General features: G+C 38.2%; 2 protein-coding genes across 4 annotated transcripts; one reads left to right on the top strand and one right to left on the bottom strand.

Annotated features, from left to right (window-relative positions):
* Positions 1-34,975: 34,975 nt before the first annotated feature.
* Positions 34,976-59,384, bottom strand: pgr (progesterone receptor). Its single transcript, XM_063005266.1, has 8 exons — positions 58,557-59,384; positions 54,022-54,131; positions 52,764-52,880; positions 44,352-44,633; positions 41,836-41,980; positions 40,428-40,558; positions 37,003-37,160; positions 34,976-36,119 (listed from the first exon to the last, which is right to left on the bottom strand). Exons 1-8 carry the CDS (start codon positions 59,198-59,200, stop codon positions 35,964-35,966), a joined length of 1,743 nt encoding a protein of 580 aa, XP_062861336.1. The 5' UTR covers positions 59,201-59,384; the 3' UTR covers positions 34,976-35,963.
* On the top strand, positions 56,960-71,888 carry gemin7 (gem (nuclear organelle) associated protein 7). Of its 3 annotated transcripts, none has more exons than XM_063005269.1 (2): positions 56,960-57,070; positions 71,154-71,888. In XM_063005269.1, the coding sequence occupies exon 2, from the start codon at positions 71,184-71,186 to the stop codon at positions 71,568-71,570; it is 387 nt and encodes a 128-aa protein (XP_062861339.1). In that variant the 5' UTR covers positions 56,960-57,070; positions 71,154-71,183; the 3' UTR covers positions 71,571-71,888. The 3 variants fall into 3 exon arrangements, with proteins under 3 accessions (XP_062861339.1, XP_062861337.1, XP_062861338.1); XM_063005267.1 differs by lacking the exon at positions 56,960-57,070 and adding an exon at positions 66,493-66,608; XM_063005268.1 differs by lacking the exon at positions 56,960-57,070 and adding an exon at positions 68,376-68,602.
* The last annotated feature ends 201 nt before the right edge of the window (positions 71,889-72,089 follow it).

Below are 72,089 nucleotides of genomic sequence, written 5' to 3'. Positions count from 1 at the left end.
TGAAAATTAGACTCATAGGAGATAATCTCCAGTGTTCTACAGTCCAGTTCTTTTGCTGTGCACAGTAAGTGAAGGTTGCTATGCTCCTCACTCCTGTGCCTCGCTGGATATGGCTCCCACCAGTGATGTCATCTTCCTTGTCCCCATAATATACCACTAGCTGGTAGGAAAATTACAGGGTGGCAAGGAGAGTTAGAGCTGACTGTGAGATGTCCTATACTGTATAGTCTTTCTTACATTTACTTTGACTTTTATTACATTGCAGGCTGTATGAACCCAATATATTTCGTGTTTTATGAGGTCGACTTAATTTCCTTTGTTAATATACATCCATTCCTGCATTTAAGGCCTGCAACACATTCCAAAAAAAGTTGCCACTTACTGTGTAAGTTTCCATTCCTACTCACAACGCTTAAAAACTGTTTTTAAGTGTTTCAAGTGTTATTTGGTTGCATTCTTTTTGTAAACACATCTTGGTGTGTAACAGTACAGGGTTGTCGTCACATTTCTTGTTTTTAAATTCTCCACACATTCTCTATTGAGGACAGGTCAGAATGGCAAGCAGGCCAGTCCAGTACCCATACACTTCTACAGCCATGCCTTTTTAATGTGTGCAGCATGTGGTTTTGCATTGTCTTGTTAAAAAATGCATGGACATCCCTGGAAAAGATGACGTCTTGAAGACGCTCTAAAAATACTCTGGCGTTTGGGAGTTTGAGTTTGAATGGTCCTTCTTGTCTTTGGTCCGAAGCACACGGCATCTATTTTGTCCCAAAAAAGATCTGAAATACTGATTTGTAATACATGTTTTCACTGTGTGATGGTCCATTTCAGATGGCTTCAACCTCAGAGAACTTAAAACTTCACTGTGCAAAAGGAAAGCCTTATGTACAGAAGCAGCATCAAGTGGCGTTTTTTGCCTTTTTATTTATGCATTTTCTCCCTTTTTCTTACAATTTTGCCAATTACTCTTCCGCCGCTGGGGGACCCTGATCGTATTCAAGGAGGGTATATTTGCATTACACATGCTTTCTCTTATTCGCCCACATTTTGGTGCATTTGCACCTGAGGCCGATTTCCGCAATCCTTCACTTCTGTACAGGCACCTTGAGCTACTAACTACGGTCCTTACACAGCGTCGAAGACACCCCCCCTTTTTTAGTCCTGTCTTTTTTGACCCAGCAGACTAGCGGCCAGTTTTGTCTCCCGCAGTCACTGCTAATTGCCTGCTAGGGTGTGCCCAGCTAACTGGTAGCAAAGCTGAAATTCGAACTTCAAGAGTTTCTCCATATTGTAGTGCTTGACAAAAGTTTGCCAAAGTAATCCCTTGCCCATGAGGTTATATCAGCTATTGCTGAATGATGGTTCATAAAGCAGTGCTTTCTGAGGAATCAAAGATCACAGGTGTTCAGCTTAGGCTTGCACCCTCCGTTTACACACTGATCCAACTTTTTTGAGAGAAGAATGGATTTGTCAACAAATAAAATGTCGTTGACCAGACAAAACATGAAATATGTTGTCTTCAATGATCTTTTAATGATTTGTGGGTTTACCAAACAGGTGGAAATAATACTTGACAGGCCTTAAGCAATATCAGGACATAGATGCTCTCCTGTGTTCAGTCAGACTTTCTACGTTTTAAAGCCACCACTAAAGCAAATGGTATACTATTGAACTGATAGTGCTACAGGAAACGCACTAATGTAATAATAAGTTATAAAGGGAACCATGTGGATGCCTGTAGGCAAACGTTGAATGAATGGACCTTGACTGTTTGGCAGAGAATTTATTGTGAGCTTCCCCAGTGGAATTTTAAAATGTTTTCCACCTTGCAAATCTGGCATTGCAACCGCTTGAGACATCAGGAATAAAGATAGCAAAACAGGTTTGTTTGCTGACAGAAGCCTCCCATGAGATGCATGTGTTAGTATCTCTAAACGCTGCCTGTCATGTGGCCATTAGAAATTAACATGTTGCATTCACTATTTAAAACTATGAACTAAAAATACACCTTCGAGTTATTTGAGTTAAATTAATCCTGGAATTTACTACTATTATATCTTCTCTGTGTTTCTGTCTTATGTGCAGTCTTTCTAGAATAAGCAGTGTTCCTAGAAAATATGTGACCTTGAAGTGGTCAGCATAAACACTTGAAAATGAATGAATGACTTAACAAATGTCACTGTGCATAATATCCTGTTTTAACCTCAATTATCAGAAGCAATATTGGGTGACATGTGGACACAGCTACTAGATTGGGAGCTGCTCAAAACATAATTCCTAAGGACAACGTCTTACCCCATTGAATATATTGTTATTCCTGTAAGACCTGCCATGGTCACTCAGATCAACACCAAGTGTAGTTCTTTAAACTTTTCATAGTTCTTTACGGTAATTAAATGTTATTCGAGACTCAGTGTAGGGCTCAGTCCATCCCTAATCTCTACTTGCTATTTTTATTTCCTGGGACTCAGCTGGTAATCAATATTAGCTTTTGTTATCCACAGATGGACTGATGCAAATAGAAATTATGTGCATATTGTAATGCATCAGTTTTGTTTTAAATATCTTACTGTCAATGCTGGGAGGAAAACAGTGCTCCAACCAAACATAAAAAAGACAACTGTGCTTTGTCTTAAAGTTTCTAGACTAGGTGCTTGGGTCGCGCAGCGGTAAAACATGCTAGCACACCAGAGCTGACATTTCAAATTCGTTGTTCTTAGCTATGCTATTCGGCAGGCTGGGCATCTACATGAACAATGATTGGCTATTGTTTATACAGTGTGGGAGCCGGACGGAGATTCCTCATAACTGATGCAATTACAACCTCTGCTGGCTGATTGATGGTGCCTGGATAGAGACGAGAGATAATGCATTGATCAGGGTGTGGCTCTCCGTACTCAAAGCTGATCCGCATTTGAACTCGCCTTGTGCAAGTGAAAAGATGCAGTCGGCTACTGCACACGTCGGAAGGGGTGTGTTAGTCTCGACTCTTCTCAACCAGAGTGGAGATCAACATCAGTAGAGAGGAAGCATAATGCAATTGGGTAATTGGATACGCTAATGTCTGTAGTTTATAGACTAGCACAAGGGATTAACAGTCACTTTGCATGAAAGTATAAAATAGGGTGACCATATTTTGGTTTTTAAAAAAGAGGACGCCTGGTTCGGGGAAGGAGGGGGGGGTTATTTCATGTCGTTGGTGACACCATGGCAATGTGTATGGGGTAGAGGTTTAAATAGTTGACACATGAGTCAATAACCATCCAGCTGTGTTACTGAACTTTAATAAATGTACAGCTGCTCTTTAACTAGGGCCTTTATGGTCAGATAATCTTATTCCTTCACATTCAGCGTTAAGCCCTAAACAATAATAACAAATTAAAAAACAGTTGTCACCTATAATTAAAAATCTTTATTTTTTAGTTTTTTTGATGTATTGTACAATCGTAACAGCCGACTTATTAGGAGTGTTTTTAACTTTAATTTGATTTACTTTAATTACTTGCTCCCATCAGTAGAAACCCAGCAGTAAGATGTCTTCTAGTGCTTGTTGAGCAATTTCCACAGAATGCAGTGCCATCATGGTGTTGACAAGAGCCTCTGTGCTAGTACGTGCACGTGAAAATCAGACTTATTTTAACAAAACAGATGCACTCCTAAAAAGACCTAAAAACAAACCAATGCAAACCAATGCAAAAACACACAGAATAGCGAGTGCAGACTAGGAAAGCCGAATCCCGGACGTTCTTGGTGATTTAAAAATCCCGGCCGGACGCATTTTTTAGGTCTCAAAAAGAGGACATGTCCGGGAAAAAGAGGACGTATGGTCACCCTAGATAAAATGACTATAGTCTTTAACTGTACACCTACAATGAGTACTAACAGGGTAGGTTTTCTAATAAAGAGGCCACTAAGTTTAAACAGTATTTATGCTATAGGGTTGAAAAACTTTAATAAGCAATAGATGGTTTGTTATTAGTAAATGTATACTCACAAAGTTAATGTGTATGGTAAATGTAAGCTATTAAACAACCAACCATTGATGTACCACAAATTTAGCCAGTAAAGTGCTAGATTAGTGCACGTATTAAATGGTTTAAAAAGTAAATGTCGGATATTTGATTTGTTTTAGTAAAGACCTGTCTTTATTATTTAAACACAGTTAAATAACATTGTGCTTGTACATATGAAGTGGATACATTAACTGAAACCACATTAAAAGACATTTAAAAAAAAATCGAAAATTAGCTGAAGGTTTCCGTTTAATGTATTATGACCCAGAGTGTTTCTCTCTGGTGCAGAATAAGAGCTCCACCTAGAGGCTGGTATGATATATCACAGCTAATCATGGGTTTAAAAAGCAACAATCTGTTTGAACTTTTAAATTGCTTGTTTAAGTAAAGAGTGATTATTAAAAATCTTGCTTTTAACTGACTATTATTATTTTCTTTATCTGTGATAGGATAGGAAAAATGTCCATCAAAGAGAGTGAGAAGAATTACTTAGCCTTTTGAGAAACATCTCAGCCAGTCTTTCAAGAAAAAGGAGTCATCACTTCAAAAGGTGAGTCAAAAATATATTAATTCAACAGGAAAACAACCTTAGGACTTATTTATATTGCAAAACCAGGCTATAATGAGTAAATGGTTGGTGGTTCTTGGAATACTTAGAAAATTTTTTATGGCTGAATACAACATAGAAGGTTTAAAGTATGTTAAAACACTAAATCCAAATTGGGGAAGAATAAAATACGTTTTACAAAACATAGAGCAGACAGCACTGGAACAGGTGTATTAAGATGTACACACATTTAAATGTACAAATCAAAAGATAAAAAAAAATCAAGGTCAATTGACTGTTCAGTTCATGCTAAATGTAAACATAGTTTTTTAAAAACATGGAAAAAGAAGCATTTACTAGCACAGTATGAATGTTACAGGCCTAAAATTAAAGAATAGATGTATATTAACAAATGAAAATATATTAAAATACTGTCTGCAATAAAACAAAAGTTGAAGTAAATGTAATAAACATTACCTTTGTTCATATTTGCATTTTCTTAGTCTTAATGACTAATCCACTCATTACCTGGAAAAGTAATGCAACCAATAACAGTAACTCAAACAAGACTAATAACCTCTTCAGTTATTAATGTGCATTGCTAGGGCGCTCAGGTGGCGCAGCGGTAAAACACGCTAGCACGCCAGAGCGAACATTTTCAGAGCTGACATCCGGCAGGCTGGGCACCTACACGAACAACGATTGACTGTAGTTCTAGGGGGTGACAGACAGGACCTTATAACTGATGCAGTTATGACCTCTGCTGGCTGATTAATGGCGCCTGCACAGAGACGAGGGATAATGTGATCAGGGTGTGTCTCTCCGTACATAAAGCTGAACTCGCCTCGTGCAGGTGAAAAGATGCAGTCGGCTACAGCACACGTGTTGGAGGGGGTGTGTGTCGGTCTTGGCTCTCCTCAACCAGGGTGGAAATCAACATCAGTAGATAGAAAGCTTAATGCAATTGGGTAATTGAATATGAAATTGAATACGAAAATGCAAAATAAATAAAGAAATAAATAATGTACATTGCTGATTTTGCAGGCTGATTTGCATTTCCAAAACTGTTAGGCTTTGTTGTATATTGAAAATATATAAAATATTGAATGGAATAAATCAATTTCATCCACAGTAATACATATTACATGTTTAATAATGGAATAACATATCACATTATTGAAGGCTTAAAGTTCATCTCAAGCACTTTTCTACATTTCAAAGCAAATTCTCGTAATACCTTTTAACTCGAGCTATTTACTCTACTCCATCATCTAAGATCCATATGATTAGTAACTTTACATAGAAAATACAGCTTTGTATATAAACTGTTTTTATTATTATTAAACACTGTTTTTGTAGCAATAAAATGCATGATAAATAAAATTCTTAAAAATTGAACGTTGGCGCCTAGGTGGTGCAGTGGGATATTCCACTAGCACACCAGTGGCAAGATTCTAAACTCCTCGGTTTGGCTGGGTGCCATCTAGCCGGCATAATTGGCAGCAGACATGGTTCTGCTAGGGCGGGATAACCGGACTATGTGGGTGGGGTCTTCAAATGCTGTGTAAGGACCCTGATTGGCAGATAGAGAGGCGCCTGTGCAGAGTGCATAGGTGAAAAAGGGTTCCGCTAGACAAATTGACCGCTAAATTGGGAGAAAATGGGAGAACATGCATAAATAAAATAGAAAAAAAGAATTGAACGTCTATAATAGTTTAAGTATAAAATTTGAGTATTAAAATATTAGTGGATAGCTTGTACAGCCTGCTAATATTCTCATTTTATCCTGCTACTGTTACCAATATAAACACAAGCTCTACACCTGCACACATTACACTGCAGCTCCTCTCTCTGTCTCTTATTTTCATTTCCTTTTCATCAATCACTTTATCCTGGTCAGGGTCACCACACCTCTCGGTTTCATCAAAAAACACAGGGCACAAGGCAGGAATGTCCAGGACAGGGCGCAAATCAATTGCAGACATACTTAGTCATGCCTCTGTCCTCAGTTTCCAAACCATTAAAAAGTCTCATTAATAGGAAAGATGATTGAATACAGGGGTAAACACCTCTCTGTCCCAACTTTTTTGTATTGTCCTGGAGGCGTTGAATTCTAAATGTGTTTATACACCGATCAGCCATAACATTAAAACCACCTCCTTGTTTCTACACTCACTGTCCATTTTATCAGCTCCACTTACTATATAGAAGCACTTTGTAGTTCTACAATTACTGACTGTAGTCCATCTATTTATCTACATACTTTTTTAGACTGCTGTCACCCTGTTCTTCAATGGTCAGGACCCCCACAGGGCCACCACAGAGTAGGTGTTATTTGGGTGTTGGATCATTCTCAGCACTTCAGTGACAATGACATGGTGGTGGTGTGTTAGTGTGTGTTGTTCTGGTATGAGTAGATCAGACACAGCAGCTACTGTAGTTTTTAAATATCATGTCCACTCACTGTCCACTCTATTAGACACTCCTACCTAGTTGGTCCACCTTGTAGATGTAAAGTCAGAGACGATCGCTCATCTATTGCTGCTGTTTGAGTTGGTCATCTTCTAGACCTTCATCAGTGGTCACAGGACGCTGCCCACTGGGCGCTGTTGGCTGAATGTTTTTCTTTTGTGGACTATTCTCAGTCCAGCAGTGACAGTGAGCATTGCTGTGTCTTATCCACTCATACCAGCACAACACACACTAACACACCACCACCATGTCAGTGTCTCTGCAGTGCTGAGAATGACCCACCACCCAAATAATACATACTCTGTAGTGGTCCTGGGAGAGTCCTGACTATTGAAGAACAGCATGAAAGGGGGCTAACAAAGCATGCAGAGAAACAGATGGACTACAGTCAGTAATTGTAGAACTACAAAGTGCTTCTATATGGTAAGTGGAGCTGATAAAATGGACAGTGAGTGTAGAAACAAGGAGGTGGTTTTAATGTTATGGCTGATCGGTGTATTTACAAAATACATCAGTATAAGTTCATCAGTGAAAACAGTGGAAATATTTTCTTTCTACTTTTAGCAGTTAAATAAAAATTCAAGAGAATTAAGAAATCACAAATTCTTTTTTATATTGCATTTTACAAAATACAAACACATCCAAAGAGATTTAAACTGATGCATCAGACAAGACAGGGCCTGCCCTACCAATTAGGGTTTTATTGCTAAAGCAAAGCTCCTCTAGAAGGGCTTTTTGTGCACGCATAAATGTTTGAAAGTTGCATCTCAAGTGCAAAATGTGAGCAGGAAGCATACCGTTCTCAAATATTAAGAGGCTAAGTGCATGCAATGAAAACTAAGTGGCTCTTAAGCCCCCTCATTTGTTTACATCTTTTGGCAACAACTCCAGCAAACATAGAGCGAGGGTATAAATCTCCTCACTGAGCGGGCACAGTCTGATACATGACGGCACCTACCTTGCTTCTAATAAAAACAGCCATGAATTAGGTGACTCATCTCTAGACGTTAAGTGTATTTACGTGCCTGCTTTCCAAATTGTAAGTGAATTATGAAAGTCAGTGAAAGTTACAGAACACAGTGTGACAGTTGGGTGTTCCAGCTGAAGGGCCATAACTTGATTATTAATGCTTTAAATGATCTGCTTAAAATAATCTAATCCTTTCAATTTCAACACTTTATAACAGAATACTTGCATAATTAAAAATATTTTAATTTAAAGTAAATTTAAAATGATTTAATTTTAAATGATCCCCAGATGGGGCGGTCCGGGTCCTTTCTGTGTGGAGTTTGCATGTTCTCCCCATGTCTGCATGGGTTTCCTCTGGGAGCTCCGGTTTCCTCCCACAGTCCAAAGACATCCAAGTGAGGTGAATTGGAGATACAAAATTGTCCATGACTGTTTTTGACATTAAACTTGTGAACTGATGAATCTTGGGAGTATATTGTAGAGATTTAAGCCTATTTTTATTTTAATAACAACCGAGAAATTATACTCAGACCCTAAGCACTGCAGTCAAATCCACACATCAAAATTTAGCTTAGGTTAGGCATTAATTATCTAAACTATCGTGCCTTAATTACACCACGATTAGTTGTCTGGCGATATTTTTACTCTAAATTGATATTTTACTCTAAAGTACTCTAAATTGTGAGGCAGCTTGGTCGCTCCGTGGGTAGCAATGTCGCCTCACAGCAAAAAGGTCCTGGATACTCACTGTGTGGAGTTTGTATGTTCTTCCTATGGATGTGTGGGTTTCCTCCACAAGCTCCGGTTTCCTCCCACAGTCCAAAGACATGCAAGTGAGGTGAATTAGAGATACAGAATTGTCCATGACTGTGTTTGACATTAAACTTGAAATGATGAATCATGTGTACTTATAATAACCTTCTCTGTCATGAATGTAACCAAAGTTTGTCAAATGTGACGTTAAAATCCTAATAAATAAATATGATTGAAGTATATTGTAGAGATTTCAGCCTATTTAATTTCAATAACAATTGAGAAATGATATTTAGCCCAAAAGCACTGCAGTCAAATCCACACATCAAAATTTAGCTAAGTTATCACTGTAATAATCACTGACAAACGTCTAAATCATGCCTTAATTACACCACTAGTTGTAGATTAGTTATCTGGCGATATTTTTACTCCAAATTGATATTTTACTCTAAAGTACTCTAATTTGTGAGCCGGCTTTGTTGCTTGGTGGGTAGCACTGTCACCTCACAACAAGGAGGTCCTGGGTACTTTCTGTGTGGAGTTTGCATGTTCTCCCGTGTCTGTGTGGGTTTCCTCCAGGAACTCCGGTTTCCTCCCACAGTCCAAAGACATGCAAGTGAAACCAACACAGACATGCAAGCAAGGACTTTGTATAGAGTTGTGACTTTTTAGTTTAGCATTTTATGTCCTGTTTCATATTGATTTTGATTTTCTTCTATTTATTAATTTATGGCAGAGCAGGCTGGAGGCACAAATGCTTCACGTGTTGTTTCCACTTAACTGACAGTGACTTGCACCTTGTTGAGTGTTAATTTCTCTCCAGATGTTTTTTTATTTATTTTTAAAGTGTTGCCAAGCTTGGTCTGGTTTTCTGCTGGCTTAGACGTCGGCATCGTAGCACGTTTTGGGTGTCACAACGTGCAATGCCATTCCTATACAGCACTGCCAGCGTTAGCAAGCATCTATAAACATCCACAAGAAAATTATTTAATACTAGGACAGGAACAAAAAGTAATACCACAGGCTTACTGATGTTTTGCTGTGTTTTACTGATGTCTTATAGTCAGTACTTGGTTTAGGCGTGATAAGCTGTGATACTAAGGTCTGTAAAGTTTGTGAACCACTGCTCTAAATCTACTCTTCATCAGTTTTGTGGCTCGAATACTGATCCTATTTTATTATTGATTTGAACTCACCCTCACTCACTTGTCCTCATTGTACCCCTGTCACTCTCTTCAGGGCTACTCCAATACCTCATTAGTTCCTGTCAAGTTTGTTGCATGATAGATCAATAGATCAAGTTAACATGTCTGTAGATTCCAAGAATAAAAATGGCCAGAGGGCATTATAAACTGATGCAGTTTTCAAAGTGGTGGACTGTTTATACCGTATGTGAGGAGCTATAAATGACATTTCAAAATGGTATTTGAAAAGAACTATGGAACATTGTATGTATATATATACATATATATACAGGGGTTGGACAAAATAACTGAAACACCTGGTTTTAGACCACAATAATTTATTAGTATGGTGTAGGGCCTCCTTTTGCGGCCAATACAGCGTCAATTCGTCTTGGAAATGACATATACAAGTCCTGCACAGTGGTCAGAGGGATTTTAAGCCATTCTTCTTGCAGGATAGTGGCCAGGTCACTACGTGATGCTGGTGGAGGAAAACGTTTCCTGATTCGCTTCTCCAAAACACCCCAAAGTGGCTCAATAATATTTAGATCTGGTGACTGTGCAGGCCATGGGAGATGTTCAACTTCACTTTCATGTTCATCAAACCAGTCTTTCACCAGTCTTGCTGTGTGTATTGGTGCATTGTCATCCTGATACACGGCACCGCCATTGGATGCACATGGTCCTCCAGAATGGTTCGGTAGTCCTTGGCAGTGACGCGCCCATCTAGCACAAGTATTGGGCCAAGGGAATGCCATGATATGGCAGCCCAAACCATCACTGATCCACCCCCATGCTTCACTCTGGGCATGCAACAGTCTGGGTGGTACGCTTCTTTGGGGCTTCTCCACACCGTAACTCTCCCGGATGTGGGGAAAACAGTAAAGGTGGACTCATCAGAGAACAATACATGTTTCACATTGTCCACAGCCCAAGATTTGCGCTCCTTGCACCATTGAAACCGACGTTTGGCATTGGCACGAGTGACCAAAGGTTTGGCTATAGCAGCCCGGCCGTGTATATTGACCCTGTGGAGCTCCCGACGGACAGTTCTGGTGGAAACAGGAGAGTCGAGGTGCACATTTAATTCTGCCGTGATTTGGGCAGCCGTGGTTTTATGTTTTTTGGATACAATCCGGGTTAGCACCCGAACATCCCTTTCAGACAGCTTCCTCTTGCGTCCACAGTTAATCCTGTTGGATGTGGTTTGTCCTTCTTGGTGGTATGCTGACATTACCCTGGATACCGTGGCTCTTGATACATCACAAAGACTTGCTGTCTTGGTCACAGATGCGCCAGCAAGACGTGCACCAACAATTTGTCCTCTTTTGAACTCTGGTATGTCACCCATAATGTTGTGTGCATTGCAATATTTTGAGCAAAACTGTGCTCTTACCCTGCTAATTGAACCTTCACACTCTTACTTACTGGTGCAATGTGCAATTAATGAAGATTGGCCACCAGACTGGTCCAATTTAGCCATGAAACCTCCCACACTAAAATGACAGGTGTTTCAGTTATTTTGTCCAACCCCTGTATATATATATATATATATATATATATATATATATATATATATATATATATAGGTGACCACTCTATGTATATATTACATGAAAAATCATGTGGTTCTGGCCAAAGAAGAGGGTGTCAAATGTACTATAAACTATTCATGCATGTTTGCTGCTCATTGTTTATGAGCCAGAATTAGCCGATATTCACTAACTGGCCTACCCTAGGTTGATTGTGAGCCAGGCCTGTGTGTTTTTTGCATCAGTGTGTGACCTCAGAAATTATTTATTTATATTTTATTAAGCTTTTTAAATAAATTTTTTTTCTCTTTTCCTCCCACTTCAGCACATCCAATTTCTGCCCATCAATCATCCTCTCACTAATGCTGGTCCCTGCTCCTGATTGGGGAGGACGAGGCTGCTCCACGCCCCCTGTCGCGCACAGCAATCAAACATCTTATCACCTACACTTGACAAGTGCAGTGCAGTACAGCGCTGTGTACGGAGAGCCACACCCTCTACCGCACTCCTTTCCCATCTCCGTGCAGGCGCCATCAACCAGCCAGCAGAGGTCGTAATCGCGCCAGTCTGAGAGAGAGTCCCCATCCGGCTTAATCCCGCCCCTATCTGAACAACAGGCCAATCGTTGTTCATGTGGCTGCTCAGCCTCAGCCGGCAGGCAGAGCCAAGATTCGATAGTGTATTCGAGATCTCAGCTCTGGTGAACAGCGTGTGTTTTTACCGCTGCGCCACCTGAGCTGCCAAATTAATTTTTTTATTTTTCATTTTATTAATAGCCATGGATTTTAAATAAGATGTGCATGGAGCTCATGGACAGGTGTCCACATATTTTTGGCTATATAGTGTACATGTCCACTACAAGTGTATGCAACCTTTCAACTGTATGTAATTGGTGGAATTTCTCTCCTTTGTGCCTTTGTTTTAGAAGATATGCGTGTGTGAAAATATGTGTGTGTGTGTGTGTGTGTGTTCATGGGTTTAGACACGCTGATAAAGACAGTGTGATTGTGGCAGATCAGAACCGAAAACCACCAGGCCAGTGAACAATGAAGGGTTATCTCTATGTTTAGGGAAAACGTAGGTTTTACATTGCTTTCTCATCCTCTATTTCTCTTGCTCTCTATCTCAGTGCCAGAGAACAGAAAGTGCCAGTGTTTGTTTTGACTATTGAGCAAAAGTATAATGGTGCCAATATGGCCAAATTTCGGACCGGTTTGATGCGTTTTCCCTTTTATCCGTTTTAATTCTCCTGACCGTGGTGTTTCAAGCTCTCATTTTAGCTTTTATGTGCCCTCAAACAGAAAGGAAATGCCAAAACAAGAGAAGAGCTAATCAATGTTTATACGTCTTTGGTGATATTAGCACTGTAATGGAGAAACATTGCCCTCTGGTGTTCATGGAAATTTACCCGCATGCTTGAGAGTAGTTTTAACGTGTGGATTTTATTTTTTAGATGCAACTAAAGACCTTGCAGTTGGACCCACCTTTGAACATGCAATATTTAATAATTCTGGACAGTTCCCAGATCATCACCTTTGACCAAAACATATTAATTAAAACGGTCATAGATTTATTTCATTATTTTATTTCATTTTTATCAATTTCTTTATATTGTAATGGGTCGCAGCATGTTTGGTTCCAATGGAAAACACTGAGCATGAGGCAGGAATACCTTGAACAGGGCGCCAATCCATCGCAACACTGAGATTTAAATCTGTTGTTGTGTGCAACAGTACAGGGTTATTGATGTTGCATTTTTCATTTCAAAATTATTTACACATTCTCTATTGGGGACAGGTCAGGACTGCAGGCAGGCTAATCCAGTAAGCGTATCCTGCTCATCCACAGCCGTGCCTTTGTAATGTGTACAACATGTGCTTTTGCGTTGTCTTTTTAAAAATATGGATGTCCTTAAAAGAAAAGTCTACCTGCAGGCACCATATGTTGATCCATAAGGTCAATGTACATTTTTGCCATAATGTTGCCATCACAGAAGTATAATTTACCTTTGCCAAGGACACTGATACAACCACATACCATGACAGACCCTGGCTTTTGGACTTGTTGCTGATAACAGTCTGGAAGGTCCTTTTTATCTTTGGTCATAAGCACAGAGTGTCCATTTCTTCCAAAAAAAAGATAACATAATGTTGCACCACTGTACTTTATGGTAGGTATGGTGTATTTTTATTAGTGTGCTGTGTTTAGTTTTCTTCATACACATATACAAAAGCTGTATACAAGCCATGTCGTCATCAACGGGGTCAATATTTTTGAAAACTGCAGAAGAAAGCTACACAAAATCAAGTGTAATGATGATAATAACTACAGAGGTGTATTTCCTAAACAAACTGAGTGTAATTTCAGCTCAGCAGTGGTAGAATATGTTGGGGGTTGTATAATTTTGCTGAGATATGTGATATTGTGTGTTCAAGTATGTATTTGGTGGAGGTGTGAATACTTTTGCTTAGATAGGTGATTGTGAGTGTACAAGCATGTTTTTGGTCAGTGTAAATGTTGGCTCAGATATGTGTGTATGCAAGCGTGTATATGGTAGGGGTGTGAATACTTTTGTTTAAACACTTTTATATTTTCGTTGGAAGGAGGAGTAGTAACTGGTCGTGTCTGAGAGAGCTTATAGTCCGGATTTAGCGGCATCTGATTTCCACCTTTTCGGACGCTTAAATAAGCTTTAGGGGAAGAAGATTTTCATGTGATGATGATGATGTGAAAGCAGCGGTGCATCAGTGGCTACACACTGAACCAAAACATTTTTTTGCTGATGGCATTATAAACTTGGTACGATGCTGGGGAAAATGCATCAAAAGGAGACTGTAGAAAAGTGATGTCATTTGTTTTTGAAATTCTTGATAAATAGGCTTTTAAAAGTGCAGAAACTTTTTGAAGAACCCTGTTATGTGTAATGTGAGTGGGTTTGTGATGAATGAAAGTGGTTGGGAGAAAGGAGGGATGAAAAAAGAGAAATAGAGAAGTGCTTATCAGTATGGCTGTGGATTAGAGCTTGTTGACCTGCACTGAAGAACTACACGCAGTTTGGTGGCTGTCAGGTCAGTAAAACTCTATGGCTTGAAAATAAATGGGAGTAAATGAGAGGAAGGAGGAATGAAAAAGTGTGGGTCAGTATATCTGTGGATTAGAGCTTGTTGACCAGCACTAAAATTGTACATCACATTTGTGGCTGTTGAGTAAATGAAAGGAAATGGGGAGGGATGAGGGCTGAGGAAAAATAAAGAGAAATAAATGAATGCGGGTCAGAACAGCTTTGAATTTGTGGAGGTGGGCCTGCCCTGAGAACATATCCAAAACTGTGTCTATTGGTCAAATGGAAGTACAGTAGATCAATGTGTCTTACAGAAAATCAATGGGAGTAAATAGGACAAAAATTCGGGATAAAAACTAGCGTGGTGGTTCAAAGACTGCATGTATCCGAAAGCTGTATACAAACCGTGGTGTCACCAATGAAACGGACATTAAGATTTGAAACGGTGTCAGTATCAGAAGTAGAACGCCGGACAAAAAATGGCTCATTTCTCAGCTTTTCTAAGTGTTTCTGCACTAAAAGAATATTTCAAACAAATGACATCACTTTTCCACACAGTCACCTTAAGATACATTTTTCCCATCGTCGTACCAACTTTTTAATGCCATCAGCAAAAAATGTTTTTGGTTGAGCGCGTAGCCACTGATGCACCACTGCTTTCACATCATCACCACATGAAAATCTTCTTCCCCTTAAAGCTTCTTTAAACATCCAAAAGGTGGAAATCAGATGGTGCTAAATCTGAACTTTACGCTCTCTCAGACACGACCAGTTACTACTCCTCCCACCCTCACCGTTTTCAATGAAATTATAAAAGTGCTGAAACTTTTTGAAGCTTATTCAGTAACACTGATCAGCCAAAACATTAAAAGCAAATTGGTCATATTATTGTCAGTTAAATGTGCAAGTGAATTGACAAATTACAAATTTTGTTTTATTTTTGTTTTATTGCATTTTCCAAAACATCCCAACCTTATTGAAATTTCTAAATAGAAATAATTTCACACAGCACTCCATATTTGACCAGCTAGGCCATATTTGGGGTTGTTGTCTTGTTGAAGCCTTCAGATTCCCTTTCTTGACTAATAAATTATTATTATGATTAAATTATCCTCCAATATATCTAGGTGCATTGCTTTATTAATTTTTTACCATAATTTACATTTACATTATCAGTATGTAGCAAATGCATTTATCCAACTAAGACTTAATTACAACTAAGACTGTATAAATTGCAAGCAAAGGGTTAAGGACCTTGCTCAAGAGCCCAACAGTGGCAAATGCAGGGCTTAAACCAGTGACTCTCTGATTACTAGTCCTGTACCTTTACCGCTGAGCTACCCCTGCCTCTATAATGACATGCCTTTTTGCAGGACCAAAATAACTAAAATAACCGGGGGTTTTTTTCTATTTATTTATGCATTTTCTCCTTTTTTTGTTCCAAATTAATCATAGTCAATTAGTCTTCTGCTGCTGGGGATCCCGATTGCGTTTGAGGAGGTTATATTTGCCCGCTCACGCCCTCTCTGATGCTTGCACAGTCCTTGTGGACCTCTTCTTTTACACCTGTGCTTCTGTGGATTCGCACATGAGGCTCATCTACTTCTGCACAGGCGCCTCGATCTGCTAACCAGGGTCCTTGAACAGCGTTTAAAGACTCCACCCACTTAGTCTGGTCATTTTCCCACCCAGCAGACACAGTAGCCAATTTTTGTCTGCTGCAGGGTCTGCCAATTGTGCCCGCTAGATGGCGCCCAGCCGACCGGTAGCAGAGCTGAGATTTGCTGGAGGAATGGGATAAACTAGCAGATTATCCCTTAATTTTTAAAAAAAATAAAATCAGGTGCAACTAGTATTGTCACATTGATATGTAAATCTTACTTTATTTTTATGTAAGCTTTAGATAAAAAACATCTTTACTATTCTGAAAAAGACATTATGAATTGAAGGGGATATATTCACTGGCAGTAGAATAAATGACAAAAACGTAAGTGGTTGAATTTTGGTTTCTTCTTACTACGTTTCTGGTCACAATAGTAGTGGTCACAATAGTAGTCCTGCTGCAATTATAACACATGATTATAAATTATACTGTAACAAAATGTCCAAAACCATCTGTTCCCCGTGCAGGACATGCTGTCCTGGTCCGTTTCCTTTCACAGTAGGGAGGCCAACATCCCTATCTTATCATTGTGCTCAAAGTGAAGTAAAAGACCCCGAGTTTCAATTCAGCTCAAATTCTCAACAACCCAGATATTTAATATAATGGGAAATGAACTATAAATGCATTACATTTGTAAATGTAATTAATAACCTTGCAGCATCTAATTATCACACCAGTTATGTCACAGTTGAATGAAAGAGAAAGAAGAAGAAACATTGTTTTAAATTTAGAAGACCTCTATTGAAATTTTAGATTACAGTCTTTAATGAAGGTTTGTTGTCTGCTGTCCAATCCAAAGTGGATACCTAAATGAATTGCACTTATTGTTGGAAGTAACTTTACTTGATTTCAGTAGTGTAATCTAGTTTATTAGCAGGTGGCTAACAACTTTTAGCTGTATAGGCACCCAGGTGGCGATATTACGCTGGCATACCAGTGCCAAGATTCTGAACTCCTCGGTTCGAAACTCGGCATTGCCACCGGTCAGCTGGGCGCCATCTAGCGGACATAATTGCCAGTGCCTACAGCAGACACATCTCTGCTAGGGCGGGGTGACCGGACTATGTGGGTGGGGTTTTCAAAACGCTGTGTAAGGACCCTGATTGGCAGATAGAGAGGTGCCTGTGCAGAGTGCATAGGTGAAAAAAGGGTTCCACTAAGGGCTGCGTGCGGTCGAAGGAGCAATATACCCAACTCGACTACAAATCGGGGATCCCCCAGCAGCGGAAGACAAATTGATTATGCTTAATTGGGAGAAAATGCATAAATAAAATAGAAAAGAAAAACTTTTAGCTGTATATCCTTATTACTTTTATACAATTATAGTTATTATGGGTATGGGTTTGATGTTTGTGGCTGTAATCTGCGGTTAATCTTAACTTTTTTTATGCTGCCAAATACCAATTTACTGCACTGGTAATGTTATGCTGGATTAGCTGGTTAATACACACTGGATTGTACTGGTAAGGGTTGGCCCTAAAACATTGTAACAGTCTTGACTGGGAGGCTCGATTATCTACAACAGTTACAATTTCATTTTTGTTGTTTTGAGTATAAAGATGTACAGATGTTTCTAGTCATTTGACTTTTGTTGATTTTATTTACCTTTTTTATATTATATTTGATCATTTAGCACCTAAAGCCCCATTGGATTTAGACCTACATCCTGATAACCTGGCACAATAAGACCATTACCAGTGATTTGAAGAATTACCTCAGTGTGCCTTTTTCCATTAGAACAGCTGCAGTCTGATGCAGGTTAAAATTAGGCTTACTTTCTGAGCAATATCTCCTATTCAGGACTGATTCTGTTTACTGGATTGTTGCTTCTCTTTATCCACTAGATGTCTCGCTGAGCCACTTATGAAATACAAACCTCACTAAGACTTCACCAGCCAGTTAGGTCAGACAGTCATCTGTAAAAAAAACAGTTAATATAAGTATTGTCAGCTGTACAGTTGGTCTTTATTCATTGGGTTTTTTGTCCATTGTGACAATCAGTGGAAAAAGCAATGCATTTCTTTCAATTAGTACCATCAGTGGTTCATAGTTTGTACCTTAAAAATGTAAAATTTTAGATAGGAAGGTACATATTTAGTTTTAAACCTCTACATTATAAATCAAATTATTCACATTATTAATATTATTATATAACCAAATGTGTGTGGACACCTGACTATAAGCTTGTTGACATCCACTTTTAAAACCAAGAGCAGTAACAAAGAGCTCCTCCTTTACCCTCTTTTTACAGATCAGGCTGAGACTGAAGACACATTACCAAGCTTTGTTTTGTATTGGTTAAGTCTTTTTTTAAATGACTTCATGTATTCTTTATTTTAAATATAATGCAGTTATTTTTACTATGTCTAGCTAGGTCTGAACATTAAACCTTTGTACTGATCAGACACCATTGCTAATTCCAAGTCCTACAATTTTCATGGCTTGTTTTCTTTTTTGTGAATGAATAATTGGACATTTACTGACATGTAAAAGATTAATAAGGTGTGTAGAAAGTTGTATATGTTATACATCTTATAATTTTGTGTCAATAATTATAAATGACTACTGCTGGTGACTTCTCTGTGTCCATTTGAATAGGACAAATGTGCACATAACAGTGGTGTCTTTGACAGGGTCTAATCTTGCTTCCCTGTCTGGAATTGGCGGTAGTATAGAGGACTGGTCAGCGAAGCCGACTGGGACTGGCAACAGTTCTGGCAGGTAGGCTGGAGCCAAGAACAGGTTTTTCATCAGAAATGTTTAACTCAATATAAAGTGCAAATACCACAGTGGAAATCGTCGAAGCAGCTGTCAGGCAAAAACTGAAAACCGTTCGTACAACAGCTAAAAATGTACATCATCACAAATGTTAATGCTCTAATAACCAAAGAAAGCTCCAGAAATCTAAATCATTTAAACTGTACATAAATCAAATTATAAATCAGGCTTTTAAAAAATAATGAAAACAACACTGGCCACTTAGCTCTGTCTGTCCAGATCTTTTATAATTAGAGGCAAAACAGCCATAAAGTATAAATATTTTTGCTAGTATTTGTGCTTTGTACTGAGTTATTGATGTTGTGCATACCAGGATCTTTTCAGGAAAATGCATCCAGCTCCCCCAGCAAGATACCTGAGCAAACAATGGCTACCAGAGACTTGGCTCAGTGTTAGTGCTTCCTTTCCTTGTTTCTATAAAAACACAGCTGTAAATTCAGTGTGAACATCAAACCAAATATACATTACAGACATAAAAGCTTTATGATAAATTGAGGTATTTATTAAATTGACAGCGAACATACCATAGCTTACCCAAGAAATATTACTATTCTAATTTAATCACAGTACTTTCCAGGTTTCTGAAAGGCACAACAGTCTAATATCCTCCTGACTATTAGATTGTTTATTTAGGCCTTTAGGCACCCATGGCTAATGCAGTTAAAGCAGGTAATGTTTGCTGTCTGCCCACTGACATCACTTGAGCTGCAGCTCATTAAGAGATGGTGCCTGGCTTCATGTGTTTTGGAGAAAGCACAACCCTCACACTCTCAGGTTGGTGGCTGCTGTGTGATAGTAATTACAAGCACTGTCGCCTCGCAGCTAGAAGGTCCTGGGTTCAATTCCCAGGTGGGTCGTTCTGGGTCCTTTCTGTGTGGAGTTTGCATGTTCTCACATGTCTCCGTGGGTTTGCTCCGGGAGCTCCGGTTTCCTCCCACAGTCCAAAGACATGTAAATGAGGTGAATTAGAGATACAAAATTGTCCATGACTGTTTTGTGTTAAAACTTGTGAACTGATGAACCTTTGTGTAATGAGTAGCTACCGTTTCTGTCATGAATGTAACCAAAGTGTAAAACATGACATTAAAATCCTAATAAACAAACAATTAGGTAAATACAAAATTGGCAAGAAAATGGAGAAATGTTGGTTTTGAGAACCATTAATTTAACTAATTTTAAATCAAGTTAGTAAAGATGGACACAAAGATGAAATTAAGTATACATATAACTACCAGTAACAGCACACTCAACATTAGACCATGTTACTTCCAATAAATTATGTAAGGAAATTAACAGTAATTAAATTAAACACCATATTTCAAGTTACAACAATGGTGCTTTGTAGACACATAGGGTCTGTCTGGTACCTAGTAAGCTCTCTTTACTGACAGCATTTTACATCATCCTAAACAATAATCTGACTAACGAGAAAACATCCAATGCTTCCTAGGCGGTTAATGCTAAGTTCACACTACATGATCTTTAAAGTGTTCTGATCTGTTCAGTTTGCACTACACAACTGGATCGCTTGTAATCGGGAGTCTTTTAAGTCGTTATGGTTTTCACACCACACAATTGATCAGCAATAGGGGATCACACACTACACTATTCGATCACCAGGAGAGCTCTGTCCTGACGAGTCCCAAACTACATTTTGTCACGAATACACACACGAGAAGTGACAAGGGGTTTAATGATACCACGTTCAAAAATGAACGACAACAAGAAGCGAGCAATCAAAGTTGTTTGTGCGCTAATATGCAGCGTAAAAACAAGGAGAAAGAAATGAATCTGGGTGAAGGAGTGGGTTTTGGCTATGCAGCCAGCAGGGATTGTCTGTTCTGCAGAGAGAGTTGGAAGTCAAATAAATATTTTTTTGCAATGAAACGTTGATATTATGGTTTGCCGTGGATGACAAGTCACAAATACTGTAAAGCTTGTGTATAACTATACAATATTATGCACCTGTTCCACATATTTACCCCCCCCCCCCCCCCAGGTTTTCATCTGTATCTTGCATTCACAACAATCACAACCTGATCGCAACTCCTTTCACACTACATGATTATGAGTCGCCGACAGGTCCAGATATTTAGCATGCTAGATATTTTTCTTGAGTCTGTGAGCGATCTGCGAGCCGCTCGGATCGAGTCGTTGAATGGTTGTCACACATCGATCGAGAGACGATTTTCAAGCCCTGAGTAAACAATGATTTGCCCCCCGAGCTGCCACATCTAGCGGCAACCTGTCAGCGAGCGAAAATTGTGTGAACTAGGCATTGGGCAATCCCAGCGTTCAGTGTGGCACAACCTTTCCTACAAAAACTACAAATATGTTGAACAAAGGAGCAACAAACTGAGTATTCAAATGTTAATAAATTCTCATTGATTTTTAATTTGTATAAAGGTGTGCAAGTGTAGTTTATTTGCAAATTAGAGCTTGCAGGGACAATTTAACCCTTTTCAGAACACAGAGGGAGGTGTTAGCTGGCATGCTACCAGGTTGGGTCGCCAAAACCTTTTACAGATGTTGATTAAAGGCAAGAATTAAACCCATGTTGTTTGTCAGTACCCGAATTACCAGCTGTGCATGATCAACCCAGCATGTTCATAGGATTTTGTATATTTTGAGAACTGTGCATGTTAAAATGAATAATCCTCATGGTGGAGAGAGATGTATTCCTTTATTGTAGGAGTAAACTTTAATTATGTTCTGCCTGCTGACTGGGTTGACGTGACCTGTCGACTTCGTCTTTTCTCCCGCTCTCTCTCTCTCTCTCTCTCTCTCTCTCTCTCATTATGGATAAATATAGTGTTCCCCTTATTGTTATGCAAGAGAGAGAAAGTAATACAGGTTCCCACAGCACCCATTTGACCCCCTGTGTCTGATTTTGTCATTCTTAATTACATGCATAGCCCTGCTTGAGAGTCTCATAAATGCTATCCATCTCATTTAGAAAACACTTCCATGCACTTCGGCCACAGTTGGACCGCGTTTTAAAAGGAAATGTTTTCTTGCTTAACAAGTTTAAGTCCAGGCTAAAGAACAAAGAAAAAGTGTACAGTGGTACCTCATAACTCAACGTCCACTAAACTCAAAATCTTTGAGACTCAACACCGTTAGTCAAGAAATTTCTACCCTTAAACTCAACATTTCCCTTAAACTCAACGTGTGTGTGCGACTGCTGCTTTGTTCAGCGCTCGGCTTGAGCGGTGCAGTACAACGTCATCAAAGTGCGAACATGATACGAATCTGCATTTGTGTGGAATAATCGTCAAAGCCACTCTGAAAGCTCCACATGTATCTGTGTTTATCTGGATCCTTACTGTTTCACTTTTAAACTTGTGTTACAGCTTGAGGCTCTGAGTTATTGTAAGAATCAGCTTTTCCGAAAGAATCTAAAACACTTATTGTAAAAAAAAAGCTTAATGTGACAAAGTATTAAAAGAACAACATCGGAACACTAAACCTCTCATAATTATTACTGTTAATAACCTCTCTCCACTTATTAAGAAGCATATGAAAACAATTAAGGTAAACAGCAGGTGTTATTGTTTTTTTTAATTGTACTTCAGTGTTTTTATAATATATTTCTGTTATTTTCAGTGTATAAGTGTCAAAAACCACCCCATTATTTTACATTAGCCTAAAATATATGCAGTTCCATGGGACCATGGATCCCATTAACAGGTTTCCCCATACATCCTTATGGGATAAAATACCTTAAAGCTCAACGCCTTTTAAACTCAGCGTCACTCCCAGAACCAATTGACGTTGAGTTTTAAGGTACCACTGTATATAATAAGTCACATGCAATATTTAGCGTGCTAGTAAAATTAAAAGAAAAGCAAATGGTGCTGAAGGCGGCTTTGATAATTTTATTAGCTCAAGTGTTTATCTGGGCAATGATTACCATCTTTTTTTAATTAAGTTAGCCATTCCAGTACATTGACTGATGTCCCTTTTGCAAGGTGGCTCCTACTTATACCCTTTCTCTGTTTAATTGGTTTGGTTGTGCACATCCTCAGAAGATATTTATAACACTACAAACATTACATTCTTAATTTATGGCATTTAGATGAAGATTTTAATCCACTTTTGCTGGGATATGGAATTTAAATTTCAGCAGTTATTGGCTGGTTGAGCATCTACACAGAAATGACAGGCTGTTTCTGAGGAGATATTGCGAACAGCCTAACCATTGGGAGGTGCACTTGTCAGTACATTCTCAAAACCGCCCACAAGCCTGGATAAAAATAAGGACGGTTGCGTCAAGAAGGGCATTAAACAACTTTGATAAATCAGGTATACAGTCCAGAATGATGATCTGTGGAAATCCTTCATACGAGAGCAGCTGAAAAATATGAAGGCAGTTCTCTTGCTGACTTTCTTGCATTTTTTACTAAATGCATACTTCATCATGCTTCACAACACTCACTCAGTTACACATATAAATAAGGCTCTACCCTGGACTGTGGAATATGCAATTTGCTGTAATATAAAAAAATTTAAGGTTTGTGTTTAGCGATTTAACCTTTTTTTTTCGCATAGCATATGTAAGGTGCAATGTGCAACATGAGACAGTCCTAGCAATCATAAGGCATTATAATTAAATTAGTGTAACAGACTTTTCTGTGATGTAGTCTGCTGATAGTGTTTATGTTTTTTCCCTTTGGGGATTCCATAATCAATGGAAAAGTGTGCTTCTCTACACACGTGATCATCTCTCTGTAGTCTGTGCTCAATAGAACAAGCCAGTAAAGTATAATGCTTCGATAGTTTGTTTATATAAAGCTTATTTTTTTCTTTATAAAATCAGCAAACTCTAAAGATGCCCGGTTACATTAGCAATCGGTTAGACAAGATGTCGAAGTCTAAAGCAGCTAAAAACATGACTCGGGTAACTGAGTTTAAAAAACTCTCAACCGATTATCTGCAGTTTGGTCTTTAAGAGGGAGCTATTAAGGTAGGTTGTGCTGTATTTTGTAGCCTTCATTGATTCTATTGTTTAATTTATGTGTGTAATTTAATGACTGCTGTGAAATGTATCACTTTTCTTTAAAAATTTGGAAATCTGTGATTTTTGAAAAATGAGGTATGTGAAATTGAGCACATTTCCCCATTAATGTAGTAGGGCCCTAAATATGAGCAATTTAGAAAACCTCTGCCTCATTTTGAGAGTTGAAATGATGGAATTCTGTTTATAATTATGTGGACAATTGAGCATAAGCTACCCATATTTGTCAACAACAGCCTCCCTTTTTTGGGACGGCATTAACAGCATTTATGAGGTCAGGCACTTATTTTAGACAAGAAGGCCTTCTGATACACTAGTCTAATACCACAATTGGGTTATGTGTATAACAATGCTGTTGTTTACATGTTGAACTGATGTTTGAAAACCCCTCACCTTCTGCACAAGTAGGGTGGTATGTTTAAACAGAAGTCTAAAAAATATATTTATGTAAAAGTATGCCTACTATGTAGTGTATCAAGCTAATTTACCCACACCCATTGCTAATAGGTGCATAAAATCAAGCGTACACTGTGTAATTTCCATTGACAAATATTGGCAGTAGAAAGGATCAAACCTTTCAAGAAAGATAAATGTATAGCATTTGACTGTTCATTAAGGGAGATCTCTCAAAGAAAGAAAAAATATGTATTTCCTAATCTTAAAGAGCTCGCAGTTTTAGTTCCCCTAATTGTTAGGCCAGAGGGAGAAGCATTTCTGGAGTAGTCCCACCCAGTATTCTTGCCCCATTTACATTTAGTTAAGAAACATGCCGATCAGTGCACCATGTGCTTACTCGCTTTCACTTGCTGCTCTTTTCTTATTCTTTTATTCATATTACTTTGCGAGAATTTTATTTTGAGAAAACTTTTGGGAGGGTCTTTCCTCTTTTTCCCCTTTCAGCATGGTGATGCTGCTGTACATGAAGCAAGGTCCATAAAGAAATGTTTACCCAATCCTGGTGTGAAAGAACTTGACTGGTCGGCACTGAGCCCTGACCTCAGCCTCCAGCAACACATTTTTTGGAAGGACAAGTGCATGCCAGATTCCAACTGTGCCCAACCTTACTATTTCTTGACTGGCCAGAATGAGACTGCCAAAAGCCGTATTCCAAAATTTTGTAAAAAGTAATTCCAATTAAAAGTGGAGTCTGACACATTTTACATTAATATGGATGGTTTATAATTACATTTTTAAAAGGCACATGTGTGTGATGTGTGGGCGCCGGGTGTCTTGGCAGTGCAGTGTATGTTTGTAACTATTTAATCAAATACAACATATTATTACTTTAGTGGTGTTGCAGCAGTCCAAGCATTAAAATGAACTCTAATATTTTATCCCCTCTTTCTCTTGGAACATGGATGAAACTACACAATGGGGGTAAGCATTTACCAACTGTTAAATCTGTTAAATGATTATCAAAAAGACTAGAGAAATTTAAGATAAATTAAAGCTTTTAGGGAGGAAACCACTGCTAACTTGGCAAAACACTACTGCTTGTTGGACAAAAAAGGCAAGTGATTCTTACACCATTTGAGAATGTTTTTGGACCAACCCATTAGAACAAGGCTGTCAATATGTCTGGCAAATATCAAATATAGCATTTCATGGTAAAACATTGTTTTCTAGTACTTTAGAAGCTGACATTATTTTTTTAAGGACAATATAAGCTTATTTGTCTGTGAGCTCAAGCTGGGGTGTAATACAGTTAAACCCAAAAAAAAATAAATCCAAAATGTCACCTCACAGCAAGAAGGTTCTGGATTTTATCCAGAGGTGGGTCGGTCCGGGTCCTTTTTGTGTGGAGTTTGCATGTTCTCCCCGTGTCTGTGTGGGTTTCCTCCGGAAGTTCCGGTTTCCTCTCACAGTCCAAAGACATGCAAGTGAGGTAAATTTGAGGTACAAAAACTGTCCATGACTGTGTTTGATATAACCTTGTGAACTGATGAATCTTGTGTAACGATTAACTACCGTTTCTGTCATTATTGTAACCAAAGTGTGTAAAACATGACCTTAAACTCCAACTTATACCATTTTTTACTTTTAGGACAACAAGGCTCTCAATATGTTTGGCAAATATCAAATATAGCTTTTCATAGTAAAGCATGCATCAGAAGATGGAATGACAAAAGCCTGAATTTTACTGTCATCATTTCCAAGGAGAATATAAGATGATTTGTTTTTGAGCTAAAGCTGGGGTATAATACAGTTAAACCCCAAAGACAAAAATCCAAAATGCTAAATCAAGTTCACCCTAAATAGCTAGAAAAAAGCTGAATTAAAGTTTTGGAGTGGCCTACTCAATGTCCTGACTTGAACCCAATAAGGATGTTGTGGTGAGACCTGAAACAAGCAGTTTATGCATAAAAAAATTCAGCAAAAAGGTATACGAAAGTACTTATATTAAATTAGTTGTTTCTAAGACTACTAAAGCTTGTGCAACTAAGTATTAACATACGCTGACATTTACCTTTTTACAAGGGTTATTCTGGTGTTGGATAGCTTTGTTCCTCAAATACACAAAACTGGTGCCCAGGTACCACACCAGCGCAGAGATTCTGAACTCCTCAGTTCGAAACTCGGCATTGCCACCGGTCGGCTGGCCGCCATCTAGCGGGCATAATTGACATTGCCTGCAGCAGCCTCTAATTGGCTACCGTGTCTGCTAGGGGGGATGACCGGACTATGTGGGTGGGGTCTTCAAACGCTGTGCAAGAACACTGATTAGCAGATAGAGGTGTCTGTGCATGGCTGAAAAGAAAGGGTCTGCACACGACACGGAGGAGGTGTAAGCAGCAACATGCCCTCCTCAAATGCAGTCAGGGATCCCCCAGCAGCAGAAGACAGATAACTATGCTAAATCAGGAGAAAATGGGAGAAAAATGCATAAAAAAATAAAAATAAAAAAATACACAAAACATATTGTTCAAAATGTGTTGTTTTTACCCAAGTTCACTTTGTGAGAAAAATCTTCTTTAAATAATTTGTTAATTTATTTAAAAGAATTTTAATAACAGAGGGAATCACAAAGCAAGAAATTATTTTTTTCAGCACTGTAGGGTAACTTAAATACCCTAAATATCATCTACCCTAATCTAGCATAGTTTTAGGAACCATTTAGTTCACATTTTACCTTACCCTAACCATAAATAATTCTGTAACTTCTATGTCTTGTTCTGTTGCTTCAGCCATGCTGAGAACTGGGAGGGAGTAACACATTCCATTTTAATAATGACTTTGTGTCTTCTTTAAGTATGCTACCTATTTAAAAAAAAAAAGTCTAAAGGAAAATGAATGGCTAAATGTTACATATGCTATTTTGCTGCTTTTGGAAAATCAAACTTCTTTAAGCCTTTTGTTCAAACACACAATATGTTTCCACAAAATCATTTGCTGCTCTTCTGGCTCAGCTAATAGCTCTGGGGTTTTATGTTGCTTGTCTTTCTACTCCAAAATAACTTGGCCAGGCACCAAGGCATTCAAACAGGTCACCATAACCTACAGCTTAAGAGCTCCTTCGCATCTCCTCCTCTCCTCAGTCAACATGAAACGTATAAAGAGACTGTAGGAACACTCCAGTGACTCAGTCCTCCAGCATGAAGGTCTTAAAATGATCAGTGTGGTTTGTTTAACCTAAAAGTGTGTAGTTTTCATTACATGGTCAAGCAGGATTATATCACATTCCTGGTCTGTTTCAGTTTATTGGAGCTGGTGCAGATGGAGATTGAGTCTCTGCTCAGATTTGTTGCGAGGTTTGAAAGCTTTATATGGTTAATTTAAAAGAATATAATGCCCTGGCTTCCTCTTTTATCTAGCATCAATACTCATTTTACTGGCACGCCAGAATGTGTTTTTCCTCTCTTCAGTTTACTGTCTAGTGTTCTGATGATAATGTCTTCTCAGTATGAGCAAACCTTTGCTAAGGGGACATCTGCTACCATTTTATCACAAACATTCAAACAGTTTTTTGGACCTTATGTCTGACAATGCACTTGTGGGTCCTTATAGACCCAGGTGTGTGCCTTTCCAAAATATGTCCAATCAATTCAAATTGCAACAGTTTGCAATTATGCAATTATTGCAATTATGTCATCTGCAGTGCATCCTTCAGTTGAGCCAGCGTGGCTTTAGGCCACACATAAAGGTAAAATGGTTCTTATAAACTACATTATTTCCTTCTAAGGCCACACCTAAAGACATCAGTGAGTGTTTCATAGTACTGAGGTATTATTTGCACAGTGTATTTTGTTAATACTGCCATGCGACAGTGTATAATAATAAACTACTTGGAAATGTGTCAGGTGAAATAGATGTTTTTAATTTAAACCCAAAATGATGTCAGCTTATCCTTCCTTGTATGTATTTAAAATATTCTTTTTCTGTTGTATATTTTCATTCAAATCTATAAGGTGAGGGTCATTTAATACTTTTGATTACAACCTTATACAGTATACAGTAAGAAATGCGTATGTTTCATATCACTGACCTTTAGCCATAAAAACACTGCTCCAACGATGCTTTTATCCAAAGCAACTTACAGTGCTTTGACAGTATATTGTCTAAGCAATTGAGGATTAGGGGCCTTACTGAAGGGCCCAACAGTGGCAACCTGGCAGTGGTAGGGCTTAAACCAGCAACCTTTCCATTACTAGTCCAGTACCTTAACTGCTAGGCTACAACTGCCCCACAGTTAGAAGATGTAAGGGGCTTACTGGACATTCAGACAATACTAATATATCCACACTGAATAATTAAAGATTTAATAAGATAAGATAATCCTATAATGTGCCATTGATTCCGATTCATATTAGATCTATTGTTTGTATGTTTTGATCTAGCAGATTTTATCATACATTTAGTGACCTCGCAATAAATGTAGCAAAAACATTTTTTAAACGTGTTTTGGACAAAGCAAAAGAACAGAAGAAACATAGAAATCATTGAAATTCCAAGACAGCCAAGACATGCTTGCATGCTTTTGACCTCATCTGTATCCTAAAAACCAGAGGCACTCTTTCATTTCGCCATAGATGCATTATGAGTTTTTCCTAGCAAAGCAGTGTTTTTAAAAGTCAGGGAGAACATAGAGCTACCAATGTATTAATAATTTTTGTGTAATTTTTTTGCTAGAGTAGAAAGCCAACTAGCATTTAAAGCTATGCGCTTTAATCATCAAGCTTTGGGCATAATGTTTCTGTTTCTGGTCAAATATTTTACAACAAAGTGTAGTTTGTGTTGAATAGAAGCAGGGTTGTGCAGTAATGGAATACAAATATTCTAAATAAGTGTTTACTAGTATAATCCAAAACCATCCCATCCTTAAGGTAGTATGTGACTTGGTCTCTCAATATTTTTTACTTGTTAATAATAATAATGACTAAAATTAGCTATTTTTAATTATTTTTGGCACTACAGCCATGTATGATTCATTTATTTGCTACAATGACCAGCTGTGCGTATGCTCCGTAATTGTTTGGATGACCATCAATTGATAGATGTTATTGATTTACATTTACATATATACTGTTTGCTTAATTGCATATGTGTAAATGCATTGGGTCACATAAGTACACAGTCAAGCTCACAGTTTTTATTTCTGTATTTTTATATTCTGTATTTTCAAACCTAATAATACTTTTGTATTTTGAATCTGTGCATCTATTTCTCATACTACATTTTTAAGTTCATGTTTAAGAGACTTTATTGTGATTTTGGCTATATGCAAATACATATTGAAACAAAATCACGTTATCCCAGAACCATGGTGCATCACAGAACACTAGTAATAACAACAGTATATAATCGTCCTAAAAGCAGCAAATTAGTCAGATATAATCCACATCATCCACACTGTATGATCATTGTTACAGCTTTGAATGCAAATTTGGTTTGTTTCATTTCTTGTTATGTTACAAGGGTGAGAATTGCAACTGCTGTAACAACAGTGTCCTTATGGTTTGATGCATTAAACACTGAGTAACTACAGTGCCTTGCAAAAGTATTCGGCCCCCTTGAACTTTTCAACCTTTTGCCACATTTCAGGCTTCAAACATAACGATATGAAATTGTAATTTTTTGTGAAGAATCAACAACAAGTGGGACACAATCGTGAAGTGGAACAAAATTTATTGGATATTTTAAACTTTTTTTAGAAATAAAAAACTGAAAAGTGGGGCGTGCAATATTATTCGGCCCCCTTGCGTTAATACTTTGTAGCGCCACCTTTTGCTGCGATTACAGCTGCAAGTCGCTTGGGGTATGTCTCTATCAGTTTTGCACATCGAGAGACAGAAATTTTTGCCCATTCTTCCTTGCAAAACAGCTCGAGCTCAGTGAGGTTGGATGGAGAGCGTTTGTGAACAGCAGTTTTCAGCTCTTTCCACAGATTCTCGATGGGATTCAGGTCTGGACTTTGACTTGGCCATTCTAACACCTGGATACGTTTATTTGTGAACCATTCCATTGTAGATTTTGCTTTATGTTTTGGTTCATTTTCTTGTTGGAAGATAAATCTCTGTCCCAGTCTCAGGTCTTTTGCAGACTGCAACAGGTTTTCTTCCAGAATGGTCCTGTATTTGGCTCCATCCATCTTCCCATCAATTTTAACCATCTTCCCTGTCCCTGCTGAAGAAAAGCAGGCCCAAACCATGATGCTGCCACCACCATGTTTGACAGTGGGGATGGTGTGTTCAGGGTGATGAGCTGTGTTGCTTTTACGCCAAACATAACGTTTTGCATTGTGGCCAAAAAGTTCGATTTTGGTTTCATCTGACCAGAGCACCTTCTTCCACATGTTTGGTGTGTCTCCCAGGTGACTTTTTATGGATATCTTTGAGAAATGGCTTTCTTCTTGCCACTCTTCCATAAAGGCCAGATTTGTGCAGTGTACGACTGATTGTGTCCCATGGACAGAGTCTCCCACCTCAGCTGTAGATCTCTGCAGTTCATTCAGAGTGATCATGGGCCTCTTGGCTGCATCTCTGATCAGTCTTCTCCTTGTTTGAGCTGAAAGTTTAGAGGGACGGCCGGGTCTTGGTAGATTTGCAGTGGTCTGATACTCCTTCCATTTCAATATGATCGCTTGCACAGTGCTCCTTGAGATGTTTAAAGCTTGGGAAATCTTTTTGTATCCAAATCCGGCTTTAAACTTCTCCACAACAGTATCTCGGACCTGCCTGGTGTGTTTCTTGGTCTTCATGATGCTCTCTGCGCTTTAAACAGAACTCTGAGACTATCACAGAGCAGGTGCATTTATACGGAGACTTGATTACACACAGGTGGATTCTATTTATCACCATCAGTCATTTAGGTCAACATTGGATCATTCAGAGATCCTCACTGAACTTCTGGAGTGAGTTTGCTGCACTGAAAGTAAAGGGGCCGAATAATATTGCACGCCCCACTTTTTAGTTTTTTATTTCTAAAAAAAGTTTAAAATATCCAATAAATTTCGTTCCACTTCACGATTGTGTCCCACTTGTTGTTGATTCTTCACAAAAAATTACAATTTCATATCGTTATGTTTGAAGCCTGAAATGTGGCAAAAGGTTGAAAAGTTCAAGGGGGCCGAATACTTTTGCAAGGCACTGTATATACTGTGAATATCAGTAATGTTACACAATACTTAAAATTCCCAACCAGCATAAAAAGGAATCATGCAGATTTTCAGCTGTTACATTTAAAATATTTTGTGCTTGGAAAACAAGCTTGACAGAAAAATATGTGCCAAGATCTCTGTGTTCTTTTCCATTTAAATGCAAAAGAATGTGCCCATGACCTTGAATAATGATGTCAGAACTATACTCCCTATCACCAGGGCTGATGAGGTCAGATCACGGAAATGACACCAAGTCCTAAACTATTAATAAAGTCTGCTGGGCTTTTCTTGATTGTCTAAACTGTAATTAGCAGTTGTTACACATTACATGGAGTAGTTTAACTTTATGCAGTCAATGCAGTTTTTTTTCAATTAAGTACAACTCAGGAAAAACCCTGTACATTCTGGCATTGATGAAGATGTAGTGGAAGGTTACAGAGCCTGACCTTAACATAAAACCAAATCATTTACATCAGGGATTTGCTTTTGAAGCATTTTTTACACGCCTCATTGTCTAATAACGTGGGATTAAAGTAGTAATTCTAATTCTCAATGGTCAACCTTTATTTAGCTGGTGTCTCATAGTCTCACAGGCTGCATTTGCATTTATAAGCTAGAGAAACTATTACTTTTGGATATTTGTAATGAAAAAAAAAAATTATAATTATAATGCCAGAACTGTAACTGTTAAACCATAAAGCCATTTTAAGGATCAAAAGAAACAAAAATAAATAAGATTTATTTAAATCAGCATTTCTCTTTAAAGCACTCACAGAACTCAAAACAACCCAAAAACAATAAAGTTTACTTACCATCCTCCTCACACTCACAGAACTCAAAACAACCCAAAAACAATAAAGTTTACTTACCATACTCCTCCCTTCTAGCCTATCATTTGTGTTATGCCTAGTTCACACTACACGATTTTTGCCCTGATTTCGCTCGGCGACTGGTCGGCGCTAGATTTGCCGGCTCGGGAGCAACTCGGCGTTCGCTCGGTGATCGAAACTCAGCTCTCAATCGCTATGTGTGAACTACCCAACAACTCGAGCTGAGCGGCTCGCCAAAGCGAGATTTGTCAGATATCTGATCTGAGTTGCCCGACTGGCAATGAGTGCTATGTCAAACAGCCAATGAGAACACAAGATACGGTGTGAGGGGAAACGCAGGGGAGAAGTGTAAAAAGGTGGGACAGGGACATAATATAGTTTATATCAGAATACATTGGCACATACACAAGTTTTACAGTGTTTCTGATCTTATTGTTCTCTACAAAACATAACACCAACATTGCATTGCAAAAATATTTATTAACCTTCAACTCACTATAGAACAATCCATGGTGTTAATGTAGCCAAATCCACTCGAATTCATTTATTTTTCTCTTTGATTTTACGCTGCACATCAGCGCACAAACTTTGATCGCTTGCTACTTGTTGTTAAACTGCGTTTGTTTTCGCGACAAAACGTAGTTTGGGAGACCAGAGAAGCTCGCCTGCGATTCCAGTTGTTGATAGATCGAGTAGTGTGAAACCCCCTATCGCCGATCAGTCGTGTAGTGTAAAATCCACAACAACTTGAAAGACTCCCGATTACAAGCGATCCAGTCATGTAGTGTGAACTGTACAGCGACCTGACGACTTGGAAAGTTGTGTAGTGTGAACTTGGCATCAGTGATGATACACAGTCACAGAGAAAATTTTGGAATGAACTGCAGAATAAATAAATTAATTAAAAAACTACACCAAACCAACTAGGCATGGATAAAGATGTCTTGGATGCAGACACAACAAATGAGGTGCTTTTTTTTTTTTTTTTTTAAATGTGTCCTAGAGCCTTAACATTAAACATGGAAGTTGTACTACAGAAAGTCCCAACTATAATGAAAATGTTCAATTGCTTGGGTGAGTATTGTGCCAGATTCATGCCCTAGCTCCCTGTGTCCAGTTTCCACTTGTTCTCAGTTTTAGTTTAGTTCCATGCATTGTCCCCCCCCCCCCCCAATGCATGGAATGTTAATCACCCTGATAGTTTGCCATGTGTTTGTTTTTGCTTATTTGAGGTAAAATCTGCTAAGGGGTGTTTTAAAGATTGCATCAAACCACTTTACTGTTACTTTATAGTTACTGTGCAGGCCTATCTCAGCTTTCTGACTTATCACTGATGTTTCTATGTCTAGCATCCCACTGACAATAGATTATGAAATGTTATGGCAATTCCATGCTGGATTTGGTCTGAATATGTATAAATAAATGTAAATGCTCTAAATTCATGGTACCTTTCATCAAGCGTAGCTAATCCCTTTTAACATATTTATCTTTTTAAATATTTATGTAAAAACTACTTACTTTGATGAGGTGTCTTCATCTCTTTTTCAATAAATGTTATTTAATGCCATGGTTTTATGACTGTCTTGGTCAGAATATACACCGATCATGCATAACATTCAGGGAAATAGTAAGACATTATTGTAGTGTCTGTATGAAAAATCTACTACCTATAAAACTATCGTAAATGGCATGGGTTTTCTGTATGAACGTTTGTTTATTTAACACTTGTGATGGACTGGTGACTTGTCTGGAGTGTTAGCTGCGTTTCACCCAGTGAATTAGGCCCACCGCGACCTTGACCAGAATCATGCAGTCATAAAACAGACTAAATGAATGCATTTATTAACATTTTTAGTAAGGTGGTCACAAGGATATTTTATTGGATTACTTGCATTTTTGCATTGTGGTGTGGTGGCACAGCAACAAAACCTCGGCAGCCTGGGTTCAAATCTGGCTTGAGGTCATTGTAAGAAGTATCTCATTCATTCATCCATCCATCCATGAATAACAGGGTACACCAGTTTCCTTCCATATGCCAAAAACATTGCTCTAGGGGTGAATGTAGTGGGTGCCATGTGATTAATTTGCCCTCTTTCCATAGTGTATTCTTGCTTTGTGCCTAGTGTTTCTGGATGGCATTGGACCAACCAAGATTCATCAGGATAAATTACAGAAAATTATGGGCCACATTTACATTCATATTCATGATGTGGTTGCTGCATGGCAACACAGTCCTTAGGTTTTGGGTTAGATCTATACCCCCGTTTGACTGTTGGTGAGATGTATTTCATGTTTTTCCTGTTTTTGTGTGCGTTTCCTTTTTATCTTGCCACCTTACCTTGAAAAAAATTCAGCTTGGCATCAGTAGAAGGAATCTGTCAGTCATAATAAGAGCTGTTTATTGTCGAAATTTAAATCCGAAAACACTTTTAATATCGCGGAGAGAGAGAGAGAGAGAGAGAGAGAGAGAGAGAGAGAGAGAGAGAGAGAGAGAGAGAGAGAGAGAGAGAGAGGTAACCGAGCTACAGAGAGAACATACAGAAAACGAGCACAAATAACTAAGAAATAAACTTGTTTAATTATGTTAAATCTGATTATTTCATGGTGCGTATGTTTTAAAGCAGAAATAAACACAGGCACATCTCTGCACAAAAGAGGATTGTTGTGAAACTTAATGCGATGCAACCACAGTATGTCTCTTCTCTGTAGTTTTTTCTCTTCTTTTAAAATAAATCTTTTTTTCTCATTTAAGTGTTGTTTGAATTAGGCCTACATTTAAGGCAAGGTAGCAAAATGTTCATGATTGTTCATCATTGATATTAATATCGGGGCTGTCTTATAGTTTACCCAGTAGCGCTTCCAGAGGAACGAAGAGTCATTTTTTTGAACGGCTCTTTAAAAGGAACCGAGCCAAAAGATCCGGCTCCCTTCAAGGAGCCATAATTCCCATCACTACAACCAATCAGTGACCTCCAACCACCTACCCTCCCACCCCTCCCTTACTGTGGATGCGCGAATGTCTTAAAGTCTCAGTTTTCAAGGTAAACCTGAAGCAGAAATTTGGCGCTTCACATTTTTTAAAATACCGTCACCATTTTTAAATACCATCAAAATTTTTTAATACCGCGGTATACCGTAATACCGTCATACCGCCCAACCCTAACTGAGACTAGAAAAAAAGTTAGAAAAAAATTAAAGTAAATGAATAGGTGCAACCAGTTTAAGAACCACTGCATTCAGGAAACAATTAACACAGCAGTATTCAGATATAATGGAATTATATAGGAATTGAAATCAGTTCCTAAAAAAAAACAAATACATACAATACAGAATGCAACAGGTTAACCATAGCCTCAAAGCAAATGTTCTTACTTATATTATTACACACTGCAAATTATTTTAGTCGTAAATTAAGGCAAAGCAAGCACAGGGATGAAAACAGCCATTACAAATTACATCATTACAGATTGTCCCCAGCTTATCTCTTTGTGCTTGAAGTCCTTAAAGATCTTCCATATTTTATAATTCCCTTAGGCTTGTCGGATCATCATTTGCCATGGAACAGAAGGGGCCTGACCATGCCAGCCAGCACCTTTGGGAGTTGTGATGCAATGACCTCGGTCATCATCTCCGGAAACTCCACCCTCATGGCATCGGCTTGAATGAATGTGCTCAGGCAGTACAGGTTGACCTTCTTCACTATCTGCTCAGAAAACAAGAGTGACGCAGACTATCACTATCACATTTTAGAGCTGATACTGTAAAATCTGAAGATTCATGATGTAAAATGAAACAACGTCTTGGTCATGACCAACATTCATTTTAAATCATGAATACTGGGTTACACGACTAAAAGAAATTACTATACCTAGGGCCCTCTTAAATTTACGGAAAAATGTGCTCAATTTCACGGACCTCATGTTTTAAAAATGGCAGTCATTAAATAACACTCATAAATTGAATGATAGAATAAATGTAAGCTACAATACACAGCACAGACTACCTTAATGGTTGAATGTAAACCTAGAACATCCAGCGGCAGTGCGAGGCTCCATCTCAAATACAAAAATTCTCATACGTGTTATGACAACCCCCCACCCCTCCCCCGCATCCAAAGAATTGGTTGGGTGTTTTACAAACTCAGTTACCCGAGTCGTGATTTCAACTGCTTTAGACTTTGACATCTTGAATAAGCGATTGCTAACTGAATTGCTGTAGGATTGCTAGGACCTCATTGCACCTCGTAGTGCAAATTAACCAGTAAACGTAAGGCATTTGAATGCTGCTCAAATGAAAAATGTTAAATCTATAAACACAAACCTTACAATTTTGATTTCACATGAAATTAAATATTACACTGGAAATGACTTATATTTCACGGTTTATTCATTGGCCTTAAATCAATGAATTGACATTTAAGATGGACAGTGAAACTGTTAAAACTTCAACTGAAGTTCATAATCTTTCTTTAATTCATGGCTTATTTATTTTGTTCTATTACTATTTAAATTAAATTAAATTAAATTTGTTAGAACTTGTTTATAGAGATTAGCTTCTTGCATTATGTGTCATGTGTCACTGCCTACCTCATGCATGGAATCCATAAGCTTGGTGAGGTGGTAGAACCTCTGTGAGCTGCCCACCACTCCTTTCTCTTTCATTTGGATGGCTTTGGTCAGCTCTCGGATGTAGTTTTGTCTCATGTCATCGAACTGGCCTTGACTCTTCAAGCCCTCCAGAGGTACTGTAAATAGTATAAACAAGTAGGGTTTTAACTTACAAAGCTTATATATCACACCCAGGGTACTGATTAGTGAGTTACTAATTACTAAAAATGGTTACATATGTTTGTTCATTGCTCTGTTGCCAAAAGCTTATTAATAAATATTAATATTCAAATTATAATAAAACAATTTTAAATCAGGTGCTTAAGAGGTATATTAGGTTAGTCCACCACCACTGAATTTCTGCGATGATATTGGTCAGCCGGGTGTCTACACAGACATGATTGACTATGTCTGACTATGAAGGGCATGGCTAAAGTCCTGTGATTGATTGGAGCTTTTAATCAGTTTTTGTGGCACCATTAGATTTCAAAGTATGCATTATATGGTTCTTATTTTTAAGGTACAGTGGGGCCAAAAAGTATTTAGTCAGCCACTGATTGTGCAAGTTCTCCTACTTAGAAAGATGAGAGAGGTCTGTAATTTTCATCATAGTTACACTTCAACTATGAGAGACAAAATGAGAAAAAAAAATCCAGGAAATCACATTGTAGGATTTTTAAAGAATTTATTTGTAAATGATGGTGGAAAATAAGTATTTGGTCAATAACAAAAGTTCAACTCAATACTTTGTAACATAACCTTTGTTGGCAATGACAGAGGTCAAACTATTCCTGTAAGTGTTCACCAGGTTTGCACACACTGTAGCTGGCCCATTCCTCCATGCAGATCTCCTCTAGAGCAGTGATGTTTTGGGGCTGTTGCTGGGCAACACGGACTCCACAAATTTTTTATGGGGTTGAGGTCTGGAGACTGGCTAGGCCACTCCAGGACCCTGAAATGCTTTTTACGGAGCCACTCCTTCGTTGCTCGAGCGGTGTGTTTGGGATCATTGTCATGCTGGAAGACCCAGCCACGTTCCATCTTCAATGCTCTCACTGATGGAAGGAGGTTTGGGCTTAAAATCTCACGATACATGGCCCCGTTCATTCTTCCCTTAACACGGATCAGTCGTCCTGTCCCCTTTGCAGAAAAACAGCCCCAAAGCATGATGTTTCCACCCCCATGCTTCACAGTAGGTATGGTGTTTACTCAGCATTCTTCTTCCTCCAAACACGACGAGTTGAGTTTTTACCAAAAAGTTCCATTTTGGTTTCATCTGACCACATGATATTCTCCCAATCCTCTTCTGGATCATCCATAAGCTCTCTGGCAAACTTCAGACGGGCCTGGACATGTACTGGCTTAAGCAGGGGGACACGCCTGGCACTGCAGGATTTGAGTCCCTCTCGACATAGTGTGTTACTGATGGTAGCCTTTGTTACTTTGGTCCCAGCTCTCTGCAGGTCATTTATCAGGTCCCTCCGTGTAGTTCTGGGATTTTTGCTCACCGTTCTCATGATCATTTTGACCCCACGGGATGAGATCTTGACCCCAAGGAAGATTATCAATGGTCTTGTATGTCTTCCATTTTCTTACAATTGCTCCCACAGTTGATTTATTCACACCAACCTGCTTGCCTATTGTAGATTCACTCTTCCCAGCCTGGTGCAGGTCTACAGTTTTCTTCCTGGTGTCCTTCGACAGCTCTTTGGTCTTGGCCATGGTTGACTGTTTGAGGCTGTGGACAGGTGTCTTTTATACAGATAACGATGTCAAACAGGTGCCATTAATACAGGTAACGAGTGGAGGACAGAAGAGCTTCTTAATGAAGAAGTTACAGGTCTGTGAGAGCCAGAAATCTTGCTTGTTTGTTATTGACCAAATACTTATTTTCCACCATCATTTACAAATAAATTCTTTACAAATCCTACAATGTGATTTCCTGGATTTTTTTTTCCTCATTTTGTCTCTCATAGTTGAAGTGTACCTATGATGAAAATTACAGACCTCTCTCATCTTTCTAAGTAGGAGAACTTGCACAATCAGTGGCTGACTAAATACTTTTTGACCCCACTGTATATAATTAATGGGTTCATAAGTTTGGTGCCTAGATTAGCCTGAACTCAATATTCATTTAACAATTTTATTGTAAGCCATTAAAAAGGGAATGTTTACCTAGTATAGTTAAAAAGTTCCCAGAAATCAGTGGAATGAAGGGCAGTTTAGGTTCTTTTCATGATAAGCGAATTATTAGGAAAGGGAAGCGCATACTTGTACACAAGGTCAGATTTTTATCTTTTTTCTATAATTAGGATGTAGCTATAAAATTCTGTTTTAGTCTGTTTTAGTTAAACTGTTTACTTCTTCAGTTCTCTATACTGCTCAGAGTATTTTGTGAAAAGCAGTAAAAAACCTTGAATCTTTAAATAACTGACACAAATACAAAGAAATTACTTTTATTTTTTTGTAACAGTTTCAGCCCCCTCCTGACTGAATGGACTCAATGTTTTTGTTGTCATCCCACACGCCTCAGCCTCATTTGTCCTCTGTTTATCATGCATTGTTGTTCCTCATTGTCTTTCTTGACTAGTATTTGCATCTAATAACCTTACTGTTCTGTTTTCTAATTTGATGCCTGCACCAAACTCCCAAAATTTGGAATAATTAAGTAACAACATTTTGAAACATTCTATTGCATGATTGGCTTCTACTTCTACAGACTGACTATGTCTGGGGATGAGGAGGGTGGCTGAAGCCTTGCAATGGATTGCCGCCTTGTCTAGGGGGTTTCTACCTTCCGCCCAGTGCCTCCTGGGCCTGCCGGTACCCTGTCCAAGATTAAAGGGTTGATGAAAATAGAAAAAAAAACTAGTTACACCCCACTTTCCAAAAAACAGGTAAAAGTTAAACTGTCTTCTTAAAATTTTGAACTTTGTGTAAGGGAGTCAATGTGTAATTGCCCTGTAAGAATGCAATGTATTTTCCATTCTTGTACATTTCATCTTTGGTATACATTTCAGACTTGGGATCTGATTTTAGAGACCAAAATGCATATATTATAGTTTGTGGTGTAAATGAGCTTACAGTTCACAGCAGTATTGTATTAAACTTATCAATAGATGCTTTTAGTTTTTTTTTCTATTGTTTGCTTTTTTCTTTCTTATCTTTAAAAAATGCAAGTTTGCTACTTAGTAATGGCTGCTCAAGAATCAAAATCCCAGCTAGAGCTTGTAAGCCTGCAGTAAACTAGTCTTGTCTTATCCTCCTTCTCCTCGGTCATGTCTGTTATACTGTAGTTGGCTTATTATTTTGGACTAAAAGTATTTCAGTCTAAATGTGAGCCATGTAGATAGGAGCCAGAAACAAAGACATAAAATAGAGGCTGTTCCTTTTACTTTGTTTACCTGTGTTGAGCAGCATCAGGGCCTTCATGCACAGAAACTCCTCTTTGGTCACTTGGAGTTTAGCAAACTCCTGTGGGATTAACTGCATGGCCATACACAAGTCGTAGATAGGACTTCTTCTCATTCGATCTCTAATAATGTAAAAAAAAAAAAATGTTGGGTTAACTGACATTTTTAAACATTACAGAACTTGTTATATTTGATTTAATATCAATATCAAAAATAATATCAAAAATCTCTGAAAATAATAGAAAAACAACATGTCAGACCATGTTGCTGGAGCATCAAAAGCTGTTAAACAGCTTCAATGCATTTACACTGAAATTATACTGAAGGGATAAAAAAACAGATGTTCTTAATTTTTGAGCTCCAGTTGGTATTTACTAGTTGTAATTCACTTTACATCATTATAAAATCATTACTCATTCATAATATACAGTAATTACTCATAGATTCAATCACCTCTTTTGCCCTGTGAATGGGGCACTGCCATTTTGACAGAAACCACTCTTATTAGGATATACATTTTTAATTTTAATTGTTATTAATTCATTTGTTTATTGTTTAATTACCGCTGCATCCTATTCAGCATCGTGGTGGGTGTAATTTACTGAACAACAGGCAGGAAACACCCTGGACAGGTCGCCAGTCCTTTTCAGGGCAAACACACTCATACCTAGGGCAATTTTGTATCTCCAATTAGCCTGTCTTTAGAGGAAACCCATGCAGACATGAGAAAAACATTGCTGTGAGGTGACAGTGCTACCCACCAAGCCACCGTGTTACCCTATAAATATTATAATTTACAAATCATTTTAAAATGTAATAATACTTAGGTTAGCAGTTAATTTTGTTTTGATTTGCAGTGACCCTAGATTATGCAAGCAAAATGCATCCCCCAGCTAATCAGAGAGATTAGACATCCTTACATTAGAAGGCCAAGCATTTAAGCCTATACCTTTTGTTTGGTAAATGCCACACATGCCATGATTCACATAAAATGCTAGCCAGTCTTTATGACTCAATACTGTACAGTAGAATAAAATGCCTTTATTTGTCATACATACATATACAGGTAATGTACTCTCAACCTTTTAATTGACAGTCCAAAGCTCTACCCACTAGGCTAACACTGTCCCTAAAGCTCCTGCCATCAATGCTATAACCATGAACCCACTTTAAAAGTTGTTGTTTGGATTCAAAATTAAGGTTAGCATGATTGCTTGGCATTTTAAAGGCCACTTTGCACGTTAGGATATGAATTCTATAAATGCATCATGTAGCATGTCAGTCTGAAAGTCTCTGCATTTGTTATTCAGGGTCTGTTGTCAGTAACCAACATAAAAAAAAATTTTTATGTTTTTAAAAACAAAATCTTTTTGTGTGTAATTTAACTGTGTAGACTTACTGGCTGAGGACAAGGTCAGGAGCGAAGTACAGGTACTCAGGTGAAACATTCTGGAAGCTTCTCCAACCCAGAGAGAATACCATCAGATTCATCCAGGAATATTGGATTAGGGTCATCTGGTCGTTGATATGCAGATTGCGGAAACCTTACAAAGACATTCATTTAAAAATGTAATGAACACCTGCACTGTTACACTCGTCTCACCAGCCTTTATCTGCTGTCTGTACTGTGAAACACTGTTCCAACACGCACATAGTTTGTGTTATAAAATCTTAAAAGTACTATTATGCTACCCCAACACTGCTGAGCACCAGGTTCAGACCTCAGCAGTGCTATTAGCAGGTCAGGTGTCTACACAGACATGATTGGCTATGTCTGTGAGAAGGATGGGGCCTGTGATGGATTGGCACCCTTCCAGGGTGTTCCTGTGTTCTGCCCAGTGTTCCATAAGAAACTGGACCTGCAGTAACCCTGGCCAGGTTAATGTGATAGATTTTTTTTAATTAATTATTTTTTAAGAACTAAAGCATCAGGAAAGATCATTTGCCATATGGTACTCCTGGTCATGTATTTGTAGTGTCTCATTTTACTATTAAGGCTCACAAACGTGTGGCAAAAGATACTGTAGGTTAAAGGCATCCTGTGGCTTCTGTTAAACATACATAAATGTAAAAGTAATTGCCTTTTTTGTGAACCTTGATCATCAACTCAAGTAAAAAGACAATACTTTTATGAGTTTAATTAGAAAAGGTTTTTTCAAATATACACGGTCGAATCACATTATTATGACCACCAGCTAATATCCAGAGTAATTGCCGTGTGCAGCAGGTACAGCAACTAGATAGGCTGGGAGTGACTCAATAAGGTCCTGGAAGGTTATCACAGGTATCTGAAGCCATGCTGACTGCAGTGCATCCCACAGCTGCTGGAGGGTGCGTGGGGGAGGATCCATAGAGGGAACACGACAATCGAGGTCCCATAGATGCTCAATTGAGTTCAAGTCTGGGAATTAGGGGGCCAGGGTAGTACTTGGAAGTCTTGGTCATGCTCTTCCAACCAGTGTCAGACATTTGTCTTGCTGGAAGATCCCATCTGGCCCAGGAAAGAATTTTACCCATGGTACTTTCTATAGGTATCACTTAAAACAGTGAATATATTTAAGTTCACAATTAGAAAGAAACTATGCCATAATATGATTTGCTAAAGGGTAGCAAAAAGTAATTATAAAGGTTCAAAACAGCCTATGGTTTTTCTTTGCTGATAATGGTTGTTCACATAAGTTGTTTATTTGGGTTGCCATGCTGTTGTAGTACATGCAGAATGTGCCTTGGCAGAATGTGGCCTGGCATAAAGGCAGTTGTGATAAGTATGTAATGAAAGTGGTCCAAAGTAAAATGAGCTACAAACTGCCAAAAGGTTGTTTGGCTTATTGTCTAACTTAAAATAAGCTATGGAAAATATTTATCCCATCTACAATCCTATTCAACTAACCTCCTTCCCACTGTTGTGTAGCTTTTGTCAACAATATTCAAAAAGTATTTTGACTACTTCTTGTTAATAAGGTGTGGAATTCAAGAACAAAGCAAAAAATTAAATTAAATAAAAATAAATTAATTACAAAAATATATATATTACTACTGCTTGTTTACTATCCACTCTTATTAAATGAACAGCTGAAGGGAATAAGCTGACAATGGATCCACTTTGTCTTATTATGGGAGTACCAAACCCAGATATTAAAGGGATATATAAATGGAAGCTTTTGTGTCCACTGACTTATGCTGCATGTAAAGTTATTTTGTTAAAGTGGAGAGTAATTTTTGGATTTCTTGCCAATAGAATATTTAACATACTGGGCTAAAGATAACCTCAGACAATGGTACAATATCTGGACTGTTTTTTGGACTATACTGGTGATAGACTTTCAAGAATATTCTATGAAAGAATAATAAAGAGGAGCTAGGAAGTTTGGTTTACCCTCTGATCACCAATTATTATACTGAGACATTGGAGATGCGGGCAAGTTTGTATTACAAATACTTTTTTACTTATACATTTATGGCTGCATAAATGTATGTAGAAACAAAAATTGAATACAGTGTGGAGGACTGTTTGGATATTGTATATGTAAATAATGTGTAGTGGTCACTGTTTGTGTGTAAGTTCAAGTTTAACAATGTAAAAATTATAAAAATACTTTAAAAAAATGAACAGCTGAAAACCTGTAAGTTGTTTTTATGTTGCCATTAGATGCGACTATGACTAAACTGTGTGTGACTAAACAAATGTACCTTTGTGGGTGAAAAGGTTTTGGACACAATTTAATCACGCACATCAGGTTCATCCTGTGCTTTGCCTGGATAAAGTTCTCAATTTCACAACAAAGCCCAAATCATTAACCCCACCAACCTTCCTGCCTTCAGCACCACTAACAATCTCATTCAGTAGTCAACTCTTAAATAGATGCCGTGAAGTACAGTGTGTAATTTTGAATGGGTGTATAAAGGTCATATTACCTGGCAGGGATTTGGACCACTTGACGATCCAGAGCAGCTGTCTCTCACACAGCCTGTTAAGACTGTTCAGGAGTAAATGTGGCTGTTCAGGCTGGGAATTGTCATAGCCGGAGTAGACGGTCTCTGGCTCTATACTTTCAAGGATGTTGATAAATTGGGGGGAGAGCTGCAGTTCTTGAAAACCAGGCATGCATGGCATGGAGGTCAGAGTGTGGCCCTGAAACATCAGGGGTTGGCATAGACCCATGGACTTCAGTACACCGAATCTCTTCAACTTACGACCTATAATACAAATGCATAAAAGAGCTTGTGTAAAATTAAAAGTAAAAAAAAATTCTTGTAGGGCATTAATCATCTTTATTATGCTTTACGTTAGCAGTTGTACATGAATAAAAGAAAACTATACAAGCAAATAACAATGAATATCAGTGAGCACATTAGATATTCTATCATGTAAAGTGCTAAACTATTATTGGCCTTCAGTGTAATCTACAAGATTCAGTGATCTGAAGATCAGAGGTAATGAGTTCATCTCAAGTTAAATGATGTAATGCAGTTTTGAAGTACTCTGATCTCAGTGCCATTTTAAGTTGCATTGCTTGTTATTTTAAAGCACATTATGTTCTTTTTGTACAAATAATTGCTAATATTTGACCAAAAGTTTAAAGTCCTTTTGCACACCTGAACTAGAAACAATATCATGAGGTAAATCCTGCTGGATAAATAGTGCAATAAAACACGTCTGTTAATTCTCTTTAACTTTTATTTAACTGATAAAAAAATACAACTTAATTATATAAAAACAAATTACAAATTTGACACAATCAATAAAAGTTGGGACTGAGGCATGTTTACCACTGTGTTTCGTATCAATTACGTTTTATAATCATTTGGGTTATGAATTGAGGTTTTTCAAGTGGATTTTTTGTCAATTTGGCAACGTAAATGATATATATCACACGCATGATAATAATAAGCTTTTTTCTCTCTTAATTTTCCCTGACAAGTGAAAAACCAAAATATAGCAACCTTAACATTATGAGGAAGAATTTCAAAGATATTCCTTTGCAATACTTTATCATTTCAAGAATATGATACAGACTGACCAACACTATTAAGCCAAATCAGCATTGAAAATTGACTTTACTTTTAATAGCCTTCTACAATGCTGGTGCTTCTTAAAACTGAATATTTTCTTTTAAACAGAAGTGTTATTTAAATGCTATTAAATTGTTTTCCAACAAAATCCGCCCAATTTGGCGGATAACCGCCCAATCTGGCAACACTGGAACGCGTTATTAATTATCGCATTAACTTCGACAGCCCTAATAAAAACGTATTCTGATATCCAGTTAGCAGCGTAGGGTTTATATAGCAGCAGGTAGAATTAGGTGAGAATAAGGAGCAAAAACAATGCAATATTGTGCAAAGATGCAAGTAATATAGTCACTAGTATGAGTTGTCAGAACCCAGGGAACAAGACTGTGTTGATTGTGAATGAGTTTTTGTGTATGTTAGTGTATGTACACCGATCAGCCATAACAATTAAACCACCTCCTTTAAAAAAAAAGAAAAGAAAAAAGCGATTAATCGCGATTAACTATATGAAATTCTGAGATTAATCGCGATTAAAATTTTTAATCGTTTGACAGCCCTAATATATATATATATACGTATATATATATATATATATATATATACAGTGTATCACAAAAGTGAGTACACCCCTCACATTTCTGCAGATATTTAAGTATATCTTTTCATGGGACAACACTGACAAAATGACACTTTGACACAATGAAAAGTAGTCTGTGTGCAGCTTATATAACAGTGTAAATTTATTCTTCCCTCAAAATAACTCAATATACAGCCATTAATGTCTAAACCACCGGCAACAAAAGTGAGTACACCCCTAAGAGATTACACCCCTAAATGTCCAAATTGAGCACTGCTCGTCATTTTCCCTCCAAAATGTCATGTGATTTGTTAGTGTTAATAGGTCTCAGGTGTGCATAGGGAGCAGGTGTGTTCAATTTAGTAGTACAGCTCTCACACTCTCTCATACTGGTCACTGAAAGTTCCAACATGGCACCTCATTGCAAATAACTCTCTGAGGATCTTAAAAGACGAATTGTTGCGCTACATGAAGATGGCCAAGACTACAAGAAGATTGCCAACACCCTGAAACTGAGCTGCAGCACAGTGGCCAAGATCATCCAGCGTTTTAAAAGAGCAGGATCCACTCAGAACAGACCTCGCGTTGGTCGTCCAAAGAAGCTGAGTGCACGTGCTCAGCATCACATCCAACTGCTGTCTTTGAAAGATAGGCGCAGGAGTGCTGTCAGCATTGCTGCAGAGATTGAAAAGGTGGGGGGTCAGCCTGTCAGTGCTCAGACCATACGCCGCACACTACATCAAATTGGTCTGCATGGCTGTCACCCCAGAAGGAAGCCTCTTCTGAAGTCTCTACACAAGAAAGCCCGCAAACAGTTTGCTGAAGACATGTCAACAAAGGACATGGATTACTGGAACCATGTCCTATGGTCTGATGAGACCAAGATTAATTTGTTTGGTTCAGATGGTCTCAAGCATGTGTGGCGGCAATCAGGTGAGGAGTACAAAGATAAGTGTGTCATGCCTACAGTCAAGCATGGTGGTGGGAATGCCATGGTCTGGGGCTGCATGAGTGCAGCAGGTGTTGGGGAGTTACATTTCATTGAGGGACACATGAACTCCAATATGTACTGTGAAATACTGAAGCAGAGCATGATCCCCTCCCTCCGGAAACTGGGTCGCAGGGCAGTGTTCCAGCATGATAATGACCCCAAACACACCTCTAAGACAACCACTGCTTTATTGAAGAGGCTGAGGGTAAAGGTGATGGACTGGCCAAGCATGTCTCCAGACCTAAACCCAATAGAACATCTTTGGGGCATCCTCAAGCGGAAGGTGGAGGAGTGCAAAGTCTCGAATATCCGCCAGCTCCGTGATGTCGTCATGGAGGAGTGGAAAAGCATTCCAGTGGCAACCTCTGAAGCTCTGGTGAACTCCATGCCCAGGAGAGTTAAGGCAGTTCTGGGAAATAATGGTGGCCACACAAAATATTGACACTTCAGGAACTTTCACTAAGGGGTGCACTCACTTTTGTTGCCGGTGGATTAGACATTAATGGCTGTATATTGAGTTATTTTGAGGGAAGAATAAATTTACACTGTTATATAAGCTGCACACAGACTACTTTTCATTGTGTCAAAGTGTCATTTTGTCAGTGTTGTCCCATAAAAAGATATACTTAAATATCTGCAGAAATGTGAGGGGTGTACTCACTTTTGTGATACACTGTATATACGTATATATATATATATATATATATATATACATATATATTAGGGCTGTCGAAGTTAACGCGATAATAACGCATTAACGCAATCTCAATTTAACGCGATTAAAAAAATTTGTGCCGTTAACGCAAATTCTATTTGGCCCTGCGAGTCATCCGTAGTTCATGTTGAGACTTGACCGTGCACCAACGTTTTAACGTCGGACTTGCCACCGTTTGTTTCATTTGCGGTTTGTTAACATAATGTAACCGAGCGTGTAGTGATGCACTTGCTTAATAAAGAAATAAATACACGGTATATTCACAAGTTGTCGGGAGCAGAATACTTTATTACTTCCTCTGTTACCGAATAGCAAACAGCTAGAGTCATACTGTTAGCCAAGCATGCTATTCCATGCACTATGGAAGCCCCAAAGGGTCAAAACACACTCACAATGTTTGCTGATGGAGAAATTTTAACCTACAATCTGACATTTATACGAAGTCAAGGGTCTCTTGAGTGAATAAAACTCCCTTACAGTTTTCTCTTGTCCCAGCAGTTTTTAACATAAGTACATTTAGCATAAAATGTGTTCACCATTTTAATTGTAACATTTCACTTAAAAATCCTTGTTTTCTATAACATTTACACAGATTTTTAAAAAATGCGATTAAATGCGATTAATCGCGATTAACTATATGAAATTCTGAGATTAATCGCGATTAAAAAATGTAATGGTTTGACAGCCCTAATATATATATATATACATATATATATACATATATATATATATATATATATATATATATATATATATATATATATATATATATACACATATACATACAGTGGGGAAAATAAGTATTTGATCCCCTGCTGATTTTGTAAGTTTACCCCCTTACAAAGACTTGAACAGTCTATAATTTTTATGGAAGGTTTATTTTAACAGAGAGAGACAGAATATCAACAAAAAAATCCAGAAAAAAAACATTAAATAAAAGTTATAAATTAATTTGTATTTAATTAAGGGAAATAAGTATTTGATCCCCTACCAACCAGCAAGAATTCTGACCCCCACAGACCGGTTATGTGCACAAAAGGCACACAAATTAGTCCTGTCCCTGTATAAAAGACTCCTGTCACAGAATCAGTTTCTTCCGTTCAAATCTCTCAACCACCATGGGAAAGACCAAAGAGCTATCAAAGGACGTCAGGGACAAGATTGTAGACCTGCACAAGGCTGGAATGGGCTACAAGACCATCAGCAAGAAGCTTGGTGAGAAAGAGACCACTGTTGGTGCGATAATTCGAAAATGGAAGAAATACAAGATCACAATCACCCTCACTCTGGAGCTCCATGCAAGATCTCACCTGGTGGGGTAAGAATGATTCTGAGAAAGGTGAGGTCAGTCCAGAATTACACGGGAGGAGCTTGTCAATGATCTCAAGGGAGCTGGGAGCAGAGAAATGCTGGATATGACCTCAAGAACACCATCCCCACTGGGCATTTCTCTGCCTCCAAACACGGTGAGTGGAGTTAATGCCAAAGAGCTCAATTTTTGTCTCATCTGACCATATCACATTCTCCCAAGCTTTCTCTGAATCATTCAGGTGTTCATTGGCAAACTTCAGATGGGCCTGTACATGAGCCTTCTTGAGCAAAGGGACTTTGCGGGCACTGCAGGATCTCAATCCATTACGGTGAAGTGTGTTACTAATGTTTTTCTTGGTGACTGTGCTCCCAGCTCCCTTGAGATCATTGACAAGCTCCTCCCGTATAATTCTGGACTGACCTCACCTTTCTCAGAATCATTCTTACCCCACCAGGTGAGATCTTGCATGGAGCTCCAGAGTGAGGGTGATTGACTGTGATCTTGTATTTCTTCCATTTTCGAATTATCGCACCAACAGTGGTCTCTTTCTCACCAAGCTTCTTGCTGATGGTCTTGTAGCCCATTCCAGCCTTGTGCAGGTCTACAATCTTGTCCCTGACGTCCTTTGATAGCTCTTTGGTCTTTCCCATGGTGGTTGAGAGATTTGAACGGAAGAAACTGATTCTGTGACAGGAGTGTTTTATACAGGGACAGGACTAATTTGTGTGCCTCATGGGCACATAACCGGTCTGTGGGGGTCAGAATTCTTGCTGGTTGGTAGGGGATCAAATACTTATTTCCCTTAATTAAATACAAATTAATTTATAACTTTTATTTAATGTTTTTTTCTGGATTTTTTGTTGATATTCTGTCTCTCTCTGTTAAAATAAACCTTCCATAAAAATTATAGACTGTTCAAGTCTTTGTAAGGGGGTAAACTTACAAAATCAGCAGGGGATCAAATACTTATTTTCCCCACTGTATGTATATATATATATATATATATATATATGTATATATATATATATATATATATATATATATATATATATATTAGGGCTGTCAAACGATTAAAAATTTTAATCGCGATTAATCTCAGAATTTCATATAGTTAATCGCAATTAATCGCTTTTTTTTCCCTTCTTTTTTTTTTTTTAAAGGAGTTGGTTTTATTGTTATGGCTGATCGGTGTACATACACTAACATACACAAAAACTCATTCACAATCAACACAGTCTTGTTCCCTGGGTTCTGACAACTCATACTAGTGACTATATTACTTGCATCTTTGCACAATATTGCATTGTTTTTGCTCCTTATTCTCACCTTATTCTACCTGCTGCTATATAAACCCTACGCTGCTAACTGGATATCAGAATACGTTTTTATTAGGGCTGTCGAAGTTAATGCGATAATAATAACACGTTCCAGTGTTGCCAGATTGGGCGGTTATCCGCCAAATTGGGCGGATTTTGTTGGAAAACAATTTAATAGCATTTAAACAACACTTCTGTTTAAAAGAAAATATTCAGTTTTAAGAAGCACCAGCATTGTAGAAGGCTATTAAAAGTAAAGTCAATTTTCAATGCTGATTTGGCTTAATAGTGTTGGTCAGTCTGTATCATATTCTTGAAATGATAAAAGTATTGCAAAGGAATATCTTTGAAATTCTTCCTCATAATGTTAAGGTTGCTATATTTTGGTTTTTCACTTGTCAGGGAAAATTAAGAGAGAAAAAAGCTTATTATTATCATGCGTGTGATATATATCATTTACGTGATCTGCGTATCACTTTACCACGTACGTCACTGAGCTGATATGTGTATCGGGTGACCAGCGGGTAACGGCGTGTTATGTTTAAGTGTGATGCTCCAAGTTGTGGATTAAGCAATAAAGACAACACGTTCTCCACATAACTAGTGTCATTTGTATTTCGTGGTTAAGTACAAAACATAACAATGTGGGTCTTCGTGATGTAATTCTACATGGCACTCACTGCCTGTATAGGTAAATTTTTTCTGTATAGAATTTGCGTTAACGGCACTTTTTTTTTTATCGCGTTAAATTGAGATCGCGTTAATGCGTTATTATCGCGTTAACTTTGACAGCCCTAATATATATATATATATTATATATATATATGAAATTTGTTGAGGGGGCCCAAAATTTTTTTTGCACCGAGGCCCATGAACTCCTAGTTATGCCACTGGTCCATAGTCTTTGTGGTCTAATTATCCTCTTTATGATGCATCATATATTTTCAACAGAGGACAGATCTGGACTGCAGACAGGTCATTCAAGCACACGTTCCCTGTGCCTATAAAGCCACACTGTTGTAGCACTGCCATCATCTTGCTGACATAACCATGGACTTACTTGATAGCAGCAAATGTCTGTCTAAAATCCCAATGTACACTTTCATGTTAATGTCATTTTACACATATGTAAAGTCACCCATGCCATGGGCACTAATGCATACCCATAACATGACAGATGTTGGCCTTTGCACCTTTTATCTTTGGCACAAAGAACATGATGTCCATTTCTGCTAAAAACAAGCTCAAATGTTATTTATCTGACTGCTTTTTTCTATGTCTTTTAGTTTTTTGAGATGAGATTGGGCCCAGAGAAACGTTCTTTGCCTTTCATGCATCCATGATGCTTGATGGTTTCTGTCCGAGGGTTTAAAAGTTATGCAAATTCAACAGTGGCTTTTGGCCGTCCCCTACACAAACATTTTTCTTTGGATTATCTTAATATTTTTGAAATAATGCGTATGGTGGTTTTAATTATTTATTTGCATTGAGAAATGTTCTTTTTAAACTGATTGACAATTCTCAAAAGTATGGCACAAAGTGTTAAGCCAACATCTTTGCATGCAGAAATTGAGCCTTTGTCGAATCCTTCTTTTATGCCCAATCATGATGTGCACCTTCAAAGTTAAACGTGTTTATATTAACAAAATACAAAACATACATTCATTTCAAAATGTTTCTGGAAATGGGGTTTAAAAATAATTGGTAACTTTTAGATCTGTTAGCTGTGTACTAATATAAAAAAAGTAAAATATTTTTTCTAGCCGGCCTTTAAACTTGACTGCATTTTAACATGTTACATCAAGAACAGTGTAGCGCTGGCTTACAATAGAATTAAGAACAGTGTAGCATAGTTGATTTGTACCATGTGACAGTAAAAGGGTGTAAAACAAGATGAGCTGAAGGAGTCTTCTCTTACAGCTGAGCCAAATTATGCAGCTCATCACACCGCATCAAGCTCAGGAATAACCACGTCATCGCTCAAAATGAGTATGAGCAGTTTGAGCAGTTTAATAAAAAAGTGTTATGAAAACAGTTGCTGGTAATTTACATGCAAGGTATGATTTATATAACAGTATTTTACTATTATTATAAAATACAGTAAAAACTGTTGTAATTCCACAGTAAATGTACAGCAATATTACAGTGTAGCTGGCACAGAATAGGAGGATCTCTGCAGAATGAAAGTCGACGTTTGACAATGAGTTAATCAGGTGTTGTCCAACTGATTGCAGTTAAGTTGAGGATTAGTATTATGTAGCATCACTTTATAGATAAAAACTTTCTGATGTACACAATATTAAATAAGTTTTACTTTGTTAGTTTTATTGGTTTCATAATTATGACCTGTCATGGTGTACTTTAATGATTCCCTCATGCAGAGTATATAAAAGTAAAGCTTACCTCCAAGCATCATCCCAGCCTGGTAGCATTTTCTGAGGCGGCAGGCAGGACAGTTTTTTCTCCTGATCTTATCCACAATGCAGTCATTCCGCCCGGCACACAGATAGTTATGATGTCCTTGACGAAATCAAAACTGATGTTAGTGCCCAGATCCAGAGAACTCTGATTGTTTTTAAAATATAAAGACGGATATAGAGAGATAAAGATAAAAAAAATTGCATGGAAGAGGAGAGAGGAATTCATTTAAGGCAAGGCTGAGAGGACAGGGTGACACGGCCATGGTCAGACATTGTGGCTCTCACGTATCTGCTGTTAAAAGACATGAAGAATAACAAGTCCAGAAATGAGAACACCGTGAACATTGGCTCATGTGATAGCCTAGTTACTGACCCCTGTAAGATTGCATGTACAGATGATTCATCGACTTGAAACATGGCTGGCACATTTCACACAACATTACACCAAATAAAAGCTTAATGAAATAGATTTTCCAGCTGTTTCAAAATGTATAATGTTTATGTATTTGCTGAAGTGATTGTAGTGTTGATCTGGAAGTCCATGGTAATCCGAATTAGATTCTGTGCACTGGTTAATATGACTTTAGTTAGTGAGTGAGTGAGCCCTGCTGTAAATTTGCACCTCGTCCACAGTGATAAGAAAGAACTCAGTGGTGTTTTTGCACTGGTTTTCTGGGTGGCTTTAAACCCACCATAATCCTAATTAGGATAAAGTGGTGACTGAAGGTAACTGTATGCAAGAATATGGAGTTGAAGTGTGAGGATAAGACAAAGTTAAGGTCTTGGCAAACTAGGTTTATTGTTTGCCTAGGTTTATGTCAGTGTGGTGATTGACATGGTTTTTTTAGCTGTCAGTTTGGATTTCGTTTGGTTTCTTCAGTTTTCTTCCAACAACATGCCAGTATATTGCTTGGCTGCTTTAAACTACCCATGAGTAAATGTGGAATGAATTGTGTGCTGCCCTGCTATTGACTGGCATTGACTTGTATTTCTGCTTTTGTGCCATATGAAAGAATGTTTTTATGCTTTTTCAGTTTAAATAACAATTACACCATTTAGCAGAAACTTTTATCTAAAGTGACTTACAATTATTACTGAATACAATATGAGCAATTAGGGGTTATGGGCCCTCCTCACGGGCCCAACATTGGCAACCTGGTGGTGGTGTGGCTTGAACTGGTAACCTTCTGATTACTAGTCCAGTATTTTCTATCATTTAAGTATTTTCTGCTTGTTCTTACCTTCCACAGCTCTTTTGAAGAACACTTTGCAACTTCCACATGTCAGGACTCCATAGTGGCAGCCTGAGGCTTCGTCCCCACATATCACACACACCCTCTGGGAATGCACTCTGCACACAAGTTAAACACACGTTCAAACAGCAATCCATGCCAAACAAAACAGCCAGTATACACACAAGTTGGATTCTAAGTGTTTACTCCAAAAAGATCTGTGTACCCATTAAAATGTTTCTGTATATTTCTGTATGTAATCTGATCAATAATAATCAACAAGTGATTAACAGAATTAGACAAATAGAACAATATATGGCCAACTATGTCTGTTCTAAATACTGAGTTTAGATATTTTAGTCAGACCAATTTTTGGACAGTTTCTTAGATGTTTTAGACAACTCCATGTTAATGTCTGGTTTAAAGTGTCCAACAAGCTTATGACCAGGTGTTCACAGTTTTGACCATATAGTGTGTATCACACATAACCCAACCAATAGTAAGCAATATTTTAGAAAAATAATGGCGCCTTTTTTACTTTTACTGTAGAAAGTAACCCTTTAATCATTACATACAGTGCATCACAAAAGTGAGTACACCCCTCACATTTCTGCAAATATTTTATTATATCTTTTCATGGGACAACACTATAGAAATAAAACTTGGATATAACTTAGAGTAGTCAGTGTACAACTTGTATAGCAGTGTAGATTTACTGTCTTCTGAAAATAACTCAACACACAGCCATTAATGTCTAAATGGCTGGCAACATAAGTGAGTACACCCCACAGTGAACATGTCCAAATTGTGCCCAAAGTGTCAATATTTTGTTTGACCACCATGATTATGTAGCACTGCCTTAACCCTCCTGGGCATGGAATTCACCAGAGCTGCACAGGTTGCTACTGGAATCCTCTTCCACTCCTCCATGATGACATCACGGAGCTGGTGGATGTTAGACACCTTGAACTCCTCCACCTTCCACTTGAGGATGAGCCACAGGTGCTCAATTGGGTTTAGTCCATCACCTTTACCTTCAGCTTCCTCAGCAAAGCAGTTGTCATCTTGGAGGTTGTGTTTGGGGTCGTTATCCTGTTGGAAAACTGCCATGAGGCCCAGTTTTCGAAGGGAGGGGATCATGTTCTGTTTCAGAAACAGTACATGTTGGAATTCATGTTTCCCTCAACAGACTGCAGCTCCCCAGTGCCTGCAGCACTCATGCAGCCCAAGACCATGATGCTACCACCACCATGCTTGACTGTAGGCAAGATACAGTTGTCTTGGTACTTCTCACCAGGGCGCCGCCACACATGCTGGACACCATCTGAGCCAAACAAGTTTATCTTGGTCTCGTCAGACCACAGGGCATTCCAGTAATCCATGTTCTTGGACTGCTTGTCTTCAGCAAACTGTTTGCTGGCTTTCTTGTGCGTCAGCTTCCTTCTGGGATGACGACCATGCAGACCGAGTTGATGCAGTGTGCGGCGTATGGTCTGAGCACTGACAGGCTTACCTACCACGTCTTCAACCTCTGCAGCAATGCTGGCAGCACTCATGTGTCTATTTTTTAAAGCCAACCTCTGGATATGACGCCGAACACGTGGACTCAACTTCTTTGGTCGACCCTGGCAAAGCCTGTTCCGAGTGGAACCTGTCCTGGAAAACCGCTGTATGACCTTGGCCACCATGCTGTAACTCAGTTTCAGGGTGTTAGCAATCTGCTTATAGCCCAGGCCATCTTTTTGGAGAGCAACAATTCTATTTCTCACATCCTCAGAGAGTTATTTGCCATGAGGTGCCATGTTGAATATCCAGTGGCCAGTATGAGAGAATTGTACCCAAAACACCAAATTTAACAGCCCTGCTCCCCATTTACACCTGGGACCTTGACACATGACACCAGGGAGGGACAACGACACATTTGGGCACAATTTGGACATGTTCACTGTGGGGTGTACTCACTTATGTTGCAGCTATTTAGACATTAATGGCTGTGTGTTGAGTTATTTTCAGAAGACAGTAAATCTACACTGCTATACAAGCTGTACACTGACTACTCTAAGTTATATCCAAGTTTCATGTCTATAGTGTTGTCCCATGAAAAGATATAATGAAATATTTGCAGAAATGTGAGGGGTGTACTCACTTTTGTGATACACTGTACATATAAATATATGTCTTTAAATATTATAAAAATGGTTAAGAATCTGGAACACACACACTGTAAAGCCAAAATATATACACTTTCTATTTTTTATATTTATATATTTTTTTACTAATCCATCTATACTTAATAACAAAGTAAAAAGGTGTAAAAAGAGTAAAAAAAATACCTAAACATCAAAACGTGAACATACTTATTCACAAAATTATTTAGACCCTTTGCTGTGGCACTACTCATTGGGACCTTTGGTATAAATATTCTTGTGATATTTCATCGCCTTGGGGATCACCTGTTGAAATTTGAACTGGTTGGAAAATAAAACACCTGCATTTATAAGGGCACGCAATTTACACTGCATTGTCAAGACAAAAAACATCTACTGAATGCAAGAAGCTGTCTGTGGATCTGTGGATCTGTATCGTGAATAGATAGTCACGCACTGATCTCCATTATCCCCCGTCTTGCTCTGTAGGTGCCATCGATCAGAGGTGCCAGCTAGCAGAGGTCTTAATGAAGAATTCCTTCTGGCAGTCCCACCCTCGGGCGAGCCAATCATTGTTCACATGGGCACCCAGCCTGCTGGCAGCAGAGCTGAGATTTGAACTTATGAGTTCAAGATGACAGCTCTGCTGTGCTAGTGTGATTTACCGCTGCGCCACCTGAGTACTTTTACTTAAGTAAATAATGTGTGCCTATGCTGGCCGGCAGTGAGGTTGGGGTGCAGATTGACGAAAAGCGCAGCTCTCTTAAAACTACACTTTAAAGCATTCTCTGCAACTAATCAAACATTATTTACTACCTGTTCTAAAGTTCTGTTTATGGGTGGCGTGGCTGGTGTTTTTTTTTTTTTTTTTGCCATTTCCGATTTGCTGGGTTCTCCTGTCTGATTCTCTGGTGAGTGTTTGAGTTATAAGTTAATCTGACATGCTTAATCAGACCAAAGTTTACATGCAAAGAAAGCAGATAAATGTAAACAACATTTGACTAGGAAGAATCCACAATAAAAACTATCCAGTTTCATTAACCTGGCTTTCTTGACTAATTTTAATCACAACAAAATCATCAGAAATCCCTTGACTCTGTAAATGTGGTTAATTCATGTTGCACTCTACTTGAACTAATTGCTCATCACCAGACTTACCTTCATTCTGTGTCACGGCCTTACAGCAGATGTTGAATTGGGATATTTTACAGCATGTACCAAAGTAATGCTCATAGCATTTTAATTAGGGGTTTAAATGAACTTTATTGTGATTGGCTAAAGTAGCCAAAAAGATTTGACAATCTATATAGTTTATTGACATTATAATTTTCATGATATTTACACATTCAGTTCTATCCCCAAATGCTGCACAAAGCACTAGTACTTACAATATAAACTGTATGTAATGTGAGTATACTGTGAGGGATTGAAAATTCTAATACCATATTTAGGTTCAGCATATAAAAATACATGAGACATTTTTTTTTACATTTGCACTTTTACTTCAGGAAGCAATTGTGTACTTTGGAGCAGATAGTAAATTTGTGTTCTCTTTGGATGTATTTGTACTTTTACCGGAGGAAGTTAATTGGTTGAGGATTTGTACTTTAGTAAATCATTTGTGTGCTTTTTGTACGTACATACGCTGATTTTGTTCTAAGTAAGTTTCTTTGTACTTCTTTTGATGAGCAACTATTTTCATTGAGTATTGTTCAAGAGTTTAACAATAGTGTTATTTGAGCAAGTATTTTTGTTCTTCTTTTGTTAATTATTTGCACTTTTAATGAAGCAAATTTAGGAAACATTTAGACGATGTTTTAGATGTTTATAATCTGTGTAGAATTGTAAATAAATTGAGTAATACTTAGTTGATATTAGTTGACAGTAGTGTTACTTGAGCAAGTATGTTCTTTTGTTAATGATTTGCACTTTTAATGAAGCAAATTTAGGAAACATTTGGACTGATGTTTTGGATGTTTATAATCTGTGTAGAATTATACATAATTTGAGTAATACTTAGTTGATATTAGTTGACACTAGTGTTACTTGAGCAAGTATTTTGTTCTTTTGTTCATTATTGGCACTTTTAATTAAGCACATTTTGGAAACATTTGGATGATGTTTTGAATGTGTATAATCTGTGTACAATTGTAAATAAATTGAGTAATACTTAGTTGATTTCTATTTTAACTTGATCAAGTAGATTTGTTCTTTTGTAGATACATTTTTGTATTGTTATTTGAGCAAATTTGGGCTTCTTGTTCTGCTTGGTCATTTCTGTGGGTCTTAGAAAGCTTTTTCTGTAAATTTACTTGACTTAATGTATAATTATTTAAACAATAATGCAATTTTAATACTGCGTATCTGTTTAATGCAATTGATTAATAACATATTTACCCTGGAATGGCGCTGTAAAATGTTGGTGATCTTTGGATGAATCCAGAACTGCCGACAATCTCCTGCGATGCAAACCCGACCTGACCTGGTCTCTCAAACCACAGGTGTGAGTCCCAAGAACCCAACTCGCTTTTGCACACTAGTGGTGGTGTGGTGCTGGGCTCGAAGGCAAGCTGTGTCATGGGACCTGTTGCGCTGGTTTGGTTCAGATCAACCATCAACCCCGAATTGGAGTCCATCATTGGTGAGTGGCATGGGGAGACTGAAGATGTACACACATCCAGTGTGTTGACATTGGGTGCTAAATGAAACTCGGAGCGTGTTTGCGCACTGATGAGTGGCGGCTCTCGCTCGTTCTTCAACGGCAAAGAACTGACTGGAATTTCCACCCATGGCCCTGGTTCCAGTTTCAGAAGCTCCTCAGATCCATCGTGGTTTGGTCCGAAAGCTTTCTCAAATACTTCAAACTCACTGTCGAGGTTTGTAGCTGAAAGAATTGCTAATGTATCCAAGTTGTCAAAACTGCGCGCTCCCTCAGCTCCGTTCTTCACCTGTCCGAAGCTTATATCTGTATATTTGTCCATCATATCATTCACTCTTTGGCTGTCTGAGGAATCCAGAGCCGAAGTACTTACCGCCTCCATGTTTTGTTGTTTTTAATTGAGTTTTATTAAAAAAACAGCGCACGAAACAGAGCAAATTGCAGCCGGAGTTAGGAGGATCCTGTGCGCTCTGCGCTTGCTGCCCTTATCCAACAAACACCTTCCTACAAATCTCCCTCCTTGTGGCGAAAGCTTGTGTAGCAGACACGCACAAATCTCATCCAAGGTCTCTTTCGAACTCGAGTGAATTTCTATCATTTAAAAAAGATCATTAATGTAAAAAAATACTGTTAAGTAGTCAACCCTCCAAAATATTTCGATTTACTTAACCACTAGAAATTAGACGTTAGTCACTCTCCCTCTTTTTATTGAAATTACAACTTCTACATGATCCACATCCATGACATTGAATTTAAATATCAAGTTTTTCAAGCATTTCAAGCATTTTTTCCCTAAAGTGCTATCCATGTGCTCCACAAGCTCCTGGATGTCACTGCATTTTGTTAGGACTTCCTCTTTTTCTATACAGCAGCCATGCATCAAAGAGGCTTGGCTTCACCCAGAACACATATTCATACTATTCTGGCCAGCTGAAGAATAACAAGGGTTCTTCAGTAAGTTTCATCACTTTTTAAATTCTATTTATTGAGAATTCCAAAAACATATTACATCACTTTTCTACATCTTCCGATGCATTTTTTCCAGTGTCGTACCAACTTTTAAATGCCATCAACAAAACATGTTTTTGGTTGAGCGTGTAGCCACTAATGCACCGCTGCTTTCACATCATCATCACATGAAAATCTTCTTCCCCTTAAAGCTTATTTGAGCAGTCCAAAAAGGTGGAAATCAGATGGCGCTAAATCCGAACTATAAGCTCTCTCAGACATGACCAATTACTACTCCTCCCGCCCTCTCCGTTTCCAACGAAAATATAAAAGTGCGGAAACTTTTTGAAATTCTTTCGTATTAGGATAAATATAGCAAAGTGGGACACCTAATTCTTGCATTTTAAAATATGGCCCAATATGGCCCCAAAATGATCGTTTTAGAAAAATCTTAACATCTCTCTTTTGCAGTATTCACAATGCAGAAACACTCTATCAACATAGTGCTATTCATTATCAGGGTATCGCACACTAACACTAATTACACTTTGGTGCAATCAAAGGTTACCAGTTTACCTTCAGCATGAAGGTGGAAGTATTGCCATAGTACCTGGAATAAACAAAGAGACACAGACAAAAAATGCTAAACCCAGGTCCACATGCACTGAAATTCCACAATACCTGTGGTCTACACTGTACCGCTGTACTTTTTGCAATATACAAATGCAAAAATCAAATGGAAAAAAAAGAGCTTATTCAAACCATGCGATTTAGCAGTAATACTGGTCCCTGTCCCACCATAGCAGCAATACTCAACCCCACTTTACCAGTAATACCCCATCTTTATGTTACCAGCAATGCCTCTTTACCAGTAAAATACCTTTTTACTATACAAATAACCCATTTCACCCATAATAGCATGCATGGAGTCGAAGATCGTTGGCGTATAAGTTCCTTCTAACTTTTATTACATACATCTAATTGAGACAGCTTGGGAAACCTGATTTTCTCTTAAAACCATGATACCAGACTCTGTCTTTTATGGTTTTCTGCTGGCCTTTGATGCCATAGAACATCCCAAAAGTTTTGAGGGTCAACTGGATGTTTTGTTTGGCCTTTATGCTTTCCATGCTTACATATACTCCTAGGTGAAACAATTTCTTTTATTGGTCCTAACAACAAATCATTAGAAAATTGATTGATTGAAAAATAAGAAAGAACTAAGGAAATGCGCTAAGACCCGTGCCACCATTTGAGAGAACTGTTGAGAGGGAAAAAAGCTAAAAACAGAGAAATCAATGTCTTTTACATGAAGATAAATGCATAAAAAGATTTAACCATTTTATATAAAACTAACGTTTCATGTCTTGTTGTTTAAGGTTTTCCAAAATATCTTGATTTTCATTTGTTTATTTATTTATTTATTTATTTATTTATTTATTTATTTATTTATTTATTTATTTATTTATTTATTTATTTATTTATTTATTTATTTTAGTGCAATTTTGGGTTTGGCTCATTTTTATCTTGTTTTGTCTAATATTCAAAGTACAAACCCCATTTTCAGAAAATGTGGAATGTTATTATATATATAGTCCACAGGCTGCCATAAAATCTCATAAACATTTAGTGATCAAAGGTAACAAAGATTGGGTTATTTTGACTCGATGACCAGATATATAGTTGAAGGAGAGACTGTAGCATTCTAATCCATCAAAACTGTACTTACTATAAAGCATAATGATGATGGTAGTAATATGCTCTAGGGCTGTTTTACATTGTGGACAGTAGACAGATTAACAGAAAAGGAAATCCGGAATAATTACACAGTAAAACCTGTTTCGGCTGGTGGTTTAATACTAATGTTTACCTTATCTAAAACATTGAGTGTCCTAAAAAGTATTTTTTTTAAAATACATGAACAAATTAGTTGAACTTTACCAATTCTGCCAGTTCTGTGAAAGACAGGCAGTTTCAGAAAATTTTGATCATTCTGAGAACATTGTGAACCAAACAAATTAATGAGATTCATAGAAGATTACAAATTAATCTCATTTATCCAGTTTAATTCTTAACACACTGTTCACATTAATAATGCAAGAAAATATACTTGTCCATGATCCTATGATTTTGCTGCTTGATTAAAAAGAACATGTTTAGAGACATTTGATCAAATAAATCAAATGTAGTATAATGGATATGGACTTCAGGAAAACCATTTACTTGAGCAGAGTTGATAATGATTGCTCGTGTACGGCATGTAACCTGGAAACTGGCACGAACCTCAAGGGCAAATGTACTTCACCCGGTTTGCTTGTGAAGTTTTCGCTCCAGAGCACTGTCTATTATGTGTGTTCAGTGTGTGACAAGGTTCACATTGAAAAGGTCTCTATTTTTCTCCTAATTCGGGCCTTTGTGTTCTATTTATGACACACATCTATGACATGACATTTTTACGTAAAACTTGCAGTTTCCAGGAAAGTCATTTTGCTTGATTATCCCTTAGATGCACGAGTGACTGAACCCTACACTCTTCCATAAGTGGGTCAAAAATGACCTGTGTTAGAATCAATGTGTTTTTATGCCACTTTTGTCATTTTGGTTATTGGCAGACTGCTGATGGGTTACTGCAAAAAAAAACCATGATCATTATTTATTTATCTCTCCCACTTTAGATATTTACTGATCAGCCATAACATTAAAACCACCTCCTTGTTTCTACACTCACTGTCCATTTTATCAGCTCCACTTACATAGAAGCACTTTGTAGTTCTACAATTACTTCTTTTCCTAGGCCTTTGTCCCGTTCGGTTACGGGGTTGGCTCTCGGCGGGTCACGATCCGTGCATCGATTTGGCACTACAATGCACTGGTTTTGTGCATCTAGCGGCTAGGTATCTATAGGACAATTCAGTGTTTCCAATTAGCCTGGTGGCATGTTTTTTGGACTGTGGGAGGAAACCGGAGCACCCGGAGGAAACACACGCGGACACGGCGAGAACATGCAAACTCCGCACAGAAAGGACCCGGACCGCCCCACCTGGGGATCGAACCCAGGACCTTCTTGCTGTGAGGCGACAGTGCTACCCACAATTACTGACTGTAGTCCATCTGTTTCTCTACATACTTTCTTAGCTTGCTTTCACGCTGTTCTTCAATGGTCAGGACCACCACAGAGCAGACACTATTATTTAGGTGGTGGATGATTCTCAGCACTGCAGTGACACTGACATGGTGGTGTGTTAGTGTGTGCTATGCTGGTATGAGTGGATCAGACACAGCAGCACTGCTGGAGTTTTTAAATACCGTGTCCACTCACTGTCCACTCTTTTAGACACTCCTACCTAGTTGGTCCATCTTGTAGACGTAAAGTCAGAGACAGGACACTGCCCACGGGGTGCTGTTGTCTGGAGATTTTTGGTTGGTGGACTATTCTCATTACAGCAGTGACAGTGAGGTGTTTAAAAACTCCAGCAGCGCTGCTGTGTCTGATCCACTCATACCAGCACAACACACACTAACACACCACCACCATGTCATTGTCACTGCAGTGCTGAGAATGATCCACCACCCAAATAATACCTGCTCTGTGGTGGTCCTGTGGGGGTCCTAACCATTAAAGAACAGGGTGAAAGCAGGCTAAAAAAGTATGTAGAGAATGTGATGTTTATGTATGCTCCACATTGTCACTGTTGTTCTCTCAACTTTGGCCATTAGTGCTATGTCAGTGTAGACAATGTTTTTCATTGTCTTATCTAGCATTTATGTCTTTTGTCACATCAGAAACTAAGCGTAAGCAGCTCAAACTGCCGATTTCATATCCTCAAATCTGTCCACATATTTTTTAAATCAAAATTTTCACTTGACAGGGTCAAGGTGATCAAGCACCAACCTTTTTTTGTCCTGCATCCTCTCTGCACTATTGCCTGTCACCTTGACAACTAGAAGTAAGTCAGATAAGGGAATCGGGTGATGTGTTACAGGAAATGTTTACCAAGGCTAGAAAAGATTTAATTCTTTGGCTCAAAGAATGTGGCTCAAATCATAATGTCACACAATTGTAAATTTATTAAAAACAGTGATAATAACTCGTACTCCAGTATAAAAAAATAACCGCTTAAACCGTCTGTAGCAAATAATTTCAGTTTAATGTTTGTAATTAAGGCCCTAGACCCTATATATTCTAAAGACCCTAGTCCTAAAGCTTCAGAGAGTGCATATAATGTTTCCAAAATACATTTCTCTTTCTGTATCAGGGTACACACAGACTAGAATAGAATGTGATTTGCTCTATCCCAAATCACACTATTTACTACATAGTGTCCTACATTACTTCACTAATAATGAGGTTACTAGATTACTTAAGAAGCATGGATAGAGTGGGTACCAGCAATGCCTGTAATAGTACAGTTTAAGACACAGCTCTCCAGCTCACTGGCTAAAGCAGTGCCTCTCCTCTGATATTTGTGCAACCTGTTTTGGTATCTTATGATACTTTTTTTCAAGTAAATATTTGTTGAAGAAGCTGTTATTTGAACAGTTGACTGACCAATCAAGGACATTGGTGGTTGCCAAATGTCCGATAGTGTTTCATCAACAACTTTAAATAAAGTTTACAGAATTTCAAACACTGACATTAAAACCTTGGTTAAAAGCTAACCAGAGCCAAAAGAGTGTTTTGTAGTATTGTGGACCAAGTGAATATGTCACCCTTTCTTAGAAACTTCATAAGCAAGGCAGCACAACACAAGGACACATTTGTTATATTGATAACACTGCCACCACAGCAGTTAGTGTTTGTTTAGGCTATTAGTTACAACCTGTCTGTGTGTGTGTGTGTGTGTGTGTGTGTGTATACTCTTGGCCTACACATTTTACATAAAAACTAAATTGTGAAGCTAGATTGTGTTGCTTTCAGTCTAGCTTTTGCATTCAGTTCACAATGCACCCTTCCCACTTTAAAAAAGGCACATCTTCCCATGTGCTTTCCATGTGATAAAAACAGATTTTCTCATCCATCCAATGCCCTAAAAAGCTTAAATTGACACTTTGCAAATATGAGCTGAAAAGTAAAATTTTAACACTTCCTTTTTTATATAGTTTTACTCCACATTTTTGCTTAAGCAAGATATTTCTGCAGGCTTTTGGCTGCAACCCTTTGGGTTTTTTTTGGCATGACATTTATATAACTTGTTTTTATTTTTACACGCTATGAAGTTTTTTTCTACAGCCATCCGGCTGGGCTGGGAACCTACATGAACAACGATTGGCTGTTGTTCATACAGGGTGGGAGCCGGATAGGGACTCCTCATAACTGAGGCAATTACAACCTCTGCTGGCTGATTGATGGCGCCTGCACAGAGTCGAGGGATAATGCGTTGATCAGGGTGTGGCTCTCCGTACACGAAGCTGATCCGCATATGAACTCGCCTTGTGCAGGTGAAAAGATGCAGTCGGCTACTGCATCAATCAGGGTAGAGATCAGCATCAGTAGAGAGGAAGCGTAATGCAATTGGGTAATTGGATGATCTGAAGTCAGGAGAAAAGGGGGAGAAAAATGCCTGAACAAATATATAATATACTGTATATATAAAGAAATGTTTTTGTAATTTTTGGCATAATGCCTTTGTAGAATTTATTTAGTATCCTACAGAGTAGAGTATCCTCTGTAGGATATTTAGTATCCTCCTTCGAGAAGGACTCTTTTTTTTTCAATCTGCATATGAAAAAATACAATCATTAGTGTGTAACTACTTTAAACAGAACATCAGTGTTTAGTATTGTAATTTAGATGAAGATCCAATGAATAATGCCTTATGAAGTATATGTCCATGCCACAAGCTGGTAAAGTAGTGCACTTGGGTTTGATTGTCACCTTTTTTGTGTAGGTTTCCTCTGGCTCCAGTTTTCATCCACCGCCCAAAAACATGCACAAGCTGGATAGGCTGCTTTAGTCTAAGTTGCCCTTTGATGGATCGGCACCCTGTCAGGGTGTAATTCTGCCCTTGGCTAATTCAGTAAGGGTGCTGGTAGACTCACAGAAAGCTCTTGTGAGATAAAGCAGTGTGGGTTGTGGGTTTTATCCTGCAACAGGAGAGAGAGCGAGTCTCTAAAGATGATTTGAGAGGTCACAGTGAACTATAACACAAACAGCCTGGTCTGTTACCGAGGAAGCTGAAGCAGTGGCTCTAGTTGCAATTAGAAACAGAGCAGCACGGTTTGTCAGGATGAGTCATGATTCAGGAGAACAAACATGACCTGGTGGTTAGACTTTTTTTTATTTGATTAAATTACTCTTTGACTTAAATCAAACACATTGTACTGTGGGTTAAATTACTCATCTATTAAAGTCACATTTTTCTAATTAGAACTGAAACTTAGTGTAAGTAGTGCAACCAAAAAGTATCTAGGCATTGTGGCATTATACACTGATCAGCCATAACATTTAAACCAGCTCCTTGTTTCTACACTCACTGTCCATTTTATCAGCTCCACTTACCATATAGAAGTACTTTGTAGTTCTACAATTACTGACTGTAGTCCACTACAGAGTAGGTATTTTTTGGGTGCTGGATCATTCTCAGCACTGCAGTGACACTGACATGGTGGTGGTGTGTTAGTGTGTGTTGTGCTGGTATGAGTGGATCAGACACAGCAGCGCTGCTGGAGCTTTTAAATACCGTGTCCACTCACTGTCCACTCTATTAGACACTCCTACCTAGTTGGTCCACCTTGTAGATGTAAAGTCAAAGACATAAAGTCAGAGAGAGGGCTAACAAAGCATGCAGAGAAACAGATGGACTACAGTCAGTAATTGTAGAATTACAAAGTGCTTCTATATGGTAAGTGAAGCAGATATAATGGACAGTGTGTGAAAAAACAAGGAGGTGGTTTTAATGTTGTGGCTGATCTGTGTGTGTGTGTGTGTGTGTATAGATATAAATTATATATAAGATCAAATTATATGTAAAATCATTTGTTATTTCATAATAATAATTTTATAATTTAAAAAAATGATAAAAAACACGAGACGTTTTTAATGTTGACTTTATCACATGAAAGAAGCTTCACTCCGAACTAGGCCGCCACTGCGCAGCATTTTGAAAAGCTTCCAGCAATTAACCCTTTTCCAAACCAGTTTGCAGGAAAGCTTAATTGCTTCAGAACGCTTCGTTTTGTCATCACTACATTCACCAAAACACAAACACGGAATAAGAGCCTCACTACGCACGCTGCGCAAAGTGCGTAAGGTGCGTCCGTACATTACGTACGTATAGATTACACTATTATCTCCATAAAATTGCTCCTATTTCTGTATGTGCAAAGCAAAGTATTAAAAAACTTACAATCTTCCAATCGCTACCAACATACTGATGTCTGTTAGGATTTTAACAACATAACAACATGATGGTACCACAACAAAACACAGCAGAGCAGGAGGGGAGGAGCAGAGTGTGCATGTAAGATGTGAGAGGAGCGAGTCTGTACAGACATGTGCTGGTAAATTCGGTTCATTTTATGGACTCGGGTTAATCTGAGTCACTCAGTAATGTGATCCGGTTCACTTGGTCAGTTGAGTCACTTGAGTCACATGAGTCACTTGTACTGACATTCTAATTGCGATTGATTTACTGCATGAAAATGCATCCAAATATCACTTGTCTTCTGTGCACTCATCTTCTGTAAATAAATCCTTCTCTCTTAATTCTCTTGGCACCTCACACACTTCTCTTGTCAGTGCCAGGTTGACACTTTTTTCTAAGTGGAATCCTGATCATGCGGGAGAGGAGGGTGGACTCACCTACCAATCAGATGGGTATATTAATGGGTCAAGGGTTTAAAATGACCATGGGGGCTATGATACTCCTTAAGTGGTACAGTACTACAGTAGCCTGTAAGCATTTGCATTTTAATAATAATATAACTATATTCTGTTGTTGTTTTGCTTACAAGAAAATATGCTGCATTACTATACCTTGACTACTGATAATAATAAAAGCATGTGCATAAAACAGTGGCGTAACTACAGGGGGGGCAGGTGCACTGGGGCCCATGGCAGGGGGGGGGCCCTCCACGACATGAACTCAACCACCCACCTCACTGGCCCACCCATTGGCTGCATGTATTATGGCAAGCCAAATTGAAAATATATAGCAAACATATACAGTATATACTGTATATATATATATATATTTGCAAAAAGAAATTTTGGGGCCCCTCAACAAATGTCATATATATATATGACAACAAATGTCATATATATATATGACAACAAATGTCATATATATAAATGTCATATATATATATGACATTTGTTGAGGGGCCCCAAAATTTCTATTTGCACTGGGGCCCAGTGTGTTTAATCGCTTGTTTATTGGAATATTTAACTTATTACTTAGATTCACGGAGTCCGCGGTGTTTTGCTGAGTCTGCTTTCTGGCCTTGAGTACTTAGCAGCAGCCAGTGAAAGGACTCATAGGATCCTTGTGAATTGAGTTTTCGGACTCGTGATTCCTGATTCAGTACAAAGATTCGAATCATTAACCCGGGTGATTCAGGAATCACCAGATCTAGTACAGGTCTTTACTTTCTGATGAGACGGGAAAAACGTGCTGAATGTTGCGGAGAAAAAGTAAAACTAAAGTATCGATCCGATTCCAATACCAACGCTGGTATCGACAATATCGATATTTGGATCGATCCGCTCACCCCTACTGCATAGTACTAGAAGTTACCGATTTTTCCTTTAGGGACTTTTATCTATAATAACAAACGTAACATCCGGTCGTGAACGCTTACCGATTTGAAAGAGAACGAGGTGCTTCATGTGTTAATGGTGAGTTTTACACTGATGTTTACTGCAGGCTTGTCTTGTGTAGAGTGTATGTTCACTTTATTTAAACATCACACTTTAGTCAGTAAGCGTCCGGTTGATTAGTTTGGTTATTAGCATTTGTTATGGTCATGTTCTTTATCTTAAAATAGTTGAACTAACAGGACTGTTTGAGTCAGAGGTATTAATAGGGTTTTACTATATGATGTTACTATATTCCGTTTAATATATTTACTTATTCTGGCACACTTGCTTTTTTTAAGTGGCGTCGGACTCGGTTAGATTGTGCGGTCAATACCGCTGCACTTTCCAGAAAATCCTGCTGTCTGTAATAAACATTTACTGCCCCACCCCAAGACCTGTAAAAACAGACAGATGTTTGCACATGTTCACCAGGTAAACGACTTAGCCTTTTAGAGAATTATTCTCTGGTCAGATAAAACAACAACAAAAACCTGTCTGGCCATGTGATCAGTACTATGTTTGGGTTAGGATTAGGCTTGAGGTTAAGATTTTTATCCAAAGAACACCATCATAACTGTAATGTATGGGGGTGGCACTATTATTAAGTAAAGCCTATGCTTTATGCATGTTCTCCTCGTGTCTGTGTGGGTTTCCTCCAGGTGCTCCGGTTTCCTTCCACAGTTCAAAGACATGCAAGTGAGGTGAATTGGGGATACAAAGTTGTCCATGACTGTGTTTGACATTAAACTTGTGAACTGATGAATCTTGTGTAACAAGTAAACATCATTTCTGTCATGGATGTAACCGAGGTGTGTAAAACATGAGGCTAAAATCCTAATAATATAAATAAATAATATAATGTAATAAATGATATATACAAATTCTAAAGAACCACCTCAAGGCATCAGTCAGAAAGCTGAATCTTGGTCACAAATGGGTCTTCCAGCAAGACAATGATCAGTAGTATTCCATTAAAGTTGTGTCAAAATGGTATAAAGGGAATAAGGTGAATGTATGGTAGATGAAAGCATGACCTGAATCTCATAGACATTTTATAAAATGGACTATAAAAGCATGCATGAATTACACCAGTTCTGTCAAGAAAAATGGGCCAAAATTCTGTGTTGTAGTTTGTACTGTATATTGAGAATCTTGTGCAAAGCTATGCAAGCATCTGTGATTAAAAGTAGCAAGTTATGTGATTAAAGGTCAAACCCTAGCACAGGGTATGTAAAATATAAAATAAATTAGCCCCTCCGTTATTATTTTGAATTGACGTCTTGAGTATATAAACTTTATGTACTTAATTTACACAAAATAGTAGAAAAATTGAGTTTGCACATCTTTATTCTAAATGTAATGAAACGTTTGGCTTCAGCTGGAAGTACTTTAAACACTAGATTGTACTGCATGTCTTTTAAAGAAATGATTGTTGCTATTTAAAAAAAAAAGTATTGTTAGTTTAACATTTTCATTTTCAGCATTTAGCAGACGCTTTTATCCAAAGCAATTTACAGTGTACAGTCTAAGCAATTGATGGTTAAGGGCCTTGCTCAGCTTACTAGTCCAGTACTTTAACCACTAGGCTACAACTGCCCTGTAGTAGTATAAAATTAGTAGTAGTATTAGTATAAAGCAATAAATTCTAAACTACCTTTTAAATGAAACGCCAGTTACATTGCATTGCAATAAATGTTCAAAGTCATTCCAGATGTGCTGGTAGTGGTTTTTAAATTTAGGCTCTGTGCAGATCACTGGAATTCTTCCAAACAAAACAAAAGTCTGCTGATCTTCTTGGAGTTGGGCCAATTCCAATTCTGCACTTCTAATTAGAAAGCTGGACAATGAGGTGCTTGTCTTGGCCATGATCATATAATTTATTTTAACATGCACTGGTATAAATAATAGTTAGTACACTGCTAGAATTAAGCAATTAAATTTTTTTCTTTTATGTAGGGTTTCCTACAAAAATGGCTTTAAAATGATTTCTTCTGTATTGCTTTTGCATTCTCAACATCTGTATTTACTGTAACTATCTCATTACTTTGTCTCTTTGTAGTTGGGTCCACTATCCTTTTTTATGTGCTCTCTCAGCTCCATCTCTTATTTATATTTAATTTAATGTTGTATTATTTTTAGAGGTTTGAATATTTGTATATTAAATGAAAATTACACATTTAGCATTTCAAGTAAATACATTAATTTCAAAGATCAGACTATTTCTTTTGCTTCAGTTTCTTTATTATAATAACTGGGGTTGCACGGTGGCTCAGTGGGTAGCACTACTGTCTCAAAGCAAGAAGGTCCTGGGTTCAATTCCCAGGTGGAGCGGTCTGGGTCCTTTCTGTGTGGAGTTTGTATGTTCTCCCCCAGCAGCTCTGGTTTTCTCCCACAGTCCAAAGACATGCAAGTTAGGTGAATTGGAGATACAAAATTGTCCATGACTGTGTATAACATTAAAGACTTGAACTGAAGAATTTTGTGTAACCACTAATAACCTGTCCTGTCATGAATGTAGACAGAGTGTAAAACATGACTAATTATAATAACTGACATTATAAGTTGTTTTTGCTCTAAATCTTTTTCTCAGAATCTGAAAAGTGGACTCTTTAAGAACAACATGAAAAAGCTGGTTAATGTGCTGCGTTTGCCCAAAGGACCTGACCCCAACAGCCGTGGATTTGACCCGACCTCACCTCGGTACATTGCTCTATGCCCATCAACTATACCTGCATCAACAGTGCACAGTGCGGATGATGTAAACATAGAGGAGGAGCAGCGTTTACGCTCAGATCTGCGAGAGCGCTTTCTCAGAAGTCTTATAGCGATGACGGACAAACAAGTACACTTCAAAATGTACGAGAAGGTTGAGGTGCAAGCAAAGTTCGGTGCTTCTGACATCGACATTTTAAACTTTCAGGTGTCTGATCTGCAAACACCGCTGGGAGTGCAGAAAGAGGCCTTGCTTCGATGTCAGGACATCATTTCATACTCGTTTGACTTGTAAATGTAGGTGTGGTAAAGATATAATTTCAGAATAAATATAAATTTGCTTACTGCCTGTTGTTGTGTCAGGTTTAAATAAAAGCAAAAAGGTGGAATGAAATGAAAGGTTCACTTACAGCTATTGGCCACAAGAGGGTGGTAGAACTGTGGGGTTTTAAACGGACGCTTGTCGTTTTTAAAGGACTCAGGTCAGGTCTCAGCTCTATCAGGCCAATGTCTGATTATAAAGCTCAGATTAAACTGTGACTTTCTTGTTTTTAAAACGTTTCTAACAACCAGTCTGCCACCTGTCTGCTTTATTAAACCCACATTGTGTGAACTGTTAACATTGATGTCTCATTATGATAAACTGTACCTATTGTTAGACAATAATGTATAAATGTTGGCAAATAGTGAGATACACTTGGCTGTTTTGTCATGTACCCCTAGAATATGGGTGCACTAGAAATGCACCCATTAAACACCAATAAGAACACCTGCTTATTTATATGATCTAATCCAGGGTTTTTCAAACAATGGG

This window comes from Trichomycterus rosablanca, chromosome 11 (genome assembly GCF_030014385.1).
Source record: "Trichomycterus rosablanca isolate fTriRos1 chromosome 11, fTriRos1.hap1, whole genome shotgun sequence".
NCBI lineage: Eukaryota > Metazoa > Chordata > Actinopteri > Siluriformes > Trichomycteridae > Trichomycterus > Trichomycterus rosablanca.
This window is presented reverse-complemented; position numbering and strand designations above follow the sequence as displayed.

What these genes read in the sequence shown, in the direction of transcription:
- pgr (XM_063005266.1), bottom strand. Translation starts at nt 59,200, where the DNA reads ATGGAGGCGGTAAGTACTTCGGCTCTGGATTCCTCAGACAGCCAAAGA. An exon ending in TTTTACAGCGCCATTCCAGG is followed by an intron (nt 54,132 to 58,556) that starts GTAAATATGTTA and finishes ACTTGTGTGCAG; the next exon opens with AGTGCATTCCCAGAGGGTGT. An exon ending in GGCTGGGATGATGCTTGGAG is followed by an intron (nt 44,634 to 52,763) that starts GTAAGCTTTACT and finishes TTTGTATTATAG; the next exon opens with GTCGTAAGTTGAAGAGATTC.
- gemin7 (XM_063005267.1), top strand. Translation starts at nt 66,549, where the DNA reads ATGCAGAGAAACAGATGGACTACAGTCAGTAATTGTAGAATTACAAAG. An exon ending in TTACAAAGTGCTTCTATATG is followed by an intron (nt 66,609 to 71,153) that starts GTAAGTGAAGCA and finishes TCTTTTTCTCAG; the next exon opens with AATCTGAAAAGTGGACTCTT.